This window comes from Pinus tabuliformis, chromosome 6 (assembly GCF_031772625.1).
Source record: "Pinus tabuliformis cultivar Carrire ecotype Pingquan chromosome 6, CPIR1, whole genome shotgun sequence".
NCBI classification, from domain to species: Eukaryota; Viridiplantae; Streptophyta; class Pinopsida; order Pinales; family Pinaceae; genus Pinus; species Pinus tabuliformis.
Window position 1 is genome coordinate 1,346,473,758 of NC_142292.1, and position 72,089 is coordinate 1,346,545,846.

The 72,089-nt window shown below is 36.6% G+C and overlaps 1 pseudogene; it reads right to left on the bottom strand.

The window, feature by feature from the left end:
• Positions 1-25,225: 25,225 nt before the first annotated feature.
• LOC149263608 (aspartic proteinase nepenthesin-2 pseudogene) lies at positions 25,226-56,943 on the bottom strand (annotated as a pseudogene).
• Between the last annotated feature and the right edge of the window lie 15,146 nt (positions 56,944-72,089).

The following is a 72,089-nucleotide window of genomic DNA, read 5'->3' on the forward strand; positions in this document are numbered from 1 at the left end:
GGGGAGAAAAAGTTCCCAGTGGCCACTGGGAGTCAAGATTGCACAGTTTAGGCAAACAATGGCTTGTGTAGGATGGGACCACGGTAGATAGATTTGCATAATTTTCAGAGGCAAGGGAGATTGGGAAGTAGAGAGACTTGGAGGACAAATCTGCGTAGTTCTTGAGATTAGTGAGCTTCGACTAAGGGAGGACACTGGGGGACACCTATACGTAGTTATGGAGGCCAAGGGAGGCTAGGTTCTCTACGCATTGTGGGGTTCTAGTAGGCAAGGGGAAAATCTTGAGGACTGAAAGTGAGAAGTGCATAGTGAAGTCAGACTCAGAGGAACTGCTATGCAATTATGGGGTTCAAGGAAGGTTGCAGATCTTTGGAATTTCTTAATGCAATTTCCCTGGAGGAAAGTGACTATGCGTTACATAGTTCCAGACAACATGGTCACAATATTGAGGGCTGAGAATGCATAGTGGGTAGTTCACTTGAGGTCCGGTGAAGCTGAGGTGCTCGGTCGGGAAGATTTTCGAAAAAATGGTTAAGTGCGGGAGAAAGTTAGAATTGTGATGAACTTGAAATTGTGATCACACACTTAGCATATTTTGACGACGCGACAAGATAGACCTCCAAATATCCAAGAAAACATTTCCCTCTGTTTGACTCTCTCATAACAAGAAGCGACAAGTGCGACACTTGAGATAGACTTTAGGATGACTGTGACGACACTTGTGCGACACTGCCCAAAACTTTGTGTATGAGTGTGATGGGTGTTTACATAGCTAGGACAAATCATATACACAAAGACAAACCTTTGAAACTGCTACAAAAGGTCCACACGAATGGAAAAATAGTCAAACATGCCAAAAGATGATAGTTGATCCAACAAGCAAAAGGGGTCAAAGGACTTTAGGAAAGCTAATGAAATGAGATTAAGTGTTTGCAACAATGAAGGGAAAGACCAAGGAGGGCTCCAAAATTTGAGTGCAAGCCAAAATTTTAGAGGGTTTTGTAGCTGCTACAACATAGGTGTTATGATGGAAAGGCCAAGGAATTCTATGAGTTCAGAATGGGTTCCATGTTAGACGAAGAATATACAACCATATTTCTAGTGCTGTTGAGGTATGTGCCATAAATCAAGGATGAGAAGGAAAATATCCAAAGTTTCATCAGTGGATTTCCATTATCATTCCAAGACTAGATTACTTTTGATGAGTCAGTCATTGGAGGAAGCCATCAGAAAGTTGAAGCATTGTTATGAACAATATAAGCGTAAACTTGAGTTTAAGCGTGACTAGAAGGGTAATGAGAATACTAAAGGAAATTGACCCAAGAAGCAAGGAAGATATCAGGATGCAAGTGACAAGGAAAATATGGCTCCTCATACGAATTCTAATGCAACTAAGAAAGGATGTGGGTCTCAGCCTAGGAGTAGTAGAATAAAGGTAGTGGCAGAGAACCTTCGAAGTGTTCGACTTGTGGTGGAGATCATCACAAGAGATATTGTCCTTTGTATGAGGGTGGAAGGCCTCAAATCTAGAGTGCTAAGGAGGAACAAACACTTTGGGATGTAGGTTATAACATTCCTAGGATACATGCAGTAGTTGATAACATAAAGGAAGACTAATAAGCATTGATTATCGAGATGGAAGGTAATATTTGTGATCAAGTTGTTTTTATTTTGATTGATATTGGATTAAATTATAGCTATATTAGTCTTGAACTAGTGGATTTGTGCCATTTGGGTAAGGAAGTGCATGCAAAATCTTGGTTGGTGCAATTGGCTACAAAGACCAAGAGAAGAGTTCATCATTGGGGGAGGTCTTATATTTTTTAGCTTAATGACATACATACAACACCAAACCTGAATTTGCTTCTTTTGGGTGCATACAAGATGCTTTTGGGTATTGATTGGTTGTTTATTCACAGGACCAAGGTGGATTACTATGACAAGGCCTTTGAGTGCTTGGATGAGGATGAAGAAAAGAAAGTCATGTAGGGGAAGAAGAATCCTACATCAGTGAGCATGGTTACAACCATGCAAGCAAAGCACAGTCATAGGAAAGGATGTTTATTGTTTACAATACATGTTTATAGTGACAAAGGGAATGAGGATGAGGATGATGAAGTCCTAAGGAGGTATCCTATCTTGCAGTAGTTTCAAGATGTGTTTCCTGTAGAGATTCTAGAGTTTCCTCCTTATAGGGAAGTTGATTTCTCTATTGAGTTGATGCTAGGAACAACACCAACATCTAAGGCACCTTATAGGATGACCACGCTCGAGTTGGTGAAATTGAATTTGTAGCCTAAATAGATGATTGATAAGGGATACATAAGGCCAAGTGTGTCTCCTTGGGGAGCATCAATGTTCTTTGTAAAGAAGAAGGATGGTACTCTTAGACTGTGCATTGGTTATAGGAATTTGAACAAGGTGATCATCAAGAACAAATATCCATTACCTCAAATTAATGATTTGTTTGATTAGCTAAAGTGAGCTACATTATTATCAAATATTGATCTGAGATCAAGATATCATCAGGTGCACATCAAAGAGGAAGACATATATAAGACAACGTTTCATATAAGGTATGGGAACTATGAGTTTGTGGTGGTTCCTTTCAGTCTTACCAATGCTCCAACCACCTTTATGTGTATGATGAAAAATGTGTTGCGCCCTTACCTAGATAAGTTTGTGATAGTTTTTATTGATGATATATTGGTATATTCAAAGAATGAGGAGGATCATGCAGAGCATCTCGCAACAATATCATAGATTGTTGAGAGATCATAAGTTATATGAAAAGATCAATAAGTGTAGCTTATTTTAGTCCCAGATTCATTACTTGGGACATGTTGTTTCCAAGGAAGGGATGACAGTGGATCCAAAAGAGATTAAGTTTATCATAGAGTGGAAAATTCTGAAGAATTTGGATGAGTTCAGATCATTCATGGGAATAGTGGGTTATTACAGGAGGTTCATCAGGAATTTCTCTAAGATTGGCTATCTTATCACATCCTTGTAGAGGACATGAAATAATTTTGAATGGACTACTGAGTGTGTAGCTAGCTTTGATCTATTGAAGAAATCGCCTACCAATGCTCTAGTTTTGAGGATTTCAAATCTTGATAAGGAATTTGTGGTTTTTACAAATTCTTCAAAGGAAGGACTGGGTGGAGTCTTGATGCAATAAGCAGAGGTGGTTTGTTATGAATCACAAAAGTTGAATGAGCATAAGTAGAATTATGTGACTCATGGTATTTATTTGGAAGCTATCATTCATGCATTCGAGATGTGGAGGCATTATTTCCTTGGTAGGAGGTTCGTTTTGATGAGTGATCACAGTGGATTGAGGTACTTGTTTGACCAACCTAATTTGAATGCAAGGAAAGATATATGGTTGGCTACTCTCAGTGAGTTTGATTTTGAGATCGAGTATATCAAAGGAAAGGAGAACTAGGTTGCGGATGCTCTCAATAGGAGAGTGTAGGTGAATCATATTTCAGTTGTGAGCTCCTATGGGATAGATTTTTAGAGGTACGAGAAGTTGAAGCAAAGATTATAGTAGCAAGGTGATAAGAATGAGGAGTATCACTTCACAACAAATGGCTTGGTTAGATTCAAGAGCAAGATCTATGTGCCTAATAATAGTGAATTAAAGAAGCTTATTTTGAAAGAGTTTAATGTCTAGTCATATTTAGGACACCCAAGATACTAGAAGACTTTGAAAACTATCAAGAAGTTGTAATATTGGCCTAATTTGAAGAAAGAGGTGGTTGAGTTTGTTGCTCAGTGCTTGGATTGTCAACAGGTGAAAGCTAAATGCAAATATCCAATTGGTTTATTATAGCCTATTCCGACTCTAGAATGGAAATGGGAGGTCATTTCCATGCATTTCATTACAATATTTCAAAGGAAATTGAGGCAACATGACTCCATCATGGTTGTGATTGATAGGTTGAGCAAGGTAGCTCACTTCATTGTAGTAAAGTCTACTAATTCAACTAGTGGAGTGGCTTAAATCTACTGGGATGTAGAGTGCCTCTCAACACAATAAAAGGTAAAGAGGTACAAAAAGATTCAAGTGAGCTATAAAAAACAGGAAATGAGGAGTCTCTCCTCATTCTTACATTTGTTCACTTGAAAAATAGAATTTTGGAGAGCTCTTGAGGAATAGACTAGGGTTTTGGAAGCCATCATTCTGGTTGTTGGTTTTGGTGTTAAAACTATTCACCCTAACTAGTATTCGAGTAACACCACTCAAATTTTGACATTGCACTTCATTGTGGATGAAGAAGAAGGCATTAGAAGAAAGAAGTAAGTCAAAGGTGTTATCAGTTGACTTTATATTTTGACTTTGGTATTCTACATCTTTATATGCCGAGTCTTGAGCTACACCGAAGGCAGAGCATATACCTTTAAGAGGTAGAGTTTTTCCTTCACATATCAAGTTGAGGGCTCTCTTTATTGGTTGAGTTTGCCTTCTATTACTGTTGAATGAGTTTACTCTTTTTGTGGGGTTGAGTTATATCTTCATGAGTGCCAATTTTAGTGATTAAAAGGGCCAAGTTTACTCAAAGGGCCAAGTTCTATTGAGTGGGATGAGTTCGCTTAAAATGATCTATTTTCTACTATTTAATAGGCTGAGTTATCATTTCTTATTTGAGTAATAAGCCATGGTCATATTTTTTGTTGAAGGGGATGAATTATGGTTATTTTCTAAGGTTTATTTGCAATCTTGGAATGCTGATATCCAATGTTAAAGAGTTGGGAGTGATTGTTGTAGAGGGAGGACACATTTATGAGTTGTACATACGTACTTGATTTGAATGTTGAACTATAACAACCCCGAGTTAAGTCTCCATGTAAATAAATCACACCAAGGTCACGAGATACATATTCCAAGCTGAAGGAGGGGGAAAAATTACATTGGGATCCACTTGTGGTTAATTAATTATTGTCTATGGAAATTGACATCAACATTGGCAAGAGGCACAGGGAAATAAATGACAAATTATTTACTACAGGCTAGCAAGGACATGTGGCAAGGTGCAAAAGAAATAAAAGAAAATGAAAGAAATTCCACTTCATCAAGTGGGGAAGAGGAAGAGACAAGAAAAGGAGAAAATCTTAAAAATAATATGAATGTAATGAAAAATGAAGGAAAAGAAAAAAAAAGAAAAGAAATGAGAGAGACTTCATTGTACCATTGATTCACCTTTGGAAAAGAGCAAGGGAGAGCACTCAGAAACAAGGAAGACACAAGCAAGGAACAAGCACAGAAGGCAAGCAGTGGAAGAGGAGATCATGTAGAAACCAAGAGAAAGACTTGGACAACGGTAAGAAAAGAAAAAAACCAAGTAGAGGAAGAGCACCCAACAAGAGGATTTTTGTAGGTAATAGTTTGCATGTGTGATTATCTTTTGGGATTTGAATGCATGGTCCATGCATTGGTTTATTGATGATTTTTCTATCATTGGCATGGGATTTTTGTGGAGTGACAGTCACGTACATCCTTCCCTATACCATTTCCTAGATAGCCATGACGTAGTGGGATTCTCTATTTGGTTGAACTTGGATTATCGATAGATTTTGGATCTTGGTTGAGGTCATCCTAGGAAAATTCCAAGGGTTTAGGGTGGAGATGGTTTTCCCTTGGAAGCTCTTTCTAGGTGGGTGAAGATAGGAAAGTTCCTCTAGGTATGGTGAAGAAATTCAGAGGCATCCAAACTTGTATTGGTTTTGGTGATCTCTAGACTAGTTTAGGTGAGACCACTGTGGCTTGAGGGTGGAGATGGCTTAACCTCTAGATTCCCCGTTTGATTATGTTTTGCTTTATCCCATGTTGTTCCACATTCATGCTTGGAATATCACATGGGGTGATTGGGCTGGAAGAAATATTTGGTTCAGTCCCAATCTATGGTCAGCTGGTATGTGGAAGTCCTTGACTTGGTTGGCATTATGGATACATTAGTATGTGTTATTATTTATTGAGATCAATGAGCATACGTTTTGGTTTAATATGTGAATATATGAATGGTTTTTCATGTCATCATGCTAGTTAAATGTTGGTTACATACATGGTATATTTCTTGTTATATAATATGCTCTTGTTATTGATCTTGCTTATGGTTAGAATAGTTATTGAATAATTATATGAAGGCATAAGATAATAAGGGTTTGTTGCAACTATCTTGAGAGGGCAGTAAGCCTTCTTGATGAGCATCTGATGAATCTAATAAAACAATGAACAATTATGAATTCATGAGCCATAGGTACCATTCTCACCAAGTGTTTTTATAAATGATTTATATGTGTTGGGAAAGCTTGGGAAAATATGAGCCTAAAAATAGAATATGTAGACTTGTAATTATCATCGACAAAATTATGGAAATTTATGGACAAATATGGTCATTTGGCCTATAGGCTAGCCCTAAAAATTTAGATCTGAGTCCATGGATGCATGCACAGAACTAAGGAAATGTGGGTGCAACCGCATAGGGTATGGGTTATGCATGTGCCTAAAGGCCTCTAGCCGCATGGAATGTCCTTCATGTTTGCGGTTGGGCTACAAAACAAGGTTGAAGAGGGGTTCCAGTTCAACAAAAGCAATCACTTGAAAAGAGAGGCTGATGGTAGTATGATCATGTGTCTCTAGGTGTTGCAGAAGGTTTTGAACAAGTCGACTCCATTTCCAAAACTTGATCTTGGATTTTGGGTCATGCATAATAACTCTTAACTCATGTTTACCCTAGTGGGCTTGTGAAAGTGGGTAAATGTGGGGTGGGGTGTTACATAGTGGTATCAGAGCAAGTTCAAAACACTAGACATTGGGGTAAATGCATATTTTTATGCATGTATGTCAATTTTATATATGTTTACTATGCATGCATGTCATGTTAGGCCCCTATAATACTAGTGATTCCCCATTACTATTGTCATTGTATCCCTTATTGTTATTATTGTGTCCCTATTGTCCTCATATTGTTATTAGTATGCCCCATAGAAACCCACTATTGTTATTTTTGTGCCCTTATGTTATTACTGTTATGTCGGCTTGATTATATTGTGATTCCTTAGACTCCTATATATAGAAGGGAGGTTTAGTCATTTGTATCATCCAAGGATTTTTCACTTGTGTAATGTAAAGGGGGTTTCCCCCTCAAAGAGGCTGAATTCTAAGGCATTGATCTATCTTTTCTATCTTTTTGTGAGTTGTTTTCCTAAAATTTGGTAACACAGCTTTGGATTCTAGGGTTTCAATGCTCCAAACAAGTCATCGTGGAATTTTTGCTATAACTTTTTTCTGCGATGTTTCAGAAGCTAAAAAAAAAAAAACCCCATTTGGGCCAAAATCATTTTTAACTTGGGGTCTGAATTTCCAAGCTTGTCTCACTATATTCGTAGAGATATGATCTGAGGAAGTTGGCGTTTTTGCAGTCTCCCGAATTACATTCCAAACAGGTGACCTGGGGAAAATCATCATAACATTTTTTTAGCATCAGATTGAAATTTCGTAAGAATTTTTAGAAAGAGGACAACCTGTAGTTTTCTGTGCATAAGTTTCAGGTACTAAGTTCGAAACAGTGACATGTGGAACATCGTACAAGTTCGCTCGACTGAACTATTCTATAATCAAGTCACCGTGGGAGATTTAGCATAACGCTTCCTTGGAGAATCCAATCTCAATCAAACTTGTGGGGTTAGAAAGAGGACTCAAAGGGCTATGCAGGATGAGATTTCAGATATTCAAGATTTGCATTTACAAAGATACAACAGATTCAATATCGAGATCTTAGAAAGTGAAAAAAAAAAGGTGTGTAGTTTTTTTGAATTTTGCATAAGATTGGTTTGAAAAATTAGTTTGAAGGAATTCAAAGGGAATAGTGAAGAATTATTAGCATTAATTAATGCCCCAAAGAAATAAAATGGAAACACCTAGTAAGCAACCTGAAAGCTCTAGCATGAATCGTGAAGAAGAGGAAAAAATGCAACATGATATATCAAAATTGCAAGACCAAGTACAACAAATTTCACTCTCACTAAAGGTAAATGAAGCCAAGATGAATGATGCAGAAGCTAATATGAATGGCATGCAAGTTAAGATGGATGGTGTGAAAGCTAAGATGGATGCTTTAAAGAAAGGCATAGAAGCTAAGATGAATGGCATGGATGATAAGATGGAAGAATTGAGGATGAATTTGAATAAGTTGCTACAAGAAATGGTCACTAATGGTGAAAGGGTAGTAAAGGAAACTCATGATGAGAAAAAAAGAAATGTTCTTCAAGATTTCATAGACTCTAATGTTGGATTGAAGATCCACCATGTTCCAAAAATCGATATGAGGAAGTTTGATGGCAAGGATCCCGAAACATGGATACTATAGATGGAGCAATTTTGCAATCTCCATAATGTGCAAAAGACACAAAAGGTATATATTGCAACTTTATATTTGGAACCAAATCAGTTTGTATGGTACTGATGGCTCTACTCTCATAAACAAATTGTCACTTGGGCAATTTTTACAGAAGAAATGATAGCACATTATGAGGATACAAAAAGCAACACCTTTTTTAGCCAATTGATAAATCTGAAACAAAAGGGTTTAATGATGGAGCACATTGTGGACTTCCAAAAATTAAACATAAGGGTAAAAGATATTCAAGAGGAGCATAGTATTGATGTGTTCATAGGGACTTTAAAATATAATATCCAACATGATGTTCGCCTTTGGGAACCTGATTCATTAGAGAAGGCATTTAGGTTAGCAAGAAAAATGGAAAGCAAAATTATGGCAACGAGGAAGCCTACCACTCACAACTATAAGTATGGAAGTGTTGTTGCTCATAGGCTTAGACAACCTACAAGGTTGACACCACAACAATTGGAAGAAAAAAGAGAAAAAGGGCTTTGTTATAGTTGTGATGGCAAATACACTAAAGGTCATAAGTGTGCTAATAAGAAATTATTCTACATAGATTGTGAAGAGGAGGAAGAAAATGAACATGAAATGTCAAAAGAAGAGGATATACTCCAGGAAAAAACCCTAGATAAAGAAGAAATGAATCTAACCATATCTTGTAATGCATTGGCTAGAATTACCGCTCCTCAAACTATCAAGATAGGACATATTAAGAAGTAAAAGGTAATAGTGTTGATTGATTCAGGAAGTACCCATAATTTTATTCATTATAAAATAGAAAAGGAATTGAATTGCTTCCTATATCCAGCACCAGAGTGTCAAGTGATGGTTGCAAGTGGAGGAACCAAAAATTACTCTGTAAAGTGCCATAATATCAAGCTATCCATGGGAGAATATGTATTGAATAGCCCAATGCTTTTAATTCAAATGGGTGGTGCTGATGTTGTACTAGGGGTCCAACGGCTACAATCCTTGGGTATAATAGCTTTTAATTTTCAAGAACCTTTCATGAAATTTTGTGCGGAAGGAATGGAAGATGAATTAAGGGGTATTGTAGGGAAACCTAGAAAGATAATAAACTCTAACAGTATGAAAAAACTTCTAAATAAGGAACAATGAGGTGTAATTGCACAATTATGTTCACTAGAGGTTCCCACATCGAAATCATCTATTTCTCCAGATATCCAAAAAGAATTGGACAATCATTCCAAGGTATTTGAGACCTCCAAAGGTCTCTCACCTATTCGTGATCATCATCATGCTATTCATTTGATTCCAAGAAGTGTTCCTCCAAACATCAGGCCATACAGATATCCCTATTCCCAAAAGAGTGAAATTGAATGTATGGTTGTAGAAATGCTAGAGGCTAGTATAATTCAACCTAGTCAAAGTTCTTTCTCTGCTCTAGTAGTATTGGTGCACAAGAAGGATGGATCATGGTGCATGTGTCCAGATTATATGGAGCTCAACAAGCTCACTCTTAAAAATAAATTTCCCATTCCTGTGATTGATGAATTATTGGATTAATTGCATGGATTAATTTACTTCACCGAGTTGGATCTTCATTCAGGATACCATCAAATCAGAACGAATACTAAACATTCTGAAAACAACATTTAGAGCTCATGAGGGTCATTATGAATTTTTGGTCATGCCTTTTGGCCTTACCAATGCACCTTCTACATTTCAAGATTGATGAATTCCATTTTCAAACCCTTCCGTAGAAAATTTGTGTCAGTATTTTTTGATGATATACTAATCTACAGCAAGTCTTGGAAGGATCATGTTGAACATGTTGACGGGGTGCTCAAACTATTGAAGGAGAAAATATTATATGCAAAAAGCTCCAAATTTTTCTTTGGAGTACAAGAGGTGGAATATCTTGGTTATATTGTATCTCATGAAGGTGTTAAGGTAGACCCTAGAAAAATTAAAGCCATTAAGGAATGGAAAATCCCCACATCCATAAAGAATCTGCGAGGATTTCTCAGGTTGACAGGGTATTATCGCAAGCTTGTTAAGAATTATGGGAGAATAGCAACACCTCTAACAACATTATTGAAGAAAGATGCATTTTCATGGACTCCAGAAGAAACAAAGGCCTTCGAACATCTTAAAGAGGCAATGTGCCAAGCACCGGTCTTAGCTACACTGGACTTCGCAAAAACCTTTATTGTGGAATTTGATGCTTCAGGAATTGGAATTGGTGTTGTTTTAATGCAAGATGAAAGACCTGTTGGTTTCGAAAGTCATCCAATCAAGGGAAAGTATTTACACAAAGCTATTTATGAGAAGTAAATGTTGGCAATACTACAGGCACTTAAAAAATGGCGACCCTACCTAATGGGAAGAGACTTCAAGGTAAAAAATGATCATGATAGTATTAAATACTTTTTAGAACAAAGATTATCCTCTGAAGAGCAACAAAAATGGGTCACAAAGATGTTGGGTTATGACTTTGAAATCATCTACAAAAAATGGAAGCAAAATGTTGTGGCAGATGCACTTTCAAGAAAGGATGAGGATGTGGAAGCATTTTTGTGCACCATTTCTATTATCCAACCAGATTGGATAAAAGAAGAAAGGAAGGAATGGAAGAAGGATGAAGAAGTGTGGGCACTCATTTGAAAGGTACAACAAGATCCCAATACATTTGATACATTTAGCTGGAAAAATGATTTGTTATGGTACAATGATCGCTTATACCTATGTAAGAATTCTCGACTCAAACAAAAGATTCTTATGGAATTTCACACTTCTCCCTTAGGAGGGCACTCATGATTTTTAACAACTTACCACAGGGTCAAGAAGGAATTTTTTTGGGATGGCCTTAAATAAGATATTCAAAAGTTTGTGGCGGAATGTTTGGTTTGCCAACAAATTAAAGTTGAAACAATTAAGACCCTAGGTCTATTACAACCTTTATGCATTCAAAGCTAATGTTAGCAGGAGGTTTCAATGGATTTTATCACAACTTTACCCAAGTCTGAAGGAAAGAGTGTCATCATGGTGGTAGTTGACAAACTTACCAAGTATGCACACTTTTGTGCATTATCACATCCATTTATATCCAGTACAATTTCTACTGCATTTATGGAAACAATTCAAAAGCTACATGGAAACCCAAAGATTATTATAAGTGACAAAGATCCCATTTTCACTGGAAATTTTTGGACAAAATTATTTTCTTGTCTCGGTACTAAGTTAGCTCATAGCTCATCTTATTATCCTCAATCTGATGGGCAAACTGATATAGTAAACAAATGTTTGGAATGATATCTTTGTTTATTTGTATCTGATAAATAGACACAATGGGTCAAATGGTTTTCTCTAGCTGAATGGTGGTATAACACTTCCTTCCATACTGCAGCAAAAATGACCCCATTTATGGCACTTTATGGATATCATACACCATCCATCACATCATATTTAAGAGAAAATTCTAAGGTTCAAGCAGTGTAACATCACATCGAGCATCAACAACAAGTTCTGCAACTCTTAAAGGATAACCTCACGTTGGCGCATAATAGAATGAAACAACAGGCATATCAACATCACAACGAAAGAAGTTTTGATGTAGTTGACTGGGTATTCCTACACCTACAACCATATAAACAAATGTCCCTCAAGCAAGCTAAGAAGGATAATAAATTATCACCAAAGTATTATGGTCTGTACAAGGTGTTGCAAAAGATTGGTACTATGGCATACAAATTGGAGCTTCCTGCAGCTTCCCGAGTACACCCAGTTTTCCATATTTCATGTTTAAAGAAGGTTGTAGATGACAAGCTCCCAATTCAAACAATATTTCCAGAACTTGATGAGGAAGGAAAAATCATTGTATCCCTTATTGTTATTATTGTGCCCCTATTGCCGCCATGTTGTTATTAGTATGCCCCATAGAAGCCCACTATTGTTGTTTTTGTGCGCTTATGTTATTACTGTTATGTCATCTTGATTACATTGTGACCCCTTAGACTCCTATATATAGAAGGGAGGTTTAGTCATTTATATCATCCAAGAATTGTTCATTTGTGTAATGTAAAGGAGGTTTCCCCCTCGAAGAGGCTGAATTCTAAGGCGTTGATCTATCTTTTCTATCTTTTTGTGAGTTGGTTTCCTAACATGTCATCTATTTATTTTTATTTCTATTATATCCATGTGCATGCTATGTTTTCATATTAGTATGTATCATGCTAATCTAGATTGACTTGTGTATATGTAATAGCCTCACCAAGAATAAGTTGAGGTAATGCATTTAATTATGGATTTTATTTTATCTAACAACGATATGTTGTAGGAAAATAGAAGGCCAAGAGATGAAGAGAAGAATGGTGGATTAAAATTCATATGACTCCCCATACAGATCAAAAGAGAATTTAGTTGAAAAACAGGGAGAGGGGGACTCTCCTGATCTAGTAGATACATTAAGGAGTTTGAAGGCATAGATCATAATTTGTAAAGCTAATAATGAGAGTTTGATTAAAGCATAGGAAAGGCTTGCAAAAGCTCAAGAGAAGGAAGCTAAGGTTAATGTAGTTATCCTTCAAAGCCTTTTAGATTTATACAAACATGGATATCTGGGGACCAATCATGGAGATAGGTAGAAATAAAATACTATTGGTGTAGATGGAAGCTAGTCTCAGAAAAAGTATTGGATGGACAGGGATGATACAATCAAGAGTTAAAAACTCTTGGATACACCTAAGAGGAGGGCTATTACTCATGGACCTTATTCTATCTCTACTTCTAGGAGACATCAACACCAACTTCATTATCGGAGGAGTGAGAAGGGGTATTTTCTAGAAGAATCCAAGAAAGTTTCCTCCTACCTTTTATGGTGATATGACTATATTAGAAGGTGTAGAAGCATGACTGCTTTGAATGACAAAAAATTTCAGACTTCATGATTACTTAGAGAATATAAAATCTAAGATAGATACCTTCTATCTCAAAGGAAAATCATATATCTTGTGGGAAAATGTCAAGCATGTCAGGGGCATTAGGGAAGAGAAGATGTATTGGGAAGAATTTGAAAGATTCTTAAGAAAGAAGTACCTATCTAAGAGGTATTATGATGGAAAGGCCAAGGAATTTTGTGAGCTGGGGATGGGTTCCATGTTAGATGAAGAATATACAACCAAATTTCTAGAGTTGTTGAGATATTTTCCATATATCAAGGATTAGAAAACAAAGATCTAAAGGTTCATTGGTGGATTTCCATTATCATTCAAAGTTTAGATTGGATTTGATGAGCCTTAGTCATTGGAGGAAGCCATCGGAAATTTGAAGCATTATTATGAACAAATAGAGCACAAGCTTGACTTCAAGTGTGATTGGAAGGGTAATGAGACGACTAAAGGAAAATGGCCCAAGAAGAAAAGAAGATCTCAAGATGCAAGTGACAAGGAAAATATGACTCCTCATAAGAATTCTAATGCAACTAAGAAAGGATGTGGGTCTCAGCCTGGGGAGTAGTAGAATAAAGGAAGTGGTAGAGAACCTTCGAAGTGTTAGACTTGTGGTGGAGATCATGACAAGAGAGATTATCCTTTGTATTAGGGTGGAAAGCCTCAAATCTACAATGCTTAGGAGGTGTAGACACGTTGGCATGTCAGTTAAAGCATTCCTCAGATGTATGCAGCAATTGATAAAAGGAAAGAAGACTACCAAGAATCCATTATCAAGATGGAAGGTAAGATTTTTGATCAAGTTGTTTCTATTTTCATTGATCCTGGATCGAATTATATCTATATTAGTTTTGAATTGGTGGATTTATTCCATTTGGATAAGGAAGTGCATGCAGAATCCTGGTTGGTGTAGTTGGCTACATGGACCAAGAGAAGAGTTCATCATTGGGTGAAGTCTTATGTATTTGAGCTTAATGGCATACCTACAACAACAAACTTGAATTTTCTTCCATTGGGTGCATACAACATGTTTTTGGGCATGGATTGGTTGTTTATTCATAGGACCAAGGTGGATTACTATGACAAGGCCATTAAGTGCTTGGATGAAAAGAAAGTCTTGCAAGGGAAGAAGAATCCTACATAATTGAGGATGGTTACAACCATGCAAGCTAAGCATAGTTGAAGGAAAGGATGTTCATTATTTATAGTACATGTTTCTAGTGACAAAGAGAAGGAGGATGAGGATGATGAAGTCCTTAGGAGGTATCATATCTTGCACTAGTTTCAGGATGTGTTTCCTGTAGAAATTCTAGAGTGCCTCCTCATAGGGAAGTGGACTTCTCTATTGAGTTGATGCCAAGAGAAACACCAAGATCTAAGGAACCTTATAGGATGAGCACGCCCGATTTGGTGGAACTGAAGTTGTAGCTTAAAGAGATTCTTGATAAGGGATACATAAGGCCAAGTATCTCTCCTTTGGGAGCACTAGTGTTTTTTGTAAAGAATAAGGATGATACTCTCATATTGTGCATTGATTATAGGCAGCTAAATAAGGTGATCATCAAGATCAGGTATCCATTACCTCAGATTAATGATTTGTTTGACTAGTTGAAGGGAGCTACAATATTCTCAAAGATTGATCTGAGATCAGGATATCATCAGGTGCACATCAAAGAGGAAGAGATCTATAAGACAACATTTCCTACAAGGTATGGGAACTATGAGTTTGTGGTGGTTCCTTTTGGTATTACCAATGCTCCAACCATATTTATGTGTATGCTAAACAATGTGTTGTGCCCTTACTTGGATAAGTTTGTGATAGTTTTTGTTGATGATATATTGGTATATTCAAAGAATGAGGAGGATCATGCAGAGCATCTGACAGTAGTAGTAATATTATTGAGAGAGCATAAGTTTTATGCCAAGATCAACAAGTGTAGCTTCTTTTAGTCCCAGATTCATTACTTGGGATATGTTGTTTCCAAGGAAGGGATGGCAGTGGACCCAGAAAAGATTAAGGCTATCATGGAGTGGAAAACTATGAAGAATGTGGATGAGGTCAGATCATTCACGGGACTAGCAGGTTATTATAGGAGGTTCATCAGGAATTTATCTAAGATTGGCTATCCTATCACATCCTTCCAGAGGACAGGAAATAAGTTTGAATGGAATGTTGACTATGTACCTAGCTTTGATCTATTGAAGCAATTGGTTACCATTGCTCCAGTTTTGAGGATTGCAAATCTTGATAAGGACTTTGTGGTTTTCACATATGCTTACAAGGAAACATTGGGTGGTTTCCTGATGTAAGAAGGGCAGGTGGTTTTCTATGAACCACAAAATATGAATGAGCATCAGTAGAATTATGTAACTCATAATCTTGAGTTGGCAGCTGTCATTCATGCATGAAGACGTGGAGACATTATCTCCTTGGTAGGAGGTTCATTTTGATGATTGATCAGAGTGGGCTAAGGTACTTGTTTGACCAACCTAATTTGAATGCAAGACAAGCTAGATGGTTGACTCCTCTCAGTGAATTTGATTTTGAGATCAGGTATATCAAAGAATAGGAGAACCTATCAATTTGCTAGCTTTACTTTTTTCCTTGGTTTTTGTAATTCTTGATTTCTTAGTAGAATCTTAGAGCTGAAGGTATCTCATTTTTAGCATAACTTTTGAATTATACACTAATGGAAAGCTATGCAGAGGTAATATACAAATAGATTTGGAGATTGAAAGTAGAAGTAATAGAGTTGGTTAGGTTAAGGGGTGCTTGAATTTGATTAATAAATGATGATGGAAATTGAGAAGAATGTTGATCTTACTGGTATGCTAGATTAAAGGTCTTATTTTAATAGGGATAACTTAGTACATTTACATGGCTTCCAAAGTAATAGAGGATGATTTCCATGTGTTTGATAAAATTCTTACTTGTCACTTGTTAAAAGAAAAGCATAATTGTTTTTATTGGGTGGAAAGAAACATGGAAACAAATATTGCCTACCAAGTGTTTTAAGAAACTCTTTCATGTAAAGTGCTTGATGCAAGTCATGTATAGGAAGTGCATTGAAAAATCATTGCCCTTCATAGAAATGATGGAGAGGCATTACTTCAAGAGGGTTCTAATATCAAAGAAATCTTTTAGATTATGGGAAGGTCTAATTGAGAAAACCTTAATCCTTTTGTAAGTGACATTTGGTGAATATGTGGTTGATATAAAGTACAAATTTGAGTTTTTTCAAAATATCATTGAAGGCCAAAACAACCTCCTTTTAAAGAAAACAACTACATGAACCTTCACTACTATCAAATTAGAGCATATGAAAATACACCAATCACTATGCTCTTGCGACTGTGTGGAGGAGTAACGGGCACTAGAAATGGGATATCCTCATTGTACGAGGCTAAATTTTTAAAGTTATAATTAATTGCAAATCCTCTACAATTATGTTGATTTATGCACTCTATGTTTACATAATGGAGAAATGAGAGGAGGTTTCAATATTGGAGGTAATGGATGAGATAGTTTTCCAACTCTTTTCTTAGTACAAATACGAGGTTATAATATGCTACTTCATTAGTTTTTATCTTTTTACAACAAATTTGTACCAATGGCTTTATTTGAATTGGAGAAAATATTGTCAAATATATCTGGTTTCCAAAATTTTTTTGACTTTTCAATTTTGTAAATTGGTTGATTATCAAAATATTTTCCAAAAACGTGTTTATAACCTCAACACCTATTTTTGTATACGTCCTAAATTTAAACTTTTGTTTATGGTTTTTGAAGGCATCCTCCAAACCTTAGACATATAATTGAAAACAAATTTAAATTGGATTATAATTGAAAACAAATTAAGACTGGATTAAGATTGATATTTTTACCTATACCAATAAACTCTTAGAGTTTATGGTTTTTGAAGGCATCCTGCATACCTTACCTTAGACATATAATTGAAAACAAATTTAAATTGGATTATAATTGAAAACAAATTTAAGATTGGATTAACATTGATATTTTTACCTATGCACACGAGTGTAGTGATCCACATTACCAAGGGATTGTCAGAAAATCTTCAACGAAAAAGCTCCATTTCTTCCGCAGCCATTGCCTTTATTTCTTCAGCGACACTACGATTTCCATACCAAAGCCCTGAAACGAGTGTTAGTATGGTTATGCCCGTCAGTAGAGTAGGTCGACTCAGAGGGATTCGATACGGCCCCAGGTGATTGAAAGAAAGAATGCAATAGTTGTTGTGATTTCAATTGAATTAGATATAATTGGTAAATATTAAATGTTTATAGGTGTGTGTGAATCTCAGCAAACCGGAAGGCAGAATTTTGTAATGAAACTGAATACGAATTTTTTAAATTTTTTTAATGAAACTGAATACGAATTTGGAATTTGTTAATGCCCCCTCTCCACCAACCGCATGTAACGAGTAACGAAAGAGCAGCAAAGTATCCACAAATATACACTTTATTCTATGGAAGTTTTTGAAAAAGAAATCTAGGATAATTGGTAATTGGTGAGAGTTATTCTGAACAGATCCAGGATCAAATCTAGTGCCACTATAAACCTAGGCTATGTGCAAAGCACAATAGCACGAAACTTATACAAAGTCGAGACGTCAGCTATGGGGTCGCCTACTGTTCTAGCCAAGACACAACAGGTCATATGAGATTTGAACCGCCTACTGTTCTAGCCAAGACACAACAGGTCATATATATACTCAATGAGATTTGAACCCTCATCTTGTGGGTCTCACCCAGCCAAACTTACTGTTAAACCCCACCAATTTCTTTCAACAACCATATCATTACATTAGTGATACAAATTCTACTTTAGTCGTCAATCCTCCCATCACAAAGTGAGAACTGAACTTCGATTCCGTCAATGTGCATGGGTTTCCTCGTATATTTCTCATGCAACTTAACTAAATGATATTATGTTTCTGATTGGCAATTCGATGCGACTTTGGCCAAAAATCAAACTTTTCAATAAATACAATAATCAATATTGAAAACGATTATCCTCCAATTTATCTAGAGTTATAAATTTTGAGAAATTCATGCTAATAGCTTATCTGATCCACCGACTCTTTCAAGGGCTTTCCGTAACAAACTACATCCTTTCATGAGACTACCGATATTCACAATAAGGAAACCATGGTTTAATGAATTTGAAACAGAGAAACAAGCTTGTTTATACACATATTGTCTTAAAAAATATATGGGCTTATAATTTAGCAAAATCAAACACCAGCAACAAACTCAAACTTGTATGATAATATTTTTTTTTTTATCAAACAAGAGCAGGAACAGACTTTAATCATCTAATTTAATATAGAATCTATAGGAAAAAAACAGCTATCGATGTGCTTGATTACAACGAATCACAGTCTGCGGGTGCAAAAGAGAGCACGTTCTTGTCGTTGTCATAGAGTATTATGGTAATTTTGCTGTTATAAATTTATGGAAGTTATTTTCTATATATATATATATATATGGAAACATTTCTATAAATATGCATATAGGCAAGCGAGCTTCTACAAATGTGTATATATAGAATCTTGTTTTTGTGTATTTATGAAAATCCACTTCCATATATGTGTATTCACTGAAGCTAACATTTATAAAAGTGTATTTTGATAAATGTGTTTATATGGAAGCATACCTAAATATAGAGGATTGCTTCTTGATATGTACATATATACAAGCTCACATTTATGGAAATTCACTTCCATGTATACACATTTAGCAAATCTTTTATTTACATAAATACACTTCTATAAATGTGCATATATGAAAGTATACTTCCATAAATATGAGATTTTATATATGCAAATTTATAAAGGCTCACTTTTATGCAATTTTTTATGTTCTCTTCCTCATAGATATCCTATTTATTCTAATATTTAAAGACATGATGTGGCTCATTTGTATTTCAAATTTGAATAAATATATGAAGATTAGAATTAAATAAAAACAATTCTAGTTGTCTTGTTTAAAGAATGAAATAAAAAATTTAAAAAAATATAATGGATGTGGGATTACTAAGAATGGCATTCTTAATGCATATCATAGTAAAAATAAAAGAGTTGGATATCAAAATATATGAAAATGAAAGAATAATAGTACAGAGTAAGTAGATAACAAGAAATTACACCATCAAATATCTTTCCTTTAATGTTGCATTGCATAATCCAATACCACAATCAACATAGTGGTGACATAAATATAAAGTGCATGGAGGGGTATTATGTATACAAAATTTGTTTCTCCTCGTGGCCACTACGATGCAAAAAGTGAGCTTGATAACACTTCTCTTCCCCATAAGAATGGTGTTCGATATGATAATTTTGATTTATGTAGTGCTTATATCTTCTTGTTTTTCAAAGTAATGAGAAATGACTATATTAAAGCTAACAATTCGATGTAGCTACTTTTTAAAGATTTGAGATTGATGTCACAAGAAGAAAATTAAGAGGTATGACAAAGAATTATGCATTGTTTTTCAATATGGACAATGCTTATTGATAAGAATATCAATTTGCTAGCTTTACTTATCAATTTTCTAGCTTTACTTTTTTCCTTGGTTTTTGTAATTCTTCATTTCTTAGTAGAATCTTAGAGCTGAAGGTATCTCATTTTTTAGCATAACTTTTGAATTTTACACTAATGGAAAGCTACACACAGGTAATATACAAATAGATTTGGAGATTGAAAGTAGCATTAATAGAGCTCGTTAGGTTAAGGGGTGCTTGAATTTGATTAATAAATGATGATAGAAATTGAGAAGAATGTTGATCTTACTGGTATGCTAGATTAAAGGTCTTATTTTAATAGCGATAACTTAGTACATTTACATGGCTTCCAAAGTAATAGAGGATGATTTCCATGTGTTTGATAAAATTCTTATTTGTCAGTTGTTTAAAGAAAAGCATAATTGTTTTTATTGGGTGGAAAGAAACATGTAAACAAATATTTCCTACCAAGTGTTTTATGAAACTCTTTCATGTAAAGTGCTTGATGCAAGTCATGTATAGGAAGTGCATGAAAAATACTTGCCCTTCATAGAAATGATGGAGAGGCATTACTTCAAGAGGGTTCTAATATCAAAGAAATCTTTTAGATTATGGGGAGGTCTAATTGAGAAACCTTAATCCTTTTGTAAGTGACATCTGGTGAATATGTGGTTGATATGAAGTACAAATTTGAGTTTTTTCAAAATATCATTGAAGGCCAAAACAACCTCCTTTTAAAGAAAACAACTACATGAACCTTCTCTACTATCAAATTAGAGCATATGAAAATACACCAATCATTATGCTCTTGTGACTGTGTGGAGGAGTAATGGGCACTAGAAATGGGATACCCTCATTGTATAAGGCTAAATTTTTAAAGTTATAATTAATTGCAAATCCTCTACAATTATGTTGATTTATGCACTCTATGTTTACATAATGGAGAAATGAGAGGAGGTTTCAATATTGGAGGTAATGGAGGAGATAGTTTTCCAACTCTTTTCATAGTACAAATAAGAGGTTATAATATGCTACTTCATTAGTTTTTATCTTTTTACAACAAATTTGTACCAATGGCTTTATTTGAATTGGATAAAATATTGTCTCGTTTCCAATAATTTTTTGACTTTTCAATTTTGTAAATTGGTTGATTATCAAAATATTTTCCAAAAACGTGTTTATAACCTCAACACCTATTTATGTATACCTCCTAAATTAACCAATAAACTCTTAAAGTTTATGGTTTTTGAAGGCATCCTCCATACCTTAGACATATAATTGAAAACAAATTTAAATTGAATTATAATTGAAAACAAATTAAGATTGGATTAAGATTGATATTTTTCTATACCAATATGGTTTTTGAAGGCATCCTGCATACCTTAGACATATAATTGAAAACAAATTTAAATTGGATTATAATTGAAAACAAATTAAGATTGGATTAAGATTGATATTTTTACCTATGCACACGAGTGTAGTGATCCACATTACCAAGGGATCGTCAGAAAATCTTCAACGAAAAAGCTCCATTTCTTCCGCAGCCATTGCCTTTATTTCTTCAGCGACACTACGATTTCCATACCAAAGCCCAGAAACGAGTGTTAGTATGGTTATGCCGGTCAGTAGAGTAGGTCGACTTCTTAGAATATTAATTCCAACTGCAGGTTGCGGACGCCGAGAGTTGGACAGCGAAGGCAGCACAAAACCGCTCCTCCAAACCACCTGCATTTCGGACCACTTTTGAGGTGAGAACAGTTTCCATATGCTCGCCTCCGATGCAATCATTTTTGGACGCGTGGTCCTCTGTATACGTCAGCAGAACTGACATTTTAGACGCTAAAGTTCAGCGTGAAGTGGGCTCCCGATATTCATTCCAGCCGTCCGATCACCTTCGTTGTTCTCCGCCGTCGATTGCTTCAAACCTGCATACGAGCCAGCATTTAAAGCTTTGCGTGGAGTAAAATCAATTTTGGTTGACCGCAGGTTTTGATATTAAGGAATTTAATAAAAATGTCATAGTGGTTGGTAAAATATCTAATTTTTTTTACGGCACGTAAAACTTAATGCCTTTGCTTTGGGAGTCGTTGTTTTTCATACATGTTTTTGTAGCAACGAAAAAAACCCGGTTGACTTTCAAAGAAAACCAAGGGTGTTGCACAACAGTGCATGGTGTAAAAAAAGGGGGAACACACATGCTAGTGTAATTTTGTTATGAGTTGCCGAGTGTATGATGCAAGGAGCAAATATTGCACAGCAGTGCAATGTGTGAGCTTGCAGCAGCGAAAGAACAGGGGAGAAGCAGATAGTTTTTATGTGTTGACCATTTGAAGAACGAGGCAGCAGTAGAAAACCAATGTATATTGCACAGCAGTGCAGAAAGAAAAATGGGGGGAGCCCATATGTTTTAGAAATGTTTTTATGAGTTGACCTGTGGTGAAGAAAGGTGAGATGCACAGCAGTGCATAGATCTGTGTTGACCTTTTATGAATGTATTGGATATGCATTGAAATGAAAAAGAAAAGAACGCACAGGTATACGAATAACTGTATGAGTTATTATTTTGAAATTGGAATGTAATGAAAATTTTACTGCATATGTAAAAATAGTTTTACAACAGTAATGTAAAAGGGGTTTTACAGCAGTAAAAGAACAAGAGAATTTTACCCAGCAGTGTAAATTCTTAGAAGGAGACAGAGTTTTGTTTTGTTGGATGGATTTTTTTGGTAAATCCCTCTCAGTAAAAGAGGATGAATATGTATTAGACATTTTGTTTTAATAAATAGAAATCATTTTCTCGGTGTGTAATACTCTGTTCTCAGACAAGTTTTTTTTAAAGCTTCCCTGTGCAAAGGATCCTGTGGAGAGAAGGAAACAGAGCATTGCCTCTGTGTGTTTAGTTTTTTTTGTTTTTGGGATTTTACCAGAAAAATCCCCAACAGTGGTATCAGAGCTGGTCCAGGCTCTTTGATGGTGATAGAGCAGGTTCAGGCTCTTTGAAGGCGTCAAAGAAGCTGAAGGAAATATTCTTGTTGCAGCAGAGAAAGCTTCTCCAGCAGAGTGAAGTCTCATGCAAAAGAACTCAGGTATTCCTCAAAGTTTTTTTGTGTTGCTGTTGAAGAAACAGTGAGTCATTTTAAAAAAACACAGTCAGGTATTTTAAACATAGTTAAGAATGGCAAGGTCAAGGAAGAAAGTGTCCAAACCCCCTAAGGTTGTGTCTCCCTCTTCTATTAAAATAGAAAACAATTTATTTGAAAGCATTCTATTTGAGGCTCCAAGGTTCGATGGGAACTTTGATATATGGGAAATAAAAATGAGGACTTTCTTAAAGTCTGAAGGGATTGAAATTTGGGAATCAGTGATTGATGATAGCAAGAAGGATAAAGAATCCAAGGAGTACGATGCAAAGGCAGCAAAGACTAGCTTGGATGGACTCCCTGATTCTATAAAGAAGAATCTAGGAAAATATTCATCAGCAAAGGAGATATGGGACAGACTTCATGATCTTCATGCAAAGGGAGCACTGACCATGACCATCAGTGAAGAAGAAAATTCTGAACCCATCATAGAAGCTGAATGTGAGAAGGTTTACCTCATCAAACTTCAAGTAAAAGAAAGGGATGAAGAGCTCGTCAAGCTTAAGAAGGAGCTTGATCAATGCAAGAGGAAACATCATGAAGAAGTCATATCCATGACAAATCAGTTGAATAGAGCAATGAAGCAGGAAGACGCCTTGTCAAGTCAACTTGAACAAAGGCACAAGAGAGTGAATAAGCTTGTAGAAGAGATTGGACAATACAAGGTAGAGGTCTCATCCCTTAAGTCTGAATTACAAGAAGCCAGGAAGCAGGCACAAGGAGCTGACAAGAAAATGGAGAGCAGTCAGACAAGTTTTTTTTTAAAGCTTCCCTGTGAAAAGGATCCTGTGGAGAGAAGGAAACAGAGCATTGCCTCTGTGTGTTTAGTTTTTTTTGTTTTTGGGATTTTACCAGAAAAATCCCAACACGACTCAGAGGGATTCGATACCACCCAGGTGATTGAAAGAAAGAATGCAATAATTGTTGTGATTTCAATTGAATTAGATATAATTGGTAAATATTAGATGTTTATAGGTGTGTGTGAATCTCAACAAAGCGGAAGGTAGAATTTTTAATGAAACTGAATACGAATTTTTTAATTTAATAAAACTGAATACGGATTTGGAATTTGTTAGTGCCCCCTCTCTACCAACCGCATGTAATGAAAGAGCAGCAAAGTATCCGCACATATACACTTTATTCTATGGAAGTTTTTCAAAAACTGAATACGAATTTGGAATTTGTTAGTGCCCCCTCTCTACCAACCGCATGTAATGAAAGAGCAGCAAAGTATCCGCACATATACACTTTATTCTATGGAAGTTTTTCGAAAAGAAATTTAGGATAACACTTTATTCTAGGGAAGTTTTTCGAAAAGAAATCTAGGATAATGGGTAACTGGTGAGAGTTATCCTGAACAGTGCAAGATCAAAGTTAACTGGCTGCCACTATACTTTATTCTATGGAAGTTTTTCGAAAAGAAATCTAGGATAATGGGTAAATGGTGAGAGTTATCCTGAACAGTGCAGGATCAAAGTTAACTGGCTGCCACTATAAACCTAGGCTACCACTATAAACCTAGGCTAAGCCTGCATGGGGTCGCCTACTTTTCTAGCCAAGACACAACAGGTCATATATATACTCAATGAGATTTGAACCCTCATCTCGTAAGTTTCAGCCAACAAAACTTACCGTTAAACCCCACCGATTTCTATCAGCAACCATATCGTTAGTGGTATAAAGTCTACTTTAGTGGTCAATCCTCCGATCACAAAGTGAGAACTGAACTTCGATTCCATCAATGTGCATGGGTTTCCTCGTATATTTCTCATGCAACTTAACTAAATGATATTATGTTTCTGATTGGCAATTCGATGCGACTTTGGCCAAAAATCAAACTTTTCAATAAACACAATAATCAATATTGAAAACGATTATCCTCCAATTTATCTAGAGTTATAAATATTGAGAAATTCATGCTAATAGCTTATGTTATCCACCGACTCTTTCAAGGGCTTTCCGTAACAAACTACATCCTTTCATGAGACTACCGATATTCACAATAAGGAAACCATGGTTTAATGAATTTGAAACAGAGAAACAAGCTTGTTTATTCACATATTGTCTTAAAAAAACTGTTTATATGGGCTTATAATTTAGCAAAATCAAACACCAGCAACAAACTCAAACTTGTATGATAATATTTTTTTTTTTTATCAAACAAGAGCAGGAACAGACTTTAATCATCTAATTTAATATAGAATCTATAGGAAAAAAACAGCTATCCATGTGCTTGATTACAACGAATCACAGTCTGCGGGTGCAAAAGAGAGCACGTTCTTGTCGTTGTCATAGAGTATTTGGTAATTTTGCTGTTGAAAATTGCCTAATGCGGATATCGAGGTCTGCGAATTCGGCAGCATTGCTAGGCAGAAAATGGTGTCATCAACGTAGAAATAGTGTTCTGGCTGCAAAACATAATCTGCTCCCTTAAAGTGGAAAGTCATAGTCGGAAACTGATCAGAGGAAAGTCGAAATTTATAGTCGGGAAGTAAGTTAAAACAGAGGTCTAGTCCGAGTCCAGACCCATCGGTTTGCGGAAAGTGAATGGAAGAAATCAAGGCCTTCTTCAAAACTTGATATGCATCGTCATACAGAAATGTGAATGCGACTCCAGAGTCTATCATAAATCCACCGCTACCATCGTCTTGAATATCAAAAGTAGCAGCAGGGATATCCAATAATTCACCTCCAAGGCTAATTCCTTCCAACGAAACATAATAGAAACTTGATGTCACGTATTCGTTTTGAATAAAAGGAGTTGAACTGACATCCTCGGCATTCAAGGTAGCACTGTGACCTATAAACAAAGGGCTGACCATGTAAGAAGGTTCGTCAAAACCTTGGAGACAGTAAGAAAACTTATTGCCTAGTCCTAATGAAGCAAGCTGTGAAATTAGGGATAAGGAACCTCGTCCGAAGCCTACACCTCCGTGTCCATCGAAGTGGCCTTCATTGTATTGGCCACAACCAAACACAATTTGATTGATCGACTGTGTTGAAAAGGTAAACGTCTCGTATGAAAGTATCCCTGAGCTGGAGTAATCAGCATACTGATACAAGTAATTGCACACATCAGCAGAGCAATAAGAGAAAAGGGTTGGCTGGCACTGAGGGCTTTCGCATGTGACCGTCATGTAAGTGGAGGACTGGGAAGGATCATAGATTGCATAGGATTGATTAGAGCAATCATCACAGGGCAAGCACTGTGTCCATATCAAGTCACTACTTGTATCTAGAATTGCAGAATATGATAATGACGGCTCACCTATTTCTAACTTCATCGTATATTCTCCACTTCCTGCACTTACTTGACCTTGGATTCCTGCGTGAGCCAATTGACCAGACCCATAGAGTGCTTCTAGCCTCTCTTGACTACGTTGCACTGCCTGCTTCACCCGTTCCGTGGATGTAATGTTCCCTGGAAAGAATGGAGAAAGCGGTGAATCTCTATGCACAAGATCTATTCTCAACCCAACAACGGGTTTCTGCTCAGGCCTTGAAATCGCGGATTTATGCTCAGGCTTTGAAATCTTGGGCACAAGCTGTCTGCAATGCATCAAAGGTAATATCATATAAATCAATAACAAATAAGTAAGGAGTTTGCAGAGGGCACGAAGAAATGTGGCAGATTGTCGAGCCATATTTCGTAAACTTGAGAAGGAAATGGTTTACTCTACGAGGAGGGATGCTCTCTATTTATTGGAGATAGAAAAGCATCGCTGATTTGATTTGAAGTTACAAGTCCTCGTTAACTTTAATTTCCATTGCAATTTATTTATTACTATATAAAAATTAAATCTTCATATTCATGCACAAGGAGCTGTACTCGACTTAAAAGTGAATGTTCCTTAACCAACTATCTTTATACTTGACTTAAAAGTGAATGTCCTCAACAAACTATGGTGAGGCATCTTTGCATGGAAACTCATATAAATTTTTACTACTGTATAAAAACATTAAAATTCGATTATAGCCTCATACAATCATATTCATATATATATATTCATTCGTTTGTTTATATATATATTCGTTTTTGCATGACATTTTGAGAGATTTCATAAAATAAAAATAATAAAAAGACCTATCCTATTTATAGTTTAGTAAGATAAATGTGTTCGATAAAGTTTAGGTTAAAAACTATGTTTTGTGCGGTTTGCATGTTATAATGTGTAGATATAAAAATCATGTTTTATTTAAGAAAACAAATTGAATAATTCAATATTTTGTTTCTGATTTAGTTATTTTTTTTCATAAAAAGTATAGATTATATAAAATATTTAAGTAAATAAATACATATGATATCTCTAGTTTGAATGTTTATAAAATTTATGTTTTAATTAGAAACCTATTGAATATATATAATGTTTTGCTAGAAGATATTTATTAATTTTTTTTTTTCTATTTTTATAATAAATTATTGTTTTGAAATTTAATTTTTATTTTCATGAGTTTGATAATTTTCTCAATGTTATTATATATGTGAAGTTATAGAATTTTTTAATATTATTTTAAATTTAATATAAATTTAAATGAAATTATAAAATTTATGAATAATTTTTTAAGGAAATGAGTTGTTAGTAATGGTTCACATTATTATTTAAATTTATTATGCATTTTACAACACAGCGTTAGTCTCTATGAAGTTTTTTTAATTGTAACTTGATAAGGATTAAACTCGAGGGAAGTCAACTCATCTGCACTTCATGTCTTTCTCTCACTCTCTCTCTAATATCATTCATAATAAAATATTTCAATGTTTAGGAAAAAAGTAATCTCATCTACACTTCATGTCTTTCTCTCACTCTCTCTATAATATCATTCATAATAAAATATTTCAATGCTTAGGAAAAAAGTAATTGAAAGTATAATTCAAGCACTTCTTAATATAAAGTTAACATGCACCTAAAAAATATTGGTAATCATAAAAAGAATCTTATTTAAAATATTTCAATATCAACTATATCTATGGTTAAAGAAGTGTGTATGTGTCTCTATATATAATAAAATAATTGAAAAGTATAAAATCTTATGTTTAAAACATTTCAAGTAGTCTAACTAGTCTACATCTTGGTCCCTTCTTATATATATATATATATTTATTTTTTTATTTTTTTTTTTTCTTTCAATTTTGTATGAAATTCAAACAAATATTTGTTGGAATTGAAGTTTATGTTGAGTGGACTAAACAATCCAAGTGGTCAAGGGGATTCTTAAGGCATTGAATCCCTATGAGGCATGGGATCACAATCTCTTGAGTTTCAAGCCCTTTTTTCCCCTGATGCTTGCTAAATTCACCATAATCCAGTATTATTACATATTCATCCATAGCACAAAGATATGTAGATTATATAAAGTTAAATACATATTAGTATAACATGGTCATATATGTATATACATAGCACACAATGTTTTTGAATTCATGAGTGAGATAAGTTCAAGAAAATTTCCCTTTCTATTCTCATGCATATCATAAAATTCAATCATCATATTTATCCTACGCAATGGTTTTCTTCATTATTCAAATTCTTTTACCAACCACATGTACCTTATATGACTACTACCATCATACCTATATCTGTATCCATTGTGATGGCATCATGGTTGTCATTTTGTAAATGTAATATGAAAATAGAAACCTATATCAAGGTGTGACAATATATATCTTGTCATCGTTTATATAACCACTTGGTAGATTGTTATAATCTTAAATCAATGCCCTTTTTAGGGCACCCTATATTAGTCACTATCTATTATGGGTTTTATTCATTGTACTCAACTCAAAACCCCTACTTTAGTGATCATAGTCTTAATGATCATAATCTTGTAAAAACTCCTTATGTTTCTTTGGTAATCACATAGGTTTATGGAAATATTCTCTTCAAAATTTCGACCCATATTTAAATTCTTGATTGTCAATATTTTTCTATTGAATTCTTATTTATCGAATTATGCTATCGCGGCTTGATTGTCAATATTTTTCTATTGAATTCTTATTTATCAAATTATGTTATCGCGGCTAAAAATTGTTCCCTTGGCAAGCTCAACCTATTAAATATCCATTTTATCATTTTCCTATCTATAATTTCTAGTAATATTTTTGTCACCAATTCTCACCTAATTCAAAAAATTGGGTTAGGCAATGCTTTCTTCGAGTAAACAATTTTCTATTGACTATTTACTTGCCAAATTTTGATGACCATACTAAAAATCATGTTTTTTAGAATCCTACTACTTGTTAGGTTGTTTCTACCTCTTAAAAATCTATATAATTTTTTTTACAATTTCTATAAAATTTGCACACCATTCCAAATTTATAAATTTACTGCACTTTACTCAGAATTATAAGTCAAATTCCAAATTCTAAACTCTAAAATATACCCCTCCAAAACTTCTCTTATTTTTCTTATAATCTTTTTCTTATAACCTTGAGTTGAATTCCAAACCTCCATCACTATAGATTTTGGCACTCTATGCCCTAAAATTGAGTATTAGAGTTGCATAACATGGCCTTCCATGTCGTAACCTCTTTTGCACTTGCCTTCTTCACCTAACACTCTCGTTGGTTGGCCACTTTGGACAGTACATGGTATGCCTAATTCTACGAGGGGGTTTAGTTTAAAAAAATATTTAATTGTTTTATTTATTTATATAACTTTATTTTAATAAAACTAATTAATTTGAAATTATAAAATATTATTTTAGTATTTACTTTAATTATAATAAATACAAATTTTCATGTTTAAAATAAAAGGTTTATAGTTATTTATTTTTAATTATCTTTGTTCATTATTTTTAGTGTAATTAAAGGAAAAATGAGATTATTTTTTAGAAGGTTTGATAGGTTAGTTTATGATATTTGATTTTAGGTGGGGGATAATAAATTTTTTACATAATCATCCAAGTTAAATTCAAATGATTTATTATTGTGTTTTTGTTTGTAAGTTATGTGAGTTTTAAAGTGACTTTCACACCTAACTTATGGTTTGAGTCGTCACAACTTAGGGGCATCTAAGCCATCAAAATCACCTAGGGATCACACCTAGCATGTGCCAAACCAATCCTTTTCATAACTAGATTTTTGCCAACAAAGTTTCAAACCAGTGACCTTTACACCACATAGTGTCTTAATAGAATAGATGACCCTGTCACCATCTATTCTATGCTCTGTGGGAAAATTGACTTATTTTTGTAAAAAAAAATTGGTAAAATTGACATCATCATATATTATTATGAGTGCTTGCACAATAATCATGGCCCCAAAAAAGGAAATGGGACCATCAAGAATGTGTTCTCGCATTAATGTGTGCACATTCCTAGGAACATGCACATTCCTAGGTGTATAGGCTTGGGCAAGCCCTGGATCACCAATTACGATGCTAGTTAGGATACCATGTCGACATGGCTTAGAAGTATGTGCATTTTTTGGAAATTTGCATGTTCCTAGGCTTAGAAGTATGTGCATTTTTTAGAAATTTGCATGTTCTTAGGAACATTCATGCACTTTTAGGAATGTGGATGCACTCCTAGGAATGTGAATGCATTCCTAGTGTGACATGTTTTTATATTTCCACAACCTCATTTTTTTACTATTTTGGTACCACATGATATGTTTTTAGGTGATATTGAGAAAAAATGTTCATCCTTAGTATACATTGAGGGTCAAGCCAATGAACTAAATCTTTTTTGGATTCTAGGTAAGCATTCCAATATGTGTGTGTGTGTGTGTGTGTGTGTGTGTGTTTAAAATTGAGGGAAAACCATAATGATGCATGTGAGGATGGAATTGGTCAATGAATGACCAATGAGACCCATTTTTTATGTATTGCATCATATGCTACACTTACATGTTTGGGCATATGCCATTTGTATATTAGAGCCATTTTCAATACAGGTCACCATATTCCATACATTCATGTTTAGGCATGAGGTGTCATTTTGTATATTGGGAGCACACTGTTGTTTTTTTTAAATGATATATCGCTAGGTTGAGTATGCATGTATGTGGTGATGATGTAATACCACCTATGTTGAAGTGAAAATTTTTACACGTTGCATTGTTAAAGGTGCTAGACATGGGGTTTTGAAGACATGTCAGTTAGGTGTATTCCAAGTGATATAAGTAGTTGATGATCATGCAAAACTAGCAAGGTCACAATATTAAATTTAAAAAAATATATTAACACAACTCTTTATTTATAAGGTAATATTATCTTTGTTACTCCACAAAAAAACTAAGATTTGATCCCTTATTTTGGTTCATATAAATTTTCATTTCTTTTAATGTATTCCTTTCTCTTAGAGATATCAATTTATTGTGGTGTGTATGAAACAACATGCTTGAATTTAAAAATGAAGGAACACCTCCCAAGAAGGATGCCTCATTATTGGTGACTCTCATTAAGGATGTTATTCCACCAACACATCACTCTTAAGATTGCATTTTCATATACCTATCATAATTCATGTATAATTAGTTATATATTTCAATCTTTGAGTTGCATGCATATGCAAGTGAAAGGAACTTAGTTTATTATTTATTTTATCCTTTGAAAAACATGCAAGTGGTTAAATAGTTAATTTATGGAAAATATGTGAAACAAAAAAGACACCTTTCATGAGATACTAAATTTTGGCAATTACTTCTTATATCATATTAATTTCTTAGTGTTTCTATCTTTAATTGTAAACTACATATATTTCTCCTCATCATTCCATACTATAACGTTTTATTAGGTCTTCTTTCCGCTTGAATTTGGCTCTTTGCATAGATCCTTCCCAACATTCATGAGCATTGTGTTTCTTGTATGCCACTCTCCCACCCAACACATCATCTAACTTAGATTTGCTTCCATTTAGGTACACCCCAAACTAAACATTTCATAGTTTGAAATCCAAAAAAATATTCATGTAGCGCTTTTTCTATAAAATTTTGGTTCTATTAGTTGAATTCCCACCAAATGTACCATATTTTAGCAATGTTCTATGGATTTTCTAAGGTTTCCCTCGCACACTACATGATTTGTATTGTAGATATGGTTCTACATATCCATCAACTACCTTCTAACAATAAAATTCTACTTCTTTGAGACTACCCTCTCACTTTAAAACTTCCTCATCTTACATCTATTTCTTTGGATCTTACCTTCACCAACACTTTAGCCTAGTGATTATTTAATTTAGTCTTTAAATATGTTGAGTATAGTATTGCATGTTCCATACCTCTTTCACACGATGTATCCCTATAAAAGGTTTAATTAGTTGGAGATAAATTCCCTCTCCATTACATTTTTTAGGATATTGACAATGATCTTATATATGTGCTATGGCATTAGTTTAGATTTACCATAGTTAACTTACATTTCTATACCAACATTTCATTACCAAAATATGTTGGGAAAGGATAAATTACTAAAATCATGGATCCACATCTTGACTAAATGTACTTCCAAGCTTGCTTGGAGACTGATGGTGTTAACAGTTTTCTTCTTACAGAAAACTAGTTAGAAGGTGTGGCCCCAACTTAATGTTTCTCACAATATACTTCTTCAAACATTTACATTCAACTAAATAAATATACAAATACCGACTATTGAATTAGGTGTGTAACCACCTAGGATGAATTCTGCAGAAATTTTTTTCTAATGCTTTTACCATCATTGATACCTCCATGACTTGATCTAGAGATGGTTTTGATTTTGACTCATGATTTTTTTTTTTTTTTTTCACTTTCGATATCTTATTTTTACTCATGAAAAGTGAAAAACCAATTGGCTATGACTATCCTAAAAAATTTTAGCCAAAAAGATCTCATATTTCAAGAATTTTGATCCTTTCTTCAACTTTCCACTAAAATGCACCCCTCTCCTCATTACCTTGTTTAGGAAAAACAACACCACCCTCAATTTCTAGTTAAAAATAGTGATGTATAACCCTAAATTATTTTTACGTAGTCTTGGGAAACCAATTTAAACATCACCTCAATTCATCAATATGATTATTTCCTAATCAGTTATAAACTCTTTTAAAATGACAAAATGTATGATGTCACCCCCACTAGAAAAAATCTATCTCATAATGCTGTATTCCAACAAATCAACTTGTATATATGCTTTTCCCTTTTTGTTGTACCTTTCAAAAATTATTCCTATGGATTTACACCATCCTCCTTCTCGAACCTAAAGAATGTTATCCATCATCCTTTCTTCAACTGTCCACTACAATGCACCCCTCTCCTCATTACCTTGTTTGGGCAAAACAACACCACCCTCAATTTCTAGTTAAAAATAGTGATGTATAACCCTAAATTTTTACGTACGCTTGGGAAACCACTTTAAATGTCACCTCAATTCATCAATATGATTATTTCCTAATCACTTATAAACTCTTTTAAAATAAAAAATGTATGATATCACCCCACTAGAATAAATCTCTCATAATGCTATATTCCAACAAATCAAGTTGTATATATGATTTTTCCTTTTTGTTGTACCTTTCAAAAATTATGCCTATGTATTTACACCATCCTCCTTCTTGAACCTTATGAATGTTATCAATCATCCTCCTACATCCCAACCTTACCTCATTATCTTATTTCCATTCCAACATCCTCCCACCCTCAACTCACCATACTCCATATTTTCCTTCATATCTCAAAACCCTAAATAATAATGTTATATAATCCATTACTATCTGAACAACAAATTTTCTTGGTTTTCCACTCTCCCTTCATAAATCTCATGCCCTAATTACAATTGTGCCCTCCATTTTTATAGAACAAAGTTAGCCATCGTTGCCACCAAATTGAGGAAACACATGATTAGCATCTCGCTGCAACATAAAAATGCTTTGAAATTGTTGATTATGAATAAGACTCTTTTTCTAGAAAGGGATATAGTTCATAGTGTCTTATAGAGAACTAATACACTTTTACATATGGAGGGTTGTTCTAAAACTGCTCCTTTCTGAAAATGCAAAATTGGGAAACACTTTTAACTTATTTTCAACGTACAAAATTGTGAATATTTATGGTTTTTCAGCTTCAACCACTAGAAACTCATATTTTCTTTGAGATTTTTTCTTTCTTCTAAAAACAAGATTTATAAAGAATTGTATTTCCTTCATACTCATATTTTTATTTTTAATTTTTGTGCACACATATATGGATAAATTTGGTGTTTACTAATTGCATATACTTGGAAATTTCAGGAAAGTATAACGAGTGACTTAATCAACCAATGAGGGTTTTAGAGATATTGATTCATTTTGGGAAAAAAATATATCATCACAGTCTACATATATTGCACTAGGATATGGAATATTTTTGGGGAATTTTTAGATTCAATCATTATCTTTTATCATATAATGAAAAAGGGTAAGAAAAAAATGGTGATTTTTCAACACATTTGGTGATCCATCAATTTTACTTTTAATGTGATCAGTAATAAGTCATCTGAAAATATTTTTGAGCAGGACAGAGAGAGGAATACCTGTGTGATTATTCAAATGATTTGGTGGTTCAATTTTGAAGTTACGAAATTTTCATTTTAGGTAATTTTTTAGAATTCTAAAAATCTGCGGTGACACAACTTAGTATACAATTAATAATCAATATGAATTCTTCATGAAAATGAATATTTCTTATATCATTAGAAACTATATTTAAAACTAAATCTAGTGGTACAAAAACATCATCTAACTCTTAAATTTTGCATGGATTAGGAATTGGAAAATTGCAATTTTTTTCCAATTTTGATTGACCAAAAACCCTTGACTTAGAAAAAATCTCTAATAAGAGCATAAAAATTCTCAATCAAGATATTTATAATTCTCATGCAAGATTTTTTCATAAATATGGTTTATGTTAACCGCTAAAATTTTTCTCCGAAAGAAGTCTCGACTGAGAGAATTTAAACTCTTAGCTAAGAGTGTACAAAACATCTAGATAAAATCTATGGAGGCATAAAAAATGTAGGATTCAATTACATGATAATGATGAATATATGTTATGATAATATAGCTAGACAATCCTATCCAAATAGACTTCTAGATAATGTGAGACATAGGGTGAAAGAGTTTTGGCATTTGAATTCCTGCATGTCATCAAATGAAGAGACATTGTGTGACATCATATATCTAGAGGGGTTTATGAAACTCATAACACAAGTTAGTGAAGTGGAGTTATTCCATAATTTTATGGAGAGTGACACTGATGTGAAGATTTCTCTTAACAATTTTTTTAAGCTTAAGCTAACGTATGTGAGGCCTATCATTGTTCGTGACAAATGTTTTTGTCAATACCATTTATAATTGCAATTATATTATGAGACATTTCTAAAATTTGGCATAGAATATTGGTCCAATGATCCCCCCATTTAAGTGTTCGTGAATTTTTATCTAATATATTATGTGCATGAGAGAATAACCAATTATTCTATAAGAAAGAATGTGATGGTGGAAGAGAATTTATAAAATGTTCTCATTTGGCACTCTTTGATCCCAAGTATCACATTTATCTAAATGATTCATGATTATTAAATCTCATTGTTAAGTGGAAAAGATTTCAATATGCTACATATAGTATTGTTATAGATTCAATGAAAAAATAAAAAAAGATTGATTTATTTGAATATGACATTTATGTGACATATTTTATGGAGAAGTTCAGTTAGCAAATATATAAATATATTAAGCACTCTCATATAACATGATCACAGGAACTACATTTTAAAAATCATGTGATGCATTCCCAAAGGGAACAATATTATCGGTGGTTGATTTTGCTTAGAATTACACATTCACTCCATAAAAGTGAATATTATCATTCAAACCATGTCTCTATACTTGTGCATATTTTGTATAGGCATGTAGAGCTTGGTATCGATGGTTTTGATAGTAATGAAAATAATTGTGATGTGCTGGTCAATTTAAATCAACATTATCATTCTTATCGTTGTATCACCTTCATAAGATAACTAACATTCAACACACATGGAATTTCTTTGAGACGAGGCATGGAAAAGGATAACACAATGTTGTTGGGGCATTCATAAAACATGCAATTATGAGGCATCAATTGAATCAAGAGGCTACCCAACATGTAGATTCATTTGATGTTTTTAACTAGTGTAGAAAAATTTAAAGCTATATTTTGAACCCAAAGATGGCTCATGTGCATAGGTAAGTGTATAGATCTATGTATATATAAATATATGTACATGTGCACATGTGTGCAAGTGTGTGTGTAAACACCACCCACCTTAACCTTGGTAGAAAGCATTTAATTTCTAATCCAATCTCCCTGGTAAATAGTTAGAGAGAGGGGATAATAAAAAATTTATCTTCAGAATTGGAAATAAGCATCACCATTATTTTCATCTCACTAAGATGAATCAAGCAATATGATATTTCACCTCAATCTGACCTCTGGATCATAAGTTATGATCCTTTAATTTTTCGACAAGTCAGAGGGTGACACATCATTAACCTTTCCACATGGACTCACGTGGTCATGCCAAGTGGCTAACCTCCAAGTGCCACAGGGTAGCTTCGTAAAGGTTGTTGACATGTTCAATATGTGCCAAATCCCGACTTCGTTCCCTAGTTGTAACCCACGGTACTACCCTGACTATAAACTTTGTGAATGCCTTTAGTTTTCATGTGGGATTTTATTTTCGCTTCCTCGATAATAAGCCCCAAGTATTCCCCAACCGTTTCTCTTAGTACTAAACCCCCTTTCAATATTTATAGAACACTTAAGGGAAATCAATCGTGGGTTAGCTGCAATGGTTCCAAAATTGTTTGGAATTACACCAAAGTTTAGCCATGATCCTTGAAGTCTATTAAAGCACTCATCGGTGCTATCCCTCCTAAGCTTACCATAGGTTTCCTCTCCCCGAATTTGGAGGTTTCACGAGATACCCAAAATGGCACATGGAGACCAGTTCTTGTCAATGAGACATATAATCCTTATTTTATGACCAAATACAGACATGAGCCTTATAGACACGCACGTAATGGGTAAGTTTCTGGGCCTACAAACATGCCCACTTTTGGGACAGGGAATTCCAGGCATGACTGCTCAAATATGTGTTGGATTCCCTTTGCTAAAGGCTTAGTGACCCATAAAGAACCACCAATGTTTGATCTGCATAGAAAAGTGTACCCTAGTGCTCATAGTGATCTAACCAGCAACATTGTGGAAGTTATTGAGGATTCCTAGAACATTGAGCTATTGGTAGGGATTAGAAGCTCGTCCCTCCCAAACGAGAGTTCTTCACTTTGGACACCATGACTATCACCAATTATTCAAGCATGAAGCTGCCATACCACCTCATTACCAAGATATTACATAGAATATGGTTTCCAGTCTAAGAAGGTTAAACATCAATGCAAATAGAATGAGAATGCATTTTTCTAAAAGTGAAAGGCTAGAAAGTTAAGTCTACCCATCCTCGAAGGTCTTTCCCTACTCATGAGAGATCGTAGGTCCTTTGAACCAAGCCATGGTTCCTGCAAATGTGTATACCCATCACTAGGCACACATCACAATAGGCTAGAAGGTTCCCTTTAAGTAAAATAATAGGTTATGATAATAAGGGAGGAGGAAAAATCCTTAGCATTATCACATTGTGAAATCATCCTTGTCAATGCAAGCTATCAAAAATGTAACCATCATGTTGTAACAAGAATAAGTCCTCTTCTAAACATTATTGTAATCAAATCAAGCCTCTTATGGATTATTCCAATACCTTTTATATTTTTCACAGTAAGTCAGCTAATTAAGTATCAGTAATAATACAATCATGTATTTTTGTGCATAGCAACACCATTTCAAACTAGAAATGCAACATACATTCATTGTCATGTAAAAGTACATAAAAGTACTTATCTTGTAAGCTTTCATGGAATCTGTGTTAGGGACTATGACTCTCTTGCCAACCATATATAATTACAACTAATCCTCTCTTGTAGTTATCACCCTTAAGCTGGATTCTAGAGACTGAGATGGATTTCTCTAGGGATCGTATACCAACTGCTGGATGAAATAGGGACTCCAGAGGCTATCCCACCTCTACCCACCAACCAAATGGTATTCAACCAATCTTCAGGGACTTTATAGGTCTACCACCTCCCCCATTCAATTGTTCAACAACCATTAAGCTTCAAGGAATCGAGAGGTTGCACCTATACCATGAACTTATCACACAATGATTCCACCTTCAAGGGGACTCGAAAATCCATTGCCAAACCGAAATGAAATAAGTAATGGAGACTCTATAACTTCCTTCCAATACTCCAAGGGATAAACATCTACTCGGGCTATTAAGGGACTCCAGAGAAAACCCATCTCCACCCTCCATTCCCTTGGGTGACTTGAGGTTTACCCTCACCTAGAGAATCTTATCCTATTCTCCTAATGTTACCAGAAAGATAACAACTCCTCTGAGAGCCACAAGATAGAACATAAGTGCCTCGTTGTGTGTTATTCTCCACAATGGTCTTCTTTACAAGTTCTCATCCACAATGGTTCTTCTCCTACTCCTATTCTTCCCCAATCAATTTTTTCCTAACTTCTATGCCTTCTTCTTGTCCACTCCACGACTACCTAACCCTTGTTTCCACATCCCATTCTCCATTAGGGGAATCTTGAGGCCTAAAATGGGCGTCTTAAGGAAATTATAAAATAATAGTGGAAATAATAAAATAAGATTAGATTACATCATCAAATTTTAGAGGGAAAAAAGAAAATACTGTTTTTTAAACTCGTATTTTCAACTTATCTCCCTATGGGTTTACTCAAATTTCAAGTGAAAACACTCATTGGATGAAAAATATGATTCCCCATGTTGCATACTTTCGATGGACCCTACTACACGAAAAATGAGATATACATGAAAAACGTGATTGCAATAAAGTTTTTCATGTATTTCTCATTTTTCGTGTAGCAAGGTCCATCGAAAGTATGCAACATGGGTACTCCTTGGATGAGGAATTAATTTTTTCATCCAACGAGTACTTCCACTCGAAATTTGAGTAAAACCTTAGGGAGATAAGTTGAAAATACGAGTTGAAAAAATAGTTTTTTTTTTTTTTTTTTTTTTTATCTTTTTACTTTTTTACTCCAAAAATGGTGAATCATCCCCCATGGTTGACATCATCATCTTGAATCCTATTGGTTCTTATAAAGTTTATTTTGGCTGTAAATTTTTCTTAGGAGGCCCATTTTAGACCTCAAAATTCTCCTAATGCTATTGTTTAAGGCATTAGTTCCATACATTTCTCAACCATCTAGACACATAACCCCCTTTTGTCCTTGATCTTCTCCACGATATCATGATCTTTTCCATGAGGCTTATCTTATCAAATTCGAATTTGATCCTTCAAGGCCACATAAACATGTCTTGGAAGCTTCCTTGGAACCTACACATGTCACAAAAACAACCCACTTTCCATATATAAAGTAAAATATATTATTTTCTAATATTTAATCAAGAATTTCTCTCAAAAATGCTTAAAAATAAACAATATTTGGAAAATATAAATGAGACCCATTAATGGTGAATAGTAGGGAAAATGGAGTGACAAGGTGGTGAATAGTGAGTGATATAATGGAAGCATAGGTGAAAAATGTATGGTAATGAGTGATATTTGTATGACATTTTTGGAGCCCAACAACCAGCTCTCAAATTCACCTTGTAAAAATCTTCAGTGTATTCTCTCATTTTCATTATCTTTTGTTTAATATTTTTCATTTGTTTGTAAAGATTTAGCTGTTAATCCTTTGGCAAGAACTTACTCTTCATCTTTACCACCATTCTATCCTAGTTCTTGATCAATGATTTGTCCTTCTTCCTTTTTCAGCCTGTACAATGTTCCACTATAGTGTAGCATGGCCTTTCAGCCTTGTCATAGAAAAATTTACTCTCTTATCCTCGTCAATTTCCTCGTACTCAAAAATACTTTTTCATCTCACTGATATAATCTAGTAGGTTCTCATATTTCAAACTGCCATTGTAAATAGAGATTTCAAGCTCTGGCCTTGAACTTGAGCCCAATACTACTCTCAACAACTTAATCTCAGCAACTTCTTTAACATGTGCTACTCCTTCTTCTTCAAGTTCCTCTTCAGCCTCACTAACATCTCCACCTTTAGGATCCCGTTGTCTCCTACTTCCATGGCTTCTAACTAAACTTGCAGCGTCCTTATCTCTTCCCGGAGGTTTGCATTACCCGCAGGTCTGCCTCCACAACCTCATACCCTTCCTACTCTGTTATTCATCTCTATATACTATAGATACCAACAACGTTAAGGCTTTGATACCACAAATTGATGGTTTCTATCTCAGTAGCTTACAATGTTGTTACAGGAGGAACAACAATCATTTATTTCTCAGCAAACTACAGCGTTGGTATAGGAGGAACAAGAAATCATTGATCTCACAACCAACTACAGTGTTGTTAAAGGAGGAACAACAAATCATTGCTCTCACAAAAATCTACAGTGTTTTTACAGGAGTAACAACAAATCATTACTCTTATAGAAAACTATAGTGTTGTTATAGGAGGAACAACATATCATTTCTCTCATAGCAAACTACAGTGCTATTACAGGTGTAACAACAAATCAATTTTTTATGGCCACATAATATGTAAAAACACATTTTAAATATCCCTTCGTAACTCCCCAACCAAGGATATTTTTGGAAAATCACTCACTAGTTACCAAATAGACCGTGCATTGAACAAAACCCAAATGCCAGAATTTTTAATTTCGTCTTCCTTTTATTAGAAATTGACTCGCAACTTTGATGACGGTTTTCCTTTAAAAATTTTCTTTCTTCTATTGGCTTGATATAGAGTGTTATATATTCTTAAATATGTACTGTAATATGACTCTTTCCAATAAACAATCTTGGATGCAAAAGTACTCGATTAGAATTTTAACTAAAATATGGTTCACTGGGCTCTCATTTAAATGTAATCAACATAGAAAATACAGTGCAGGAGTTCCTCATTCAACAAAAAAATTTAAAGGCCAAATAAATTTCAATCTTCAGATATTAATATTATGGTTCACAAACCTCACAAACACATGCAAATCATTGTCTCACAAAAACTTACGAATTTGATTTGCTGATACAAAAAACCACTGGTCTAAGAAATATTGTTCAATTAATTTCAATCTCACACCAAAACTTCCAACCCCCAAAAATGTTCCTCCTCTCTCCCCAAAAACTAAAAACAATTGCCCAAGAAATGAGTTCATGGATGTGAACCAATTTCCCTTATCCCTAACTACCTACTAGCTATAAAGTCATTTATTTTAACTAGATGTTCTTAACTAACCTTAACTAAATATGAACAACTTTTCACAAATAAACTTTAAATGTTCTATCCTTGACATGTGATCAATCCATCACATTACTAGGCTCTTGGTCTGACTTTAATAAATGATCATTTTTATGTGCTCAGCCTAATGCGCCTGCAACAAATGCAGTGAATAGGTGAAACCATATTATATGATTATCCTTAGGGAGTTCATAGAGCATCAATATCCACAACAAATAGAGTTGAATCATGGGTGGAGACAATAATTGACACAAAATCATCATTTTAATCAGTTTTTCACAAGAAGCTTCACATACAAACTAGACACATGTTAGAAACCATCTATATTTTATATAGTTTTTTAGTGTCCAAGCAAAAAAGATCCTTGATGAACAAAAGACTAGGAGGAATTCCTAGCAATTTTCAAAGTGATACCTTTCAAATAAAACCTACCTCCAACTATATTGAATTTTCAATCAATTTGAATATTTGACACATTGAATGTGTGGTTGACATTTAGTTTGTATTGAATTTATCTCTAAATGTATTGGTATTATCACTTAATTTAAAAAACTAAGAGACACTATTTCTGCATATTCATTGACATATTGATTTAATGCCACATGAGAGATGGTGAGAATTTTGTGTTCTTACTCCTTATAGGAAGAAAGCTTATGACCAAATCTAATGTTTCACTATCTACATCTCATTTTGAATGCAAAGTGTTGGATAAAGTTCCATGATCGATGTCCTTACATGGATAAAGATCGTAGGAATACATGTGTTTATTGGTCTTGTTGTAATTAATAATTGCCTATGTCATAGAATTTTTTTTTGATGGTTTATATTCACAAATACGAACAAATCCTCTGCCCATTTTACATTATCAATTATAGAAAAATAACACTTGGGAATAAGCATTCTTATCAGGAGTTTCTAGACAAGTGCTCCAAGAATTTTTTTTCCATGAATAATAAGGTCTTATATAATTGTTTCACATTTTTTTATTCTTGCATTGATTCTTCAAATTGATTTTATAACTGATTACTATATGGATATTATGTCTATTGGAGCTCTCAAAGCATGTGCTCAACTGTGAATTGATCTTTGTCTGAAAATTTCCATTGACAAATAATCAAAGATGATTAATTTTCTAGTTATATATATGGTTAATGGGAAAACAAGTTGGATCTCTAGATGGTCATGATGAAAATGAAAGTTTTATAATGATGTATGGATGCATTATGTGGAGAGCCACTAAGGAGTGAATGAAAATTGATGCCAATACTACCAATAATACAAGTTCCTTTGTCACTCAATTCCATTCTATGAAGATGGAAATGGTTAATGACAAGTCCATATTACATAAACCATGCTTTCCACAAAACAAGGAAAACAATAATGGACAATTGAGATCACAAAGATATGCCAATCTCAGGTAAAGAATTTATTTAAAAGGTATTCATGTACAACTCTTCCTCTCTCCAATCTTAAAGTATCTTTTTAACATGATAATTATGCCTTTGTGATAACTATCATGATACATTTGGGTTACTCAGGAAAGAAAACATATGTAGGTATCCTAAATAATAGGGAGTTTATTTTATACGCTGCATCAACCTATTGATTTATAGTTTGGATTATTTAAAATAAAATTCACGTAGACTACAGAGATGGAGGAAATCACCCATGCTCATAATCAATATTTAAATAGAGAGATTACTTTGGAGATGTACCATGAACAAACAAAATTCTTGCTATAATTTTCAATTTCATATGCACTAAAGTAAAATAAATCATGCTCTCTAGGGAAAAGAAGTAAACAACAGAAATATTATAGCCATATATACATGCTGTAGATATGGATGAAATAGTAAATATGTATTTTATAGGTCCATAGTAGGGATGTTTACATAATGTCTTGAGGTCCATGAAACTCCACATTGAAGTTGTGGATTCCACCATTCAACATCTCCACTTTATAGTCACTCACCATCCTACAAGAAGAATCAAGGACAAAATAATCCCAAAATAAAAATAGGAATGTATTTGTTGGTTCAATCAATAAGAATCCAATAAAAAATGGAAAGAGGAGTTTGGGAAAAATAACAGTTAATGATTGCAAAAGTCTTCAATGGGTACTTGGTCAACAAGTGTAGAACTACATTGCATTTAAATTCAGTCAATAGGGCTATAATGCGAAATGAAAAGAGAAGAAGATAAAAGCAATTACAAAACGATTCTTGTGAGGAATCCAAAATATTATGCAATTATCAAATAGCTTATCTTTTCATAGCAATGACTTGTTTTAGTGCTATTCTTAGGGAAATGTGTACCACATTTTACTGCAATACAATGCAAATGTATATCATGAATGATACATCATTGAAACAAAAGAAGGTCACATGCACTCCCCCTCCCTACATCAACAAGGAGACCTAGAATGTCTGCTTTGGATTTCAAACATTTGACCTTTCTTTCCTCAATTTTTCTCGCATATTAGCTATGAAGCCAAAAATGAGAATGAAATAAATATAACTATGATTCCATGGAAATGCCGAAAAATATAAATAATTATAAATTGATTTCATGATGATAGATCCATACATTCTGGGGATTCATTTCTATCTGCAAATATGCATAAGACAATTATGCTAGCAGCAGTTGGACCAAATAGATTATCCTTTGAAAACATAAAAGGGTTAATCCACATGGTCTACTTTTCAAAAAAATGGAACCATTAGTAATGATATCACTATGGGTCTTCTTTAACAAATGATAAGCTTCCATTGGTTCAAAAATGATTAGGTAATGCACTTGTCTTATTGAGCAATCCATGATGGTCGCTATGATAAAAAAATATGAAAAAAGGGGATATAAGGAAATATTTGGACATACAACTTCATCAGATCCATTTCCCTTATTTTTCTTAGAGAAGCCATTCCCTACACCCAAAAAATGCTTATTACCCAAGTGATAAAACCCCAAAACAAATCCAACCCTCCAAGATCTCCCATACATATATCTAATGATATCCAGCTGCAATTATAGCTACAACATACCTTCCAAGTAGATATCTAAAGGACCAACCTACCACACAAGTCAAAACAAATTGTTGAATACCAAAATCATATTGAATACCTACAATAGAGGAAGAGAAATTGGGACTAAATCCATATAAAAAACAAATTGATGGGCTCCTGAAAGTAGCATATGGGTAATAATGTAAAAATGGGATTTTAGATTGAGTAGGCATGTGAATGAGAACCTAGGATCCTAGATTGATTAAACAATTTCCCGAAAGGGATACTGAATTACATTTAATGTATAAAAGAGAAATAATGAGGAAATCACCATGCTCATAGTCAATGTTTAAATGGAGAGATTACCATAGAGATGTACCATGGAAAAACAAAAGTCTTGCTATAATTTTCAATTTCATATGCACCGAAGTAAAAGGAATTATGCTCTCTATGGAAAATAAGTAAACCACAGAAATATTATAGCCATACATACATGCTACAAAGATGGATGAAATACTCAATATGCATTTTATAGGTCTTTAATAGGGATGTTTACCTACTGTCTTGAGGTCCATGAAACTCCACATTGAATTTGTGCATTCCATTGTTCAACATCTCCACTTTATAGTCGCTTACCATCCTACAAGAAAAATAAAGGATAACACAATCCCAACATCAAAATAGGAATGTGTCTGTTGGTTCAATCAATAAGAATCCAATACGAAATGAAAAGAGGAGTTTGAGAAAAATAAGAATCAATAATTGCAAAGCCCTTCAATGGGTACTTGGACAACAAGTGTAGAACTACATTTCATTTCAATTTTAATCAATAGGGCTATAATAAAGAATGAGAAGGGTAGAAGATAAAAGAAATTGCCAAAAGTTTCCTATCAGGAATTGAAAATATTATGCAATTATCAAATAGCTTATTATTTCATACTAATGACTTTTTTAATGTTATTTTTTGGGGAAATATATATCAAATTTCACTGCGATAGAATACAAATGTACATCAGGAATGATACATCATTGAACCAAAATGCAGGCACATGGGTTCCCCTCCCTACATCAGCAAGGATAGCTAGAATGTTTGCTTTGGATTTCAAACATTTGACCTTTCTTTCCTTCATTTTTCTCCCATATCAACTATGAATATATAAAAGAGATTGAAAGAAGTATAACTAAGGTTCCATGGCAGTGTTGAAACACCTAAATACCTATAAGGATATTTTAGGACGATAGAGCCATACATTTTTGGGACACATTTCTATCTGCAAACATGCATAACACAATTATACTAGCAAGAGTTGGACGTGATGGGCTATCATCTGAAAATTAAAAAGGGTTAAGCCACAGGGACTAATTTTCAAAAACATAGAACCATTTATAATGATATCACTCTAGATGATTTTTAACATACAATAACCTTCCACTAGTTCAAAACTTATTGGGTAATGCACTTGACTTATTAAGAAATCAACAATGGTACTCGTGATAAAAATATTGAAAAAGGGGAAATAAGGAGATATTTTGACTTACAATTTCATCACATCCATTACCCTTATTTTTCTTGGAGAAGTCATTCCCTACACCCAACAAAATATTATTACCCAAAGTCAAAAAAACCCAAAACAAATCAAACGATTATTAATATCCCATACATATATCTATTGATATCTAACTACAATTGTAGCTACAAATACCTTCCAAGTAGATATCTAAAGGACTCGCTTGCCTCACAAGTCCAAACAAATTGTTGAATACCAAAATCATGTTCAATACCTACAATAGGGGAAGAGAAATTCGGACTAAATGCAAATAAAAAAAAATCAATGGGATCCTCAAAGTAGCAGATAGTTAATTACGTAAAAATGGGATTCTAGATTGAGCAAGTATATGATTGAGATCTTAGGATCCCATATTGATAAAATAATTGCCCAAAAGGGAGAGTGAATGAAATTTAATGTATAAAAGAGAAAATGAAAATGACCTTTTTCCCTTGTATCAAATGGTGCTAATGACGAGGGGGGCACCCTCTATTTTCTGGTTTCTTTTAGTCTACTCCCACCCTTTCTATGCATTTATAATATGGCCAACTATTGATGTTGTGCAGTGATGGTAATGTGCTTGTGCATGTGTTTGGCGTTTTTTTCACATGCTTGTAATCCATGTAGATTTTAGATCAGGCTTTATATTAATTTTTACACTCATTTACATACTTGTAATTTGCACACTTATAGTTACTTTGGTGCAGTTTAGCTGCAATTGTTCAACTTCCTTTTGTATGAAGGTTTATCTTCCACAATTATTCAACATATATTGTAATCTTCCACATTTCTTTCTTTTCAGACTTTGTTCTACATAATTTATATCTAAATCCACTTTGGAGTTGTTTATTCTTGCTTTCTGGCAGCATGCCACTTCAGACCTTGCAACCTAATATTGCAGTATTCTTGAAGACACTCTGAATTACTATTGACAAACATAGGTTAGCAATCACATGAACAAAAACCAGAGAGAAATAACACACACAACTCAAAGATCAAGACATCAAGGTTTAAATGGTAAACCCTCAAAGATAGAAACATCCATTAGCAACAAGAAATATGTATTGTTGCTCAACAGGACTTACATCCAATACAATACTCTTAATCGTGTAGCAACACATTAATACCATTGGCAAATCCTCCATGACCGTTAAATAGAGATCATGAGCAATGATGTGATTGAACACTCACAACTCACAATGTCTTATATCCTAACATCCACCCTCAACAATTCGAAATAGGACATGTTGTAGCTCAAAAATACTCCTAATTTTGTTTACACTTTCCACAAAATTAAAAAAATCATTAACTTTTTTCTAGATGCCTTAAAACTTCTCTTTATTCATAGGCCTAACCATTACAAATTTGATATCCCTCTATTTTCCCACCCCATTTACTAATTGTTGCTCACGTTAACCATTTCCATAGATCATTTTTCAATTACACCACCAACCACCCATCCTTATAATAAACGTTTCAAAATCGAAAAATATTCGTTTAACCATATACCAAATTGTTTTCTCAAGATTTTAATATTAAATTCTTCCATTTTGTATCATACCTTTTCCTATTCTATAAAGATATAAACCCTAAAATCCATAAATTTATCAAGTCATTTAAAGGGCTATGTCATAGCATGTTTAACAATAGTTTTATTATCATGTATATGGTTTTCAAGAATTGATTGTGTCAAAGCTAAAGTGGATTTCTTAAGAACTCAAGATCTTTGTAAATTGTTTTAGACGTTGGAGGTAAGATAAGTCGTCTAGCATCAAAGTTATTTCATATGCACTTCCAAATATGATAATGAATACAACCATAAATTTAAAGAAATTTGAGCCATCTGATATATGTGGTGCAGAGGATGCATTTAAATCCCACACGTCTCTTTCTGATTTTTGGTAGATTATCGTCTTCTTTTTGTTATGCAACCAGACTTTGGACTTCCAGAAGAGGCTTATAATCTCTTGTTCCATACTATGAGCCAGTTGTTAAGTTCTTCAATTGGGGGATTGGTTATTCATTTGATACTCATCTAAAAAAGGCTCCATATCCTTTCATTTGATAGTTTCCTCGTGATTACAATGTCACTTAATATTAGGGGGATGGGGTCCGACATCAAATCACGCTCTCTAAAAGGACTCATTCACATACATAAGACAAATTTCATTATTTTATAGGAAACTATGATTTTTGAAGAAAAGCCTTAGGAAATTCTGCAACAAATTTGTCCTAGGTGGCTTGTTTGTGCTTCTAATTCATGCGGTCTGTCTGAAGGTTTAGCAATAGCTTGGAAACCCTCCAGTATCAAGTTTCTGGCATAATTTACACTTGCATGTATACTCCTATCTGGGCATGTTCGAGGTTCTCCTTCTCGCTTCCGCATTCTTAACATGTACACTACATATACAGGTAGGAAAGTTTTCTCGGACTAGGTCACGGACATCGGGTTGCTGCATTTGAGTTCTCTCATGATGGATGGAGACTTGAATTTAAATCTGGATATTAAACAGATTTGGGGCAATAAGGCCAAGTCTAATTTCTTGGAGCCCCATTTCAGGACATTTTTAACTCTCTGTTGTTGAAATGTAATTTCAACTGCAGCGACAGTTGAATAGTCATAGCGTACTATTTCCAGGAAACTGCCAGACCTTCCATCGCACCGCTTTTTTCATGAATAGTGGTATTCTCCGGAGGGGTAGTGATACAATACGCCATTTGTGTTGGGTTGTGTTATATTCTTTCCACGTAGTTAATAGGGGGTTTGAAGGGCACCCGTAACCCCACTTTATGGGGTCCCACCTATGGTTTTGTGCATGATTTTCGCACATGTTTTTTGGATGCGATGGTTTTCGATCCATGGTATTGGATGCTTCAGCATGTATAAATATGTATTGTAACATTGAAAGGAACATAATGAAAAATCAAGCTGGTAGTCCCGATTTTGGGATCCAGGGAAAAATCTCTGTGCATATGTGTTTTATGGGTTATGCTCTTGCATTGTTTATTTTCTTTGTTTAAGAATTCGTATGCAGGTAATTTCTGTACAGGGTTAAAACCTACATTTATTATCAGAGCTGTTTTGGCTTCAAGGGGATGCCTTCATTGCCGAAGGGTTTCACTCGGACCTGTGGTAGACCCTGTTCAGTGGGAGATCTGTGAGATCGATTCTGGTGGTGAAATAAGATGGTGAGCAGTGGAAAGATAGAGATTGAGAAGTTCAATGGTCAGAATTTTGAGTTGTGGAAACTCAAGATGGAGGATCTGTTGGTGGATAAAGATCAGCGGATCGCGGTAGATCCAGGTACTAAACCATCGGGAGTGACCGATAAAGAATGGAAGAAGTTGAATCGGAAGGCAAAGAGCACAATACGATTGTGTGTCTCGGATTCAGTATTGCTGAATGTATCAGGGGAAGCTACGGCAAAGGATTTGTGGGTCAAGTTAGGGACTTTGTACCAATCTAAGTCTCTGGTGAATAAACTGTTCCTGCGGAAAAAGCTGTATAACCTGAGGATGAAAGATGGAGACTCGGTGACAGAGCATCTAAATCCGTTTAATACTGTGGTAAGTTAGTTATTATCTGTTGATTTTAAAATTTCATATGAAGACAAGTGCATCACTCTGTTTTGTTCTCTAACAAATTCGTGGGATAGTCTGGTTATTACAATAGGTAGCAATGTAATTGCTTTTCAGTTTGATGAAATAGTCTCAGCCTTGCTGACGGAGGAGATGAGACGGAAAAATATGGACAACCAGAATGGTGATGCCTTGTTTGTACGAGGACTGTCCCAGAACAGGAACAAAAATAAGTCATCGAGTGGGAGATCTAAATCTAGAGGGAGATCTAAATCTCCAGGAAAACCTACAAAGGTGGTGTGCTGGAAATGCGGAAAGGAAGGGCACTTCAGAAGGGATTGTAAATCTAAAGCTCTTGATAAAGGAAAGGGATCTGATGATGCTCCTTCTGGAGAGGCGAAAACCACCTCAGATGAAGGTGGGGATGTGTACATGGCTTCTTCAAGTACACATGTAGATCATGAGGCATGGTTGATTGACTCAGGTGCATCCTTTCACTTCACTCCCCATAGAGAGTGGTTCTGCGAGTATGAGAAATACAATGGTGGTGATGTCTTCTTAGGAGATGATAGGAAGGCTAGAATCATTGGTCGGGGAGAAGTAAAGTTGAAGTTGCAAGGTGGAAGGGTTAGAACACTTCCGGGTGTTCTACATATTCCTGCATTGGCCAAATATCGGATTTCTGGAAGCAAGTTGGATGATGCAGGTGTAAAGACGGTGTTCGAGAAAGATACCTGCAAGATGGTTCGAGGAGCACTGATATTAATGCGGGGAGTTCAGACTGGAACTCTGTACAAGCTGCAAGGTAGCACTGTTGTTGATGGGTGCAATAGTTCTATGGTTCCTGAAAATGGAGTAGAGAATCTAGTGGTCTCTGGAAAGAAGACCATGTTGTGGCATCAAAGGCTTGGACGTATTGGAGAGAAGGGCCTTCGAATACTTCATGGTAAAGGTATGGTAGAAGGAATGAATAATAGCTCTCTGGATTTTGATTTCTGTAAAAATTGTGTATATGGGAAGCAGAATCGGGTGAGTTTCCCCTCTGGTGGTAAGAGGACGAAACAGATATTAGAGCTTGTGCACATTGATGTGTTTGGACCTGTGAAGGTTCCATCACTGGGTAAGTCTGTGTACTATGTATCATTCATAGATGACTTCTCAAGGAATACATGGATATATTTTCTTAAGAAGAAATCTGAAGTCTTTGACAGGTTTAAAGAATTTAAGGCTCTGGTGGAAAATCAGACAGAGAAGAAGATAAAGGTGCTGAGGACAGATAATGGTGAAGAATTTTGCAGCAAGGAATTTGAAGAATTTTGTAAGATGTGTGGTATAGCACCGCAGAAGACTACTCCATATACACCTCAGCAAAATGGAGTCGCAGAAAGAATGAACAAGACGTTGATGGAAAGGGCAAGAAGCATGCTCAGTGGTGTCGGGTTAGGACAGGAATTATGGGCAGAGGCGGTGGATACTGCATGTTACCTGATCAACAGATCACCTTCATCAGCGTTGTAGGATAAGACTCCACAAGAAGTATGGACTGGTAAGAAACCCTCTCTTTCACATCTAAGGGTATTTGGATGTGATGCATATGTACATGTTCCAAAGGAGAAACGAACCAAGTTGGATAGTAAATCTGAAAAGTGCATCTTTATTGGGTATAAGGATGGTTTAAAGGGTTATAAGCTTTGGAACCCAGTCACACGGAAGGTTGTGTACAACCGAGATGTGTTGTTCAGAGAGGTAAAATATGTTATTCAACATGAAGTCCAACCAAAGGAACCTGAGAAGATAGAGTTTGAGCCAAAGGAGGAAGAATCAGACTCTGCAGCAGAGGAGGAATCAGAAGATGAAGAGCCACAAACTCTGGCTGTGAGAAGATCAGTTCGAGAAAGAAGGCAGCCAGAAAGGTATAGTCCATCTGCTTTCAGTTCAAATTTTGCTTTGTCTATTACTGATAATGATCCCATAACTGTGAAGGAAGCAGTGGATTCAGAGGATGGAAAAATCTGGAAAGAGACCATGGTCGATGAAATGGCATCTTTGCACAAAAATGAGGCTTGGGACCTGGTGGAGTTGCCGGCTGGAAGGAAACCCATTGGCAGCAAATGGGTGTTCAAGAAGAAGACAAATGCAGAAGGAAAGGTGGAGAAATACAAAGCTCGGTTGGTAGAAAAAGGTTATTCCCAGGTGCCGGGAATTGATTTTGGTGATATTTTTTCTCCTGTTGCCAAGGTAACTTCTATTAGATTACTTTTATCTGTTGCTGCTGCTTTTGATTTTGAGGTAGAACAGATGGATGTGAAGACAACATTTCTTCATGGGGATTTGGAAGAGGAAATCTACATGAAGCAACCTGAAGGCTTTGCGGTGAAGGGTAAGAAAGAACTGGTATGCAAGTTAAAGAAGTCTCTGTATGGGTTAAAGCAGTCACCAAGGATGTGGTATCAAAAATTTGATACATTTATACGGGGACTTGGCTTCACCAGAAGCAAAGCAGATCATTATGTGTATTTTAAATTAATTGGTGACCGTATTATTTATCTGGTCTTGTATGTGGATGATATGTTGTTGGTTGGAAATGACAAAGAAATTATCCAGGATTTGAAGACCCAATTGTCCTCCAAATTCGACATGAAAGATCTTGGTGCTGCAAACTATATTTTGGGCATGGAAATTAAAAGAGATCGGTCAAAGAGGAAGCTCTGGTTAAACCAGAGGAAGTATGTCGAGACAATACTCCAGAGGTTTAATATGCAGGATAGTAAACCGGTGAAGGTTCCTATTCCTGTAGGTGTGAGGTTATCTGCTGAACAGTGTCCCAAGACACAAGAAGAGGAAGAGTACATGTCCCGTGTTCCATATGCAAGTGCAGTGGGTAGCCTGATGTATGCAATGGTCTGTACTAGACCAGACATTGCACATGCAGTGGGAGTATTGAGCAGGTTTATGTCAAAATCTGGGAAGGAGCACTGGACAACAGTGAAGCGGGTTTTCAGGTATTTGCATGGCACTACTAATTATGGTTTGTGCTACCAAGGAAGACTAGGATTGGACAGAGTGTTGGATATTCATGGCTTTATTGATGCAGACTGGGCTGGAGATCTAGATCAGAGGAGATCTACAAGTGGGTATGTGTTTAACCTATTTGGAGGTGCAGTCAGTTGGATGAGTAAGAAAAAATCTGTAGTGGCACTATCAACTACAGAGGCAGAATACATGGCAGCCACTCATGCAAGCAAGGAAGCAGTTTGGTTGCAAAGATTGTGTTCGAGTATGGGGTTAGTACAAGGAGCTATAAGAATAGACTGTGACAGCCAAAGTGCAATTTTCTTGGCAAAGAACCCTGCTTATCATTCAAAGACAAAGCACATTGATGTTCAGTATCACTTTGTGAGGGATATGATAGAAGACAGAAAGGTGTTGCTGGTAAAGGTGGACACTTTGAAGAATACTGCAGATGCATTGACAAAATCTGTGAGCTCTGAGAAGTTCTCTTGGTGTGGAGAAGCAATGGGAATCTCAGGGCTGAAAAAATGACTAAGCTCTCCTGTGGCCCCCTGTGGAAAGAAAACAACAAGTGGGAGATTGTTGGGTTGTGTTATATTCTTTCCACGTAGTTAATAGGGGCTTTGAAGGGCGCTCGTGACCCCACTTTATGGGGTCCAGGGCAGCGCCCCGGAAAATTCTGGTTTTGGACCATATGTTAGGTTGGGCGAACCCACCTATGGTTTTGTGCATCATTTTCGTACATGTTTTTTGGACGATGGTTTTCGGTCCATGGTACTGGATGTGATGGTTTTCGGTCCATGGTATTGGATGCTTCGGCATGTATAAATATGTATTGTAACATTGAAAGGAACATAATGAAAAATCAAGCTGGTAGTCCTGGTTTTGGGATCCAGGGAAAAATCTCTGTGCATATGTGTTTTATGGGTTATGCTCTCGCATTGTTTATTTTCTTTGTTTAAGAATTCGTATGCAGGTAATTTCTGTACAGGGTTAAAACCTACAATTTGACGCGTGTCCTCAAGCAGTTTTGAAAACAGCCTTTTTCTCGGAGCGTAAAGGTCGTGTGGTTTGATCGAGCGTCAGTTATCCGATTGAAAGGTTGGTTGATGTCCGTTGATTGAAACAAAGCTGCGTACAGGCTTGCAGCGTATGACATTGCGTGAAGTGAATTCCTGTTGACTGCCATGCTGAAAATAATTAAAGAAATTAATTGAAATGTATTGGGGTCAGTAAGTGTAGGTGAAGTTTTATTACACGGGAGTATGGAAAGTAAAATTTGTACTGCCCTGTTATGTTTTTTTTTGGTCTACTGAAAAATGTAAGGAGAAGCACAACAATGTGAATGTGCAGCAGCGTGAGGGGAATGTTTTGTTGTCCATGGAGAAATGTAAGAGAGGCACAGCAACACGATAGCAAGAAAGGAAAAAACTTTTGTGCACAGTAGTGCAGAGACTGAAATGAAATGCAAAGAACGCAGCAGCGTGAGTTTTTTTTGCTCGTTGGTGAAAAAGAAAAGGGAATGTGTAGTAGCGCAAATGTAATTTTTCTTTGTTGTTGAATGTGGAAATACGCAGCAGCGCGTATGCAAGATTTTTTTTGTTGGGCATATGAAATGAAATATAAACAGCAGTGTGTACGTGTGATGTAAAAGAAAGGGAAGAATTCCATAAGCCTTGTGTGTGGCTCGCATCATCTTGGGCCGCCATTTTCTTTCCGCAGAAGAAGAAAAATGTATGCAATGTAATGTAGTGCAACAAAGAGCGCATGTAATTTTTTTTTATTTTACACAACAATGTGTCGATTTGAAGAAAGAGACAGAGTATTTTTCAGAAGAGACAGTGAAGTTTATTTTTGTTTTGGAACTGCATCTGAAGCAGTCTTTTGTGTAATCCCTCTGTGAGAGGAAGGTCTCTTCTGTAACAGTGGATTTTTGTTAATGAATACAAAGTTGTTTTTTGTGTGTCTATGAAATTCTATTCTTTAGAAAGAAAATTTTATGCTTCCTTGTGCAGAAAAGAGCATTATCCTCTATTCAAAACTTTGTTTGAAATTACCAGAAATTTCCAACATGGTATCAGAGCTTGTCCAGGCTCTTTGAAGTTGTCAAAGAATCTTAAGGAAGGATTTCTTATTGCAGCAGCTTCTCCAGCAGAGTGAAGGCTCAGTCAAGAAAAATCCAAGGTATTTCTCAAGTAAATTTTTGTGTTACTGTTGAAGACAGGCAGTTATTTTAGATACACAGTCAAGTATCTTGAAGCACAGTTAAGAGTGCAAGAACACAAATGGCGAGGTCAAGGAAGAAAGTCTCCAATCCTCCTAAGGATGTGTCTCCCTCTACTAATAAAATAGAAGTCAATCAATTTGATGAGGCTCCAAGGCTCAATGGGAACTTTTATATATGGGAAGTAAAAATGAGGACTTTCTTACAGTCTCAAGGGATTGAAATTTGGGAATCAGTGATTGATGATAGCAGGTTGGATAGAGAATCCAAGTAGTACAATGCACAAGCAGCAAAGACAATCTTGAATGGGCTACCTAATTCTGTAAAGAAGAATCTAGGAAAATATTCATCAGCAAAGGATATATGGGACAAACTTTATGACCTTCACTCAAAAGGAGCACTGACTATGACCATCAATCAAAAAGGAGATCCTGAACCCATCATAGAAGCTGAAAATGAGAATGATGACATCAAGGCTGAGGTATACCTAGAAGATGAAAAGAATGAAAAGGACTTTGTAGAAGAACTCCTCACTCAACTTATGACCGCCATGGAAGAGATTAACAATTTGAAAAAGGAAAATGAGGCACTTAAGAAGATAGCTCCAATTGGTAACCAAGATCAAACAAGGAAGAAAGTTGACCTCATCAAGCTTCAAGTACAAGAAAGGGATGAATAGCTTTCCAAACATAAGAAGGAATTTCATCAAAGCAAAAGGAAGCATCATGAAGAAGTCATATCCATGACAAATCAATTGAGCAAGAAGATATCTTGTCAAGTCAACTTGAACAAAGGCACGAGAGTGTGAACAAACTTGAAGAAGAGATTGGTCAATACAAGGTAGAGGTCTCCTCCCTTAAGTCTCAATTACAAGAAGCCATGAAACAGGCACAAGGAGCTATGAAGGAAATGGAGAGAAGTCAAGCAAAGAATGAAGAAATCTTCAAAATGAAGTTAGATATCATCTCCCTTAAAATAGTAGCAGCTGAAGCTACTCGTAGCAAGGAAGAAACTGAGGAACAACTTGCAAAGAAGAATAATGAGTGTGAAAGATTGTCCAAAGAAGAGATTGTCCTCCTCAGAAAAAAGGTTGAAGGGATGAACAAAATCATGAAGAGCTCTGAATCCTTGGATGACATGCTCAGTTATCACAGATGTCCATCTGATAAATCAGGACTCGGGTATGCATGTGAACCCTCAAACAAGAATGGAAATGCTTTAAGCAAAATAGATGTGAAGAAGCCAGAAAGAAATTGGTTCTACCAAAGGCAAGGAGAAAAATTAAGGCTACAACAGAAGAAATCTTGCTCCAAGTAGAAAACCAACTCCAAAAGGAAATGTAGATGATGTCAAAGAGGAAATAGGCAATGGTTATCATCAAAGGATCTCAAGGAAGAAAGGCTTCAGAAGTACATCAAGGAAACTTCCATCTCCTAGGTACCAAAGTTTATTTTTTGGTTATTGCTATTCTTGTTCAAACTTTGGTAATATGGCAAAAGACTGTAAAGCATCTCATAGAGATAGATGTTATAGTCTCCAACAACCTCCAAGAAACAATTTTACAGGAAGAAATCATGAAATCTTATTCATGAACAATGTAGAATGCTTCAAGTGTCATAACATTGGTCATATGGCATGTAATTGTAACTTAACATGGGCTCTTACACAATCTAGACCCATGCAAAAGAAGAAAGTTACACAAGTATGGAGAAGGAAGGAAATACAGTCTAAAAGTCCCTTGAGCTCTCCAGCCAATCTAAGTTTTTTTGAGAAGACTCTGCCAAAACGAGACGATGCATACAATTAGGGGGAGCCTGTAATTCTTGATCATTATCGCTGAGAGAAAATGACCCACTGATTTTCCCAGAAAGCACAAGTGCAGATCGTGCCCCAATGGATATAGCCAGCTGCAAAGACAGTACTCTGATTCTCCAGAACAGTAATCAGGCACAGTTTTGTGGCTCAGGATTGATTGGAGTGCCTGAGCATAGCGGTGAAAGCGATGAAAGGAAAGCTGATACGAATAGGCAGAAAAGTTTTGAGTTTTTGATGAAATGTATGGGCATGACTGGTAACCCAGTAGTTGAAATTAAAGGGGAGTGTTGAAATGTAATTTCAACTGCAGCGAAAGTTGAACAGCGACAGCGTACTATTTCCAGGAAACCGACAGACCTTCCATCGCACCGCTCTTTTTCACGAACAGTGGTATTCTCCAGAGGGGCAGCGATACAGTATGCCATTTGACATGTGTCCTCAAGCAGTTTTGAAAACAGCCTTTTTCCCGTAGCGTAAAGGTCATGTGGTTTGATTGAGCGTCAGTCGTCCGATTGAAAGGTTGGTTGATGTCTGTTGATTGAAACAAAGTTGCGTACAAGCCTGCATCATATGACATTCCGTGAAGTGAATTCTTGTTGACCGCCATGCTGAAATAATTAAAGAAATTAATTGAAATGTACTAGGGTCAGTAAGTGTAGGTGAAGTTTTATTACACGGGAGTATGGCAAGTAAAATTGTATTGCCCTGTTATGTTTTTTTTGTTGTCTATTAAAAAATGTAAGGAGAAGCACAACAGTGTGAACACGCAACATCATGAGGGGAATGTTTTGTTGTCCATGGAGAAATGTAAGAGAGGCGCAGCAGCGCGATAGTAAGAAAGGAAAAAAAAATTGTGCACAATAGTGCAGAGACTGAAATGAAATGCAAAGAATGCAGCAGCATGAGTTTTTGTTGTTCATTGGTGAAAAACAAAAGGGAATGCGCAGTAGCATAAATGTAATTTTTCCTTGTTGTTGAATGTGGAAATATGCAGCAGCGCGTGCAAGTTTTTTTTTGTTGGGCATATGAAATGAAATACACATAGCAGTGTGTATGTGTGATGTAAAAAAAAGGGGAAGAATTCCAAAATCCCTGTGTGTGGCTCGCATGAATTTGGGCCGCCATTTTCTTTCCACAGAAGAAGAAAAATGTATGAAAATTAATGTAGCACAGCAGAGCGCGAATGTAATTTTTTTTATTTTACACAGCACTATGTCAATTTGAAGACAGAGACATAGTATTTTTCAGAAGAGACAGTGAAGTTTATTTTTGTTTTGGAACTGCATCTGAAGCAGTCTTTTGTGTAATCCCTTTGTGGGAGGAAGGTCTCTTCTATAACAGTGGATTTTTGTTAATGAATACAAATTTGTTTTTTGTGTGTCTGTGAAATTTTGTTCTTCAGAAAGAAAATTTTATGCTTCCCTGTGCAAAACAGAGCATTATCCTCTATTCATAATTTTGTTTGAAATTACCAGAAATTTCCAACATCTGTCTCTACGAGATATTACTCCTCACAAGCTCGTTCCCACCTGGAGCAATGGATAGATAGGGTCTGCTTGTATTTCAAAGCATCTGGATAGATTTTTGGTGAAATAATGCTCTGCAGTGGGTCTGATGGAACTACACTCCTCAGACATTCCTTCTTTCAACTTTGTCCATCTTTCGATTCTTCTCTCTTGGGATAAGGAATCCTGTCATAAGACTCTTCCATTTAAATTCATTCAATTCTGATTGGCCCATAAGGAATCTGAAGAGATTTCCTATCGCATTTGGAGCCAACCTATTTTACTTCAGAGCTCATCCTATATAGATATCATATGTTTCAAGCTTAAATCCTTGAAGAGGGAGGTCCGAAAATTGGTTTTGAAATAGAGAAAAGCAGAATCAAAACAACTGGACTATATTGGAGCTACCCTATGTGATCTCTATGATCCAGAAGATCCTTTCCTTACTTCTGCAATATGCAGATCCCAAATTTTGAATTTGGAAGCCAAGAAGAGATCTATTTACAAATTATAGGAAGAGGCTAAGTGTCTTAATATCCGGGCTACGTGGGTTGCAGCTGGGGATAAGAACTCAAGTGTTTTCATAGATTTTCCTTCATGGGGAGGAGAGAAAATTCCATTTGGCGCATTCGGGACAGTATTCATACTACTAAGTCGGAATTGATTTGGCCACCTTTCACCATTTTAAGGGTCTTTTCATAGCGAAAGACCTCTTGACACAAGCTCAATTGGATTTCATCAACCACATGCCTCGATTGATTCAGGAGACTGAAAATGATATTTTGGGTAGACCGGTTACGATAGAGGAAATTCACAACATTCTCCTTGCATGTGTCAGGGATAAAATCCCTGGTCCTTACCTGTGGGGGATGGAATTATACATACATTTCTTCGAGCGTATGTCCCCAGATTTATTGGCAGTGGCTGAAGAGTCTAAGGTCAAGGGTTATATCACAAGGTCCATAAATAACACTTTTATTTCTCTAATTCCTAGAAATAAGTCTCCTATTTATTTCAAATAATTCCACCTCATATCCCTATGTAACTCTCTCTATAAAATGATCTCTAAGATTATTGCTTGCAGACTTAAAATTTTTTTGTCAGCCTGTATCTCTCCAAAGAAATTTGATTTTTTTGGAGGGCAGACAAATCCAAGATGTTGTGGAAATTTTGCAAGAATGCCTTCATTCTGTTAAGGTGAGGAACCTAAATGCTTTCTTACTGAAGATTGATCTAAACAATCTTTCAAATATGTTGAATAGGAATTTTTGAGATTGATTTTACACAAAATTGACCTCTCTTAGTTGAACATCAATTGGATCATGGCATGTGTGAACACTGTTAACATTACTGTTATTATAAATGGGCTCCCAACAATTATTTTTAAAGAATCCAGAGGTTTGCGTCAAGAATGCTCTATGTCTCTCATTCTCTTTCTCCTTTCCATGTAAGAACATAGCAGAAGGATTACTGAATATTGTGATAGGGGAGTTTTAAAAGGTATTTTGTTGACTCAACAAATCCACATATCACATCTGATTTTTGTCAATGATCTCCTCTTTGGTGGAGAGGCATCTACCCTGGAATGGTCACACTTTCACCAACTCCTCTCGACTTTTGGTTCTATATTAGGTCTTATTTTAAATAAGAATAAATATAAAATGATCTCTCCTCATCTCAATGAAGAGGTAACAACGCAGATATGTGACATTTTTGGCATTACATATCAGCCCTTGGGGTTGCATTATCTAGAAATTTGAAAGAAAATTAGCAAATTTGTCCTATAGATGGCTTAGCATGGGTGGTAGACTCATTATGATCAGATCATTTTTATAGTCTCTTTCGGTCTAATTGATGCATTTATATATGTTTCCAATGGAAATAATTCATAAGGTAGATGTTATCCTAGCCAAATTTCTATGGACCGGTTACAATTAACCTGGTAAATTTCACTTGGTTCGCTTGCCATGAATAACTAAACACGTCGATGAAGGGGGATGGGGAATCTTCGACACACTTTATTTCAATAGGGATATTATATGTAAGAGTTTATGGAGAGGACTAACTGATAGGGGCATTTGGTCGATAGATCATCAGAGGCAAGTACCTGGAATATAAGGATTTTGAAGTCTGGATCAAATATGGTACGAAAATTACATTATTATCCTCCTACATTTGACACTATAGCACGATGAGGATGTTGGAAATAATACTGAGAGGGGGGGGTGAATCAGTATTATCACATCAATAAAACTTTTTCATTTCCATATTCAGATTCATATATGCTACTTCCACAACTTCTTATGATTCAGTTAGTTGATCCTTAATGAGTGCATTAGAACATTATCAACCATAGTAAACAGGTGCAGTAAAATAGAACAGATCATCACACATAAGCCACACACATGAACACCATGATATAAGGTGGAAACCCAATGTGGGAGAAAACCACCTGCTGCAAGTCATCTCAATCTTCTTCTTAATAAGAAAATCCTTTTACAATATTTATGTACTGGTGCAGTATTATACCAGTACGCAGGCTTCTACCTGCAGAGAGCTACAACCCTCTCTCGTTCTCCAGTCTCTCCTGGAAGGGAGCTACAACCCCCATAGTTCTTGTACTAGCCGATCCATTTACTAGTACGTAGGCTGCTACCTGCTACAATGCTCCAAAGTTTTCAACTGCTACTGGAAGAGAGCTACCACCCCCTTAGCTCTTGTACTAGCTAAGATAATAGTACGTAGGCGCCGGCCTACAATCTTCTCTCCTCCAGGTACCACGTTTCATACATTTTCAGACTGGATACTCCTGAAGCACAACACATAATCTGAAAGGCCATGTTTGTTATAGACATTTTTGTGCTTAACAGCATGGAGCATGAAATGTCAATAATCTGAGGGATCCAAAGTCCCTAAACATGTTGTTCTTACCCTTAGAGGAACAAGGTCTGCAAACCACAGCACTGAAAATCAGTTCTCCACTCAAAAACACTCAAAAACAGGCTATTTCTGGATCATGTCAGCTGCTCCACTGAGCATCTGCGCTGAATGTCAACTGCTCCTCCTTGTACCTGCGCTGAAGGTCAAAATCAATGAAGGCTACCTGCGCTGGGCGAGATTGGCCAAGTGGCACAGTCATTCTGCAAGGTGTCAACTGCCCAGGAAGCTTCCAAACTGACACTTGGGTCAAGGAATTCGCCTAGTGATGAGTAAGAGGGTCTTGATCTCCAAGTGGATGCAAGATTCTCCAAGTGGACTCAAGAACTGAAGATTAACTAAAGTGGGAGAGGACACAAGTCAGCTTCAGGCCAGTCTCAAGATGACTCATCCTTTCTCCAAAAACCTATATATAGAGCTCTCTCATGAGGTCTAAGCAGGCTGGAATTTTGTGCAAGTAAGGAAGTGCTGTTGGTTTGTGATTAGAGCTACTGGGTGTTTGCTTGAAGGAGGTGAAGAGGAGATTTCTCTCAGCTGGGAGGTGTTTCTGGATTGGGCCCATTGTGGTTGTAACTCTCTCAGAACTTTACTTCTATTATCAATAAAGTATTCGAGATTCTTCTATGTGCATGTGTCTTTATGATGAATAGATGTTTGTACATTTGATTTATGCTAATCCTATAATCGATTATGGATGTATGCTTCTTGTAGTTTCCTTTTCTTGTACTTTTACAGGATCTGTGTGTAGCTGGGCCGGTGAAAGGGCAAGGAGCTAGGAGCAAGCGGCAAGGAGTGCAGACTGGATCGACTATTAAGCGCAAGATAACGGTTAGTAGATCATCCTTTTCTTCCTTCTCTCATCTCATAAAGAAGAAACTTTGAATAGCTTTGCATTCAGTTGTTGCTGGAGTACTATCACCTTCAGAGTAGGGATAGAGGCATTCTGCATTAGATACTTTTCCCCCCAACAAAATGGCGACTCCGCTGGGGAGCGTATCTTGGTAGTTTGTTGTGTTTCTTGCTATTCATTTCATAAACAAGGAGAGTACCGAATCGAACTGTGTTTGAATCTATCAAACACAAAGTAGAGGGCAACTACTCTGGCTCAGTTTCTGAGCAAGTTTATGAGTTGAAGAGCTGATCCGCAAGGACTCTAATAAGCTCTTAGTGATAGCTTTTCATCCTCCTTTACATCCCTTAGTGTGTCCTTGACTGATAGCTTCTGATTTGAGCAAAAACTATGAATTTTTGAGCAATCTGTGACCCGGAAACCAAGACGGACGAAAGTCTCGTTCTTCATTGCAGGCTGTACACTAGCAGTCTGCATTTCAGCGCAGTTCCCGAAGGGGCTACCTGCGCTGAAGGTCAAACAGGCAGTGTTACACTTGCGCTGGACCAGTCTTGGCTTGAGTTCCTGGGGTTTCCTGCTGTGTCTTGATTTGTTTTCACAGTTGTTTTTGCTGTTTGATGCCAGTCAGTAGGCCTATCTGAAACCATCTTCCTTTGTCATTATTCCGCCTCAGTTGTATAAAGAAACTGTATTTGTTCTTTTGTATTTCTTGTGTCATTTACAGTTTCCCATAACAAAAGTGAACCAGTCTTGCATTGACCTCTTAGATCTAGACCTGTGATTAAGTGTCGTTTCTGATCTTAAGAGTTAGCTTATTTGTTGTTCATAGCTGATTGAGTTTGTCGCTTTCATTATATGGTTTGAATTTATATGTTTCTAAGTGTCGAAACAAGTGAATCGTAAAGTGTCTTTCGATTTTGGACGAACTTGTTTGCTTTCGCTTGAAATTGAATTCGAAATTATACAACAACTTTCTTTCTGTATTTCATCAAACATTAAGGAAGAGAAAGGAAATACTTGCATTTTTGCATTTTGCATTAAGTTTGTATGTTGATTTAGGGAAAAAGTGCATTAGCGAGTGCTCTTTGATCTATGTGAAAAGGATTTTATCTCTCTTTTCCCTCAGTAGTTGAGATTTTCATAAGTCGAAAAGATTGGAAAATCTTGCTTCTCATCTTAGACTGCATTTAGGAATTTGTATCAATACATCTCGTGGTGAACCTTGAAAGGCAAACTTTAAAAAGATCAACTTAAAATATATTGAATGAACCTAACAACGCTTTGAAACATAACGCAAACATCTAGAGGTCTAAGCTAGAGACGTGTTTCGACGTCGTTAAACATAGTGACTGTCGATCTCGACGAAGGTGGGTGATTCCTCCTGAGAGTCGGTGGCACTAATACGGATTGTGCTCCCACGTACCGTCGCGTATATATTGGGAGACCCCTATAGGATCAAAGCCTTTATCCATAGGAAACCGTGTCGGCCGCCCTACTGATCGCAATGAAGTGAACATAGCATTCACGAAGATCGACCACTCGTACCGTAAAACGTATTCTGTGGTTTTGCGAAAGGTTTGGCACACCCTCTGCCTAGATCTCCAGAGCAGTTTCTTTTGGCCTTTTTCAAACACTATAACTGAAAAAGTCCAACCGAGCATTTGTCACTTCGGGCTCGTTAATACATCGAAGGAGACTAGAGTCATCTTTAGCTTTTTCTCGACTCTTAAAAAGTGAAAAAGCAAGTTGTGTCTAAAAGCGTCTAATAAAATTCATTCAATTCGGAAACACAAATTTCCCCTTTTAATATTTTAGTTGATCGAGTAATCCGCAATCATGGAAGAAAGTCAATTGAAAATCCGTCGTTCGTGGAGGCTTGTGAGTCAACCGTCTTTGTCCCCGGAATCGAAAACAGTACGGGCAAAGCGAACTCGTTTAACCGGGTCAAAATCTCCTTTGAAAGTTAGAACAAGTGTTCCTACTACATCCGAGGTCCCGGTTACTCCTAACATTTCTGGAAACCCTGCCTCTATAGAGGAAGTTCAACAGCCACAGAAGGACGGTAATACTGATCCTAGTCTGGGGGCAAATACTTGTGTAACTGAACCAGTTCCATCTGTAACCGGTCCAGAAAGTTTTGTTCCCCAAACAACTGTCGCTGTCGAAACAACCACTTCTTCGGCACCAGAAATATTTTACGGACCTGACGGTCTGCCTCTTCCACCGGGTTTGATTGCGATAGAGGAAATTGCAGAGGATCCGCAAGCGAGTACTCCAACCCATTTTGGAGTCGGGGTCACTCTATTTCCTTCATCAGAAGTTAATCCACCACAAGTGGAAGTTCCTGTAGAATCGCTAGGCAATCTATTGGATAGACTTAAAATGTCTGAACAACCGTCATCATCTAGGACTGTTTCAAATGACACAGCGACAGCAGAAGCCCCTGTCGCCACTCCGACGATGTTTGCCGGCATACCAGCTGTCCCAACTAGCTCTCAACAGCTAGAAGGAGTCCACCAAGGGACTATGTCGACAGTATGGTCTGTTCCAGTTTGTTCATCCGGAGTAATACCCGGTAATTCTTATGTTGAAACTCGACAGATTGATCTTCATGGAGGTCAATTTGGGCCATCTAGTCCTCAAGGATTAACAATCCCTCTGAGTTCCGGATTGCTACCATATGGGGGGCAGTATGCCCTTTCATTACCTCCTCCGGGAGGATATCCATATGGCAGTTCTCAACAGTATTCAGGTTATACTGGAATTGCGTCAAGTAGTTGGGTACCTATGTTACCTCAACAACCAAGGATTGTATATTCTATGCAACAGTGTGTACCTGTGACAAACATCCCAACCACCCCGGCTATTGTAACCGTGTCGCAAGTTCAAGCAATACCTGTTACATGTCAACCTCAGGTTGTAATGCAACAGTCGCTTGACCATGGGTCACAACCGCAATCGCCAACTGGTGGGACGACACAAGTACAAACGGGTACAATTACCCCACACCTTGGTCCAATGGTTAGCATGGCACAACAAAACGTGGCATCACAACCATGGCTTGTACAATACCAACAACCGCAGTTCCAACAAGTATACCAAGGTTCTGAGCAGCAGATCTTTGCGAATAGTGGACAACCGTATATTCAAAACGGTCAAAACCAACCACTTTATAGTGGTCAAGTCCACCAACCGTATCAATCATAGCAACATCAATTACATTATGCTGGTATGCAAAGACCCACTGCTTAGGCGATTCCATCATACCCTGGTTACGCTTCGCCTAACCTGAATCAACAGTTACCATTCGTGGCAACTTTAGAGTTACCTAATTTACATCGGTTAACAAACGATCTGATTGCTTATGCCCCTTGGTGGCTAGCGATTCCTCATAAACTTCCATCTGACATTCCTAAATTCAATGGAAATCCAGGTGAAGACCCGTCGAATCACGTGATGACCTTTCATCTGTGGTGTTCGTCGAACACCCTTAACGATGATTCGATAAGACTTCGCCTTTTTCAGAGGACATTGACAGGTCCAGCGGCTAAACGGTATATTGAATTGCCAAGAGCCTCTTTTGACAACTTTAGTTCCCTAGCCACGACTTTCTTAACCCACTTTCAATTACCGATAAGGTATGAAACGGGGACAGAAATATTAACCAACTTCAAACAGACAACTGCTACCCATATATCTGATCATATACATGAGTGGCGTCGTCGTCGTAGGATGGTAAAAACATATGTTCCTGATCAGCTATTAGCTGAATGGTTTATAAAGTCGTTACTTCCGGCTATTACGGAAGATGTGGCCAAGGGGGGAGTCGTAACAGAGGAGCAAGTGATTGCACGTGCACAGTATTTGGACTTGGTATATACCCAGTCCGGCACACTCTATGACAAAATACCTGACGCCCCTAGACCGGAATTTTCAATTCCTCCCCCTCCTAAATCAAATAGTGACTCTCATGCCGGTGATGGCGTGATTGGCACCGCAAACACGAAATCGATAAAGGCTTCCGCAAAGAAAGCCCGTAAGAATTCAGATCAAAATGCAAAAGCAGAAATACTTGCTTCGGAAGTAAATGCCATATCGGAAGATAAAGGCAAAGAAACCAATCAACCAGGAGGCAAGAAGAAAAAGAAAAACAAAGGGAAGAAGAAGAAACAGGGTGAGTCATCCCCTGGAAAAAATTCTTCAAACCCTCCTGGCAAAGGGAAACAAAATTATCCATGTCTAATATGTGATGATAAGGATCATAACACAAAGAATTGCCCATTCAAAGCTGAGTTAAAGAGGTTCTTTAAAAATTCCCAAACATCAGCTGTGTTAACTGATCCATTTCCCAACCCAGGTCAAAATCTGGTTGATAGTGGAAATGCTTCCCCGTCGCAAGTCCTTATGTTGTCGGTTTCGAAACAGCAGAATGATGCTTTGATTTCGACAAGGAACAAAGATTATGGAAATCCTCAGGTGTCGAACGAAAAGGGTAAAGATCAACCAAGTAGTTCGACAACAACTTCGACAGAAGTTACACCCACCATCCCTGAATTAACAATAAAACCGCCAAAGGGTGTAGTACATAAGTCGACATTTAATCCTCGCGCCAGAGCGGCGCAGCATTATAATATAGTGGAAGATTTGGCCCAATCGCCATCCGCTATGTCGACCCTTGAAGTATTACAAAATTTTCCAACCCAAAGGCAGGCATTGTTATCGGCAATTGGTGGAGTAGATCCTAAGGATTCAAATCTGGTATCCTTTGATCACAAAGGATATGATCCTCAGTTGCCGGCCCAATTAGCTTTCCTTATTCAAGTGAAAGCCCTCAACAAAACTGTTCACAGAACGATAATTGATGAGGGGGCATCGACATGTATTATGTCGATGAGCTGCTGGAAAACTTTAGGATCTCCAACCTTGTCTCGATCATCGACGACATTAAAGGCTTTCGACGGAAGGACTTATACCCCTTACGGTATCCTTAATAACTTGAAAGTTGAACTAGGAGGAAAAACAGTAGAAATTGATGTAGAAGTCATTGATGGAAATCTTGACTATAACATCCTACTGGGAAGACCATGGATTTATGCCATGGCAGCTGTCGTGTCGACTTATTTTAGGAAGATCGCATTCCCGTTTGAAGGAGGGATTACGATCGTCGACCAATAGAATTTCCTCCCAAATGGTTCACAAGTTACAGGAAGCATTCCCATGATCCATGAAAGTAACCATTCAATTCAAGTTATCGGAGTAGGATTATTGAAAGACCCCACATTAATGGGAACTTTCGCGCTACCACCTCCTATTTATATAGGAAATGTATCGTTCGTAGCAACCTGCAACATGATATCTTCCACGAAGGTCAAAATGGATAATTCAATGGTATTGCCCCCAAGCCCTTTAGAAATATTGTAGCAATCAATGTTTCAGGCATGGGAGGCGAGCCCCAATCAACGCTCGTAAAGCGTTTGGGTAGATAGGTCTAGAGAGTATGGAACCCCATTAGATCCTTGGTCGAAAGTACATGGGACCGACGAAGGAATCTTACAATCAATGATGATTGAGGGGACACCATGGAATGATCACCACCATCGTTCCCTTCTTCCGGAATATGAAGAAAATACTCAAAGCGACCTTTATCACCCTTCAGTATTTGAATTCCTAACGAATACTATAAATACGGTGGATTCCGAGCGAAACCTATCTAATATTGAAGAGACCATAGCCATAAATATCTCGACCAAAACAAATGTTGTAGAGAATATTTATGTCGGCAAAGGTTGTTCCCCTTCAGAACTGGAAATATATAACGCTCTTTTTCGCGAATTTAGAGATGTCTTTGCTTGGTCATATGATGAAATGCCAGGCATCGACTCGAGTATAGTTGAACATGAAATTAAAATGTATCCCGATGTCAAACTAGTAAGACAACAGCTTCGGCAGGTTCCTCTAACCGATTGGGTATCGAATGTTGTCCCTGTTATGAAGAAACAAGGGACGATTAGAGTGTGTGTCGATTATAGGGATGTAAACCATGCTTGTCCAAAGGACAACTATCCTACACCCTTCATCGACCAGATAATTGATGAATGCATCGGATGTGAAATCTTTTCATTTATGGATCGATTCTCCGGGTATAATCAAATAAATATCCGCCCACAGGACCAGTCAAAGACTGCATTTATTTGTCCGTGGGGCACATTCGCTTATCGAAAGTTACCCTTTGGTTTAAAGAACGCAGGGGCGACGTTTCAGAGGGCGATGAATTATGCCTTCCATGACATCAAGAACATTGTTCAACCTTATCTCGACGATCTTCCGGCTCATTCGCGAAAGCGGACTGATCATCCGCAGCATTTAAGAGCGATATTTCTACGTTGCCGACACTACAAGATAAGACTCAACCCACACAAATGTGTGTTTTGCGTCAGTTCTGGTCGTTTACTTGGCTTTGTAGTCTCTAAGGATGGGATTCGTCTCGACCCCTGTAAGGTTCAGGCAATCATTAATTTGCCTCCACCTTCAGATTTGCTTCAGATTCAGAAAATCCAAGGGAAAGCAAACTTTCTGAGGAGGTTCATTCCCAATTACGCAGAACTTGCTAAAGGTTATACTCGTCTTTTGAAAAAGGATGTACCTTTTGTCTGGGACCAGGTGGCGCAAGCTTCCTTTGATGCTCTGAAAGAATGTCTAGTAAAAGCATCATTAATGTACGCCCCAGACTATCAAAGAGATTTTAACCTGTATCTGGCTGCAGCGGATACGACCATTGCGATGGTTTTAGTTCAAGAAGTCGATGGAATTGAACATCCTATCTATTATTTAAGTAAAAACTTAAACGATACAGAAAGTAAATATTCTTATGTGGAAAAACTAGCGCTTGCAGCTGTTCAAGCGATTCAAAGGTTTCGACATTATGTCCTCTTTCGGAAAACTACCGTCTTGTCAGATTGCAACCCCATGACTTATATACTGTTGCGACAGTTGCTTGGGGGCAAATATTCAAAATGGATAGCGATTCTTCAAGAGTTTGATCTGGATTTTGTAAAATCCAAATCAAAGAAAGCTCTAGTTTTCGCAGAATTATTATGCGATCTCCCATCATCGTCCAATGATGAAACATCGGAAGAGTCAATCGTGGACGAAAGTTTGTTTCTCATATCTGCAAGCGATGAATGGTATGGAGATATCATAGTTTATCTCCAAACCCAAAAGTTCAGGCCTAACACCTCTCGCTCCGAACAAAAACGTATACGATACCAAGCAAAAGACTACATGATCGTCGGTGATACACTTTACCGTCGTGGTGTCGATACAGTTCTGAGGAAGTGCCTTACCCATGAGGAGGCCGAAAAAGCCCTGAATGATTGTCATTCAGGCGCGTGTGGGGGGCATCAGTCTGGATATGCAACAGCACAAAGAATCTTACGAGCAGGGTACTTCTGGCCAACCATGTTCAAAGATTGCATAACCGCAGTCAGAAGTTGCCATGCTTGTCAAATCTTTGATAGAAAAACCAGACGACCACCCGCACCCTTGCAGCCTATAGTTGTTGTTGGGCCCTTCGCCAAGTGGGGCATCGATTTCATGCAATGTAACCCCACCTCGACCGGGGGGCATGGGTATATAATAGTCGCTGTCGACTATTTTACCAAATGGGCCGAGGCAATGCCTACATTGGATAACACTGGTGAAACAACTGCCCTTTTCTTTTTCAATCATGTAGTCGCCAGGTTCGGCGTACCACAGGCTATAGTTACAGATCATGGATCGCATTTTCACAATCACATGATGGTCGAATTAGCTGCCAAGCTAGGGCTATTTCACGACAGCTCTACCCCATATTATCCGCAAGCCAACGGACAAGTTGAAGCAATCAACAAGGTCCTGAAACGTATGTTGCAAAGGATGATCGGGGTTCATAAAAGAAGATGGCACCTAATCCTGTACTCAGCTTTGTGGGCTTACCGAACCTCGGTAAAGAACGCAACCGGGTTCACACCTTTTCAATTGGTGTATGGCCTGGAAGCAGTCTTACCAATCCAGTGCGAAATTTCGTCGCTTAAACTCGCGATCGACCTCCTCCCCGGAACTTCAGAGGAAGAGGCTCGTTTCTTGGAATTAATCCAGTTGGATGAAACCCGTCGTGATGCCGCTTTGGCTAACGAGGCCCATAAGAAACGAGTCAAGGCTCAGTTCAACAAAAATGTCAAACCCCGTGTCTTCTCAGAAGGTGATTTGGTCTTGCTTTATGATCAAGAATCCGATAAATTGGGGGCAGGTAAATTCGAGTCCTTATGGATGGGCCCCTACATTGTTAAAAGTGTGTTAGCAAAAGGAGCCTACGAGTTAATGGATTACGATGGAATTCCACTGGCGCAGCCCCGCAACGGGTTGTATCTCAAGCGTTACTATGCTTAAATAGTAACCTGTATGCTTTTGTTGTATTTTGTTTTCGCTTAAACATTTGTTCTGGTCGAGTGATCCACCTTTTTCATTGATTGCAGATGTCAAACCTTATGGAGACATGTGTTGGATACGCCGACAGAGCGAGTCGTAGTTCGCGGAACCTGTCCTCCGCAGCCTGGGCCATTTTTGATCCAAGCGGCGAGTTAGTAAGTTTCAGAGGTGTATGTATTGGGCAATCAACGAACAACATCGTTGAGTATAGCGCGTTGATAGAACTACTCTCTGATGCCATCACACGTGGCATACGCCGACTAATTGTCAGGCTAGACTCACAGCTCGTCATACTACAACTCAATGGTATATATTTCGTTCGCAATCCAGCTATTTATCGCATGTTCCTAAGGGTTAAGATCTTGGAAAGGCGATTTGATTCAATTCAATATCAACATATTTCAAGAAATTTAAACACATTAACTGACTCATTAGCAAACTATGTGTTAGATAAACATTTGCAACATTTATAAAAAGGTCACATCATCAAAGATTGTACATATGGATCACGTGAATCAATCAGAATAAAATCCGAAAATCAAAATACATAAGCTGTTTATATAAGTTCATACATAATGTTCTGTAACCAAGACAAAATTGGTCATATGACCTAAAAACTCAAAAGATGCTAGGGGGCACCCTAGCCTAGTGGTGCTCATGATAGTACGTCACGGCCTGTGCAATCATGCGCAAGAGACGAGTCCATCGTCTAGGCACACCAATGGTGTGACGCTGCATCTGTAAAGGTAACTCGTCAATCTGTACATCCGGAAGGCCACGAGTAAGGCTCTCAACCTGCTCCTGCACAGCTGTAAGGGTCTCAGTGTCGTCAAGATCGCGGATAACAACTCTCCTAGCAGGCTCCCTGGCTGGGGCAGCAGCTGGCGATCTCGGACGAACTGCTGGACGAACAGGACTGATATCTGCATGCACCCAAGAGTACAATTAAAAGTCTTGATAGAATAAAGCACAGCAACGTTATGAACAAGAACAATAAACAGTAATGTGGTCAAAGAGTTTACCAATAACACCCCACTGCTCGCCGTCCGGTAGAACCAAATCCGGATCACCTCGGAAATCCATACCCACATATGGATACTCAGAAAACGCCATCTCCTGGCGCTCGAACCACCTAAAGAAGGCCTCAGTGAAAGTAATCTGAGGTTGACCTGCATGCCTAGACATGTGGCCAACCCACCTCTGCATGCGTGGCTCGGTCGGAGAAGGCAAGTCAAGTATGATGTACTGAGGCTGCATCAGTGGGATTTTCTCCAAGGCAAAGGCAGTCAGAATAGAACCAAATCCAAAGTTCTTCAGCTTCCCGTCCTTTATCTTGGTCAATTGACTTTTCATCTGAACAAGTACTGCATCGCACCAGTTGAATACTTTCGGTTGGAGACACTCCAAGGCGTGCTGCATATAAGACCCGTTGGCAACATGTAAAGCTGCGCTACCGGCCATCCTACCAATAGTAAACAGAATGGACCTGAGAGCCCGATCAGTAATCTCACGGATAACAATCTTGTCGTCTCTGCTCGGCTGAGAACCTTCCCTGCAATACTGGCGGACATAATCTCTGGTGGAATCAGTCCCTCGGGCCGTACCTGATAAGGAAACGGAGGCACCACGTCTTGACAACCCAGTCAAGAAGTATATGTCCTCTATGGTCAAGGGGATGGTCTTCCCCCTAATCTGGAATACTTGGTTAACAGGATCCCAAGCATCAAGCATATACTGCAGTAAGGAAATCTGTGCTCTCATACTAGAGATCCAGAAGAACTTCAGCAGGCCACAGTTCCGCAGCGCGTTCACC